Source organism: Cynocephalus volans, chromosome 1 (assembly GCF_027409185.1).
Source record: "Cynocephalus volans isolate mCynVol1 chromosome 1, mCynVol1.pri, whole genome shotgun sequence".
In the NCBI taxonomy this organism is placed as follows: Eukaryota; Metazoa; Chordata; class Mammalia; order Dermoptera; family Cynocephalidae; genus Cynocephalus; species Cynocephalus volans.
The window spans coordinates 26,344,794-26,414,769 of record NC_084460.1 but is presented as its reverse complement, the minus strand read 5'-3'; the positions used below and the strand labels follow the sequence as shown (position 1 = coordinate 26,414,769).

The 69,976-nt window shown below is 49.6% G+C and overlaps 2 protein-coding genes and 1 pseudogene across 7 annotated transcripts; 2 read left to right on the top strand and 1 right to left on the bottom strand.

The window, feature by feature from the left end:
- Window positions 1-13,716: 13,716 nt before the first annotated feature.
- LOC134364849 (U2 spliceosomal RNA) lies at window positions 13,717-13,882 on the top strand (annotated as a pseudogene).
- A 5,387-nt stretch (window positions 13,883-19,269) lies between these two features.
- SNPH (syntaphilin) lies at window positions 19,270-34,195 on the top strand. Of its 3 annotated transcripts, none has more exons than XM_063097253.1 (6): window positions 19,270-19,346; window positions 20,458-20,485; window positions 21,812-21,908; window positions 22,588-22,695; window positions 26,484-26,633; window positions 29,898-34,195. In XM_063097253.1, exons 3-6 carry the CDS (start codon window positions 21,859-21,861, stop codon window positions 31,072-31,074), a joined length of 1,485 nt encoding a protein of 494 aa, XP_062953323.1. In that variant the 5' UTR covers window positions 19,270-19,346; window positions 20,458-20,485; window positions 21,812-21,858; the 3' UTR covers window positions 31,075-34,195. The 3 variants fall into 3 exon arrangements, with proteins under 3 accessions (XP_062953323.1, XP_062953313.1, XP_062953319.1); XM_063097243.1 differs by having other exon boundaries at window positions 21,258-21,908; XM_063097249.1 differs by lacking the exon at window positions 19,270-19,346 and having other exon boundaries at window positions 20,417-20,485; window positions 21,258-21,908.
- A 698-nt stretch (window positions 34,196-34,893) lies between these two features.
- Window positions 34,894-51,224, bottom strand: SDCBP2 (syndecan binding protein 2). 4 transcript variants are annotated; one of them, XM_063106722.1, is made up of 9 exons: window positions 51,104-51,224; window positions 45,251-45,322; window positions 44,471-44,540; window positions 42,558-42,661; window positions 38,749-38,877; window positions 38,035-38,210; window positions 37,783-37,954; window positions 35,611-35,702; window positions 34,894-35,331 (listed from the first exon to the last, which is right to left on the bottom strand). In XM_063106722.1, the coding sequence occupies exons 2-9, from the start codon at window positions 45,302-45,304 to the stop codon at window positions 35,277-35,279; spliced, it is 852 nt and encodes a 283-aa protein (XP_062962792.1). In that variant the 5' UTR covers window positions 45,305-45,322; window positions 51,104-51,224; the 3' UTR covers window positions 34,894-35,276. The 4 variants fall into 4 exon arrangements, with proteins under 4 accessions (XP_062962792.1, XP_062962816.1, XP_062962808.1 ...); XM_063106746.1 differs by having other exon boundaries at window positions 42,558-42,658; XM_063106738.1 differs by lacking the exon at window positions 51,104-51,224 and adding an exon at window positions 50,177-50,400.
- Between the last annotated feature and the right edge of the window lie 18,752 nt (window positions 51,225-69,976).

The window sequence follows — 69,976 nt, the reverse complement described above, 5'->3', positions numbered from 1 at the left end:
CTTGGGGAGGAGGGTATTGGCTAGGAGCATGAAGATGTCATGATGTGTGAGGCTGTAGGCCTGCAGGATCCATTGGAATTCTTTAATGTAGGTGGTAGGGTCAGTAGAGAAAGAGCCTAGTCTTTTTTCTAATTCTGTAAGGTCAGCTAGGGAAAAGGGAACATGGACCCTAACTACTCCTTCAGCCCCAGCTACCTCACATAGTGGGGTGATCGTTAAAGGGGCAGGGGGGGTCCTCGGGAATGGGTGAAAGGGGGCTTAGTGGGTCAGGAGTAGGTGAGGGTAAAGATGGAGGAGGGGATGGCACAGGAGGTGCAGAAGGTGACGTGGATGACGGGGGAGGAGGAGCAGACGCGGGAGGCACTGGGGGAGGAGGAGATCGGTAGGGTGGGGGTTCATCAGCAGGATCGAAGGTGCAAGGATCGAGGGGTGACTGTGAAGATGGTTTACAGGCTAAAAGGACTTGAGAGGGAGCACAGGAGGAGCAGAGGGTGGGGTTCTGAGCCAAGAGGCAAAAAGCCTCGATGTAGGGGATCTCCTTCCATTTTTTTAGGCGCTGGCAGTAGTTAAAGAGGTCTCGTAGCCAGAGGTTGGTGAGGTTTTTCAGAAGGCATTGAAGTGGAGAGTCCCCTAGGGAGGAGGAGGAAGCGCCCATTCTGGTCTCTTAATGGGAATTTAGACAGAAATCGGACAGAGATTAGTGATAAGACAGATCCTTCGCCGGTTGGGAAAGGCAGGATCCTAGAGGGCGTCCCCAGTAGGTCACGTCAGTCCCGGCAGGTTCAGGTATGAACCAGGAGGAGAGAAGGGAGGTGTGGGTCGTCACTCAGACCTTCACTTCTCTAGGGCAAAAGCCCGGTGCCTGAAGAAAACCTAGTGCCAGGATTTTCTGGTCGGTCCCGGACCCGGGAAGTGGAGAGAGACGGAAATCGGACAGAAATTAGAAGAGAGTGGTGGACAAGAGGGTGAAAGAGAGAAGGAGAGAACAGAATGGGGCTTTTAACCTCCAAAAATGAAAGTAAAAGTTTACCGGGGCTTTGGAACCTGTTATAGTTTGGGAATTTATGGTGGTCGTGAAGACCGTGGCGGGGTGGGTATGGGTGTTAGGGGCTACCGGACGATCTAGACTCCCTGTGGTAGCCTGAAAAGGGCCGGTGCCCTTTAGGAAAGGGGGCTTACCTAATGATGAGCCGGTGGTGAGTGGAAGGAGCCAGCGCCGAAAACAATGGACGAGGGTGGACCGTCAATGGTGAGCGGTGGAAGGGAGGCCTGGCAGGACGGAGTTCCCGAGGGGCGACTTGAAAAGTGCTGCCACTGCGATCCGAAAAGTGTCGCTGCTCGAGAGAAGCTCCGTCCCGGCTCCGTCCCGGGTTTCGGCACCAAATGAAAGGACGAGTCAACACCAGTTGACGATCCACCGGAGAGAGCCCGTTTATTAGGCAGCACACACACACATATATAGGGCTTTAAGGGGAAAGCTGATTGGCTTAAAATACAATCCCTACTTAGCATACCGCATGGGGCTTGGGGGGGAGCTGATTGGCGTGCAATTCGCGCCAGCGGGAAGGAGAATACGGAAGAGAAGGGCAACCAGCACCATGATGGGGTGTGGCCGAGAAGGACTTATGTGATTGGGGTGTGATCCCTTGGGGCATTTGGGTCCCTACATATAAAGCCCCTAGCATAGGGATTAGCACACAGAAGGTGTTTAATAAATGTCAGTACCCTGCCGTTCATAGTTAGAAAGAAAGAACTTTATAACTTCGCAGTTTTCCAAAGATCCAGTGCATCTTCAGTTGCTAGTGAGCTCCCTGCTCACTGTTGAAACTGGGTCTGGGCGACTGCAAAACAGGAACGGTACTCAGGGAAATGCAACTTCAGCCACATGGATGTTGGGCTTTGAAACCTTCAGATTCTTTCCTGCCCCGAATTTCTATGATTCTGTGAAGACTTGACTCAGATCTCATCAGTCAATTATTAGAACTCAGTTGGGGTTCAGCTTGGATGTCTGTTTAGCACAGATAAAAGACAGAATTCTGCTGGAGTTGTGAGCTAATTGAAAGCTTTCTCCCAAGAGGTGGCAAGGCTAGAAACATAGTCAGGTCCAAGAAGATGGAACCTGTGAAGGGAACCTGGCTGGGGGTTTGGCACATGTGGCTACATGTTTTAATTGAATTTGAGGAAGGCTACCCCACAGCTGCTTGAATGAATTACCTGGGGCAAGGACTGTGTTTGATTGACCTCTGAATCCCCAGTGCCCTGCACAAGCCAGGCACACAGGAAATACTCTGGAAAAAGGCTGACTAAATGACAAGCAGCCTTGGTGTTCCTATCAGTTGGAATCCTGGGTTGAGAGACTCCTGGGGCCGCCCTAGAGGCTTGTGGCCATTTCGTACCCTGTGTGTGTCTGTGTTGTGTGCTGGCTTCCCAAGCATCCCTGCTGCTTCCTGCTCTTTCTCCTTTTCTTTTTCTCCATCATTTCCCTCCTCCTACTTCTAGCTCTATTGAGGTATAGTTGATATACCAAGCTGCACATATTTAAAGTATACAGTTTATTAAGTTTCACCATAGGTATATCCCATGAAACCGTCACCCCAATTAAGACAGTGAACATCCCCATCACCCCCAAAAGCTTCCTCTCACCCCTTTGTAATTCCTCCCTCTCAAGCCTCCTCTCCCCTCATCCCCAGGCAGCAACTGATCAGCTTTTCATCACTAAAGATTACTGTGCATTTTCTAGAAGTTTATATAAATGGCATCACATGGTCTGCACTTTTTTAAAAAAAAATCTGGCTTCTTTCAGTCAGCATAATTATTTTGAGATTCATGTTGTGTATATTAATAGTTTATTCCTTTTTATTGCTGAGTAATATTCCATTGTATGGATAAGGGTAAACTGTGATTTGTTTATCGGTTCATTTATTGAGGGACATTTGTTTTTTTCCAGGTTTTTGCTATTACAAATAAAGTTCCTATGAACATTTGTGTCTAAATCCCTCAGTGGACCTATACTGCCTGTTTTCTTGGGTAAATACCTAGGAGTAGAGTGGTGGTATCATTTGGTAAAGATACATTAAACTTTTTAAGAAAGTGTTTCCCAAGCGTTCGTACAATTTTACATTCCCACCAGCAGTGCATGAGAGTTCCAATTCCTCCACATCCCCACCAGCACTTGGTGTCGTCAGTCTTTTTAATTTTAGCCATTCTAATAGGTGTGTAGTGCTATCTCCTTATGGCTTTAATTTGCATTTTCCTAATGACTAGTGATGTTGAGCACCTTTTTGTGTCTATTTGCCAGCCATATATATCCTCTTTGGTAAAGTGACTGTTCAAATATTTTGCCCATTTAAAAAAAATTTGTGTTGTTGGAATTCTTATTGAGTAGTGTAAGTTCTTTATACATTCCAGATGTAAGTTCTTTGCCAAATATATATTTTGCAAATATTTTCTCCCAGTCTGTGGCTTGCCCTAGAGGGCCTTGTGAGAGTTTTATATTCAGAGTGCATGTGTGGGTGAGAAAGAGTTTAAGAAAGAAAGACTGATAGGCTGGCTTCCCAAGAGACCCCTGCTTCTCAATTCAGTTCTTCCCTTCTACCACCTAGAGTCATGGAAGGACACCTGGAAGTACTAGAGGTCACACGTCTCAACAGCCTTATTTTGCACACAGGGAACCTGAGTCCCAGAGATGCTGTGGAGGTTTAGTGTGAGAGCCCACACAGAACTCTGATCTCCAGAGGGAGAGTTCACGATACCTTTTATTCCTGTGACCCTGGGAGTGTCAGGTAATTTTTTAACCTCCCTCGCCTCATCTGTAGGATGGGCACAGCAGTGCCTTCCTGTGGGTGAGAAGCTAGCGCAGAGCTCTCCAGCTGACCATCCCAAGTCCAAGGATGAGGAGTGTGTGTTAGCACCAGTGCAATCAAAAAGCCTTTTGGAGGCGGAGGATGAGGGGCCTTGGTTGGTTAAGGAAGGTTTGTTCAGCTCCACACTGGGCCAGGTTGGGGGATGCACCAGCTAGAGCAGTGCTCAAAGCCTTTTCTGCTTTGCTCAGAGCCATGTGGAGCACACGTAAAGGCACCATTACCTCTTCTGCAAGAGCACTTTTGCAGCTCGCCAGCAGCATACATGTATGTGTGTGTGTGTGTGTGTGCATAGGCTCAGAAACCCCCCAAAAGTGGAAGACTATGGTCCACAGCTGGAGATATGTGTAAACAGCCTGTGTCCTATTGGTGCAAGGTGTGCTCTGAAAGGAGCATGTGCAATGGGGCCGCAGGGAGGGAGCAGTGAACTCTGCTTTCTGTGAAGCCGCACATAGGCCTCCATGCCTGAAGTGAACTTGGAACATAAGTGGGCTGAAGAGGCTTGGAAGGCCTTTCCAGGCAGAGAGCACTGCATGGGCAAAAGCCTGGTGAACCCTCGAGCTAAGCTCAGTGAAGGTGGTTGGGAAGGAGGTGTGAAGGGAGATGGGGCTGACGAGGCAGAGGTCAGGTTGTCACAACAGCTCTGTGAGATGGGAAGCGTTATGTCCATTTTACAGATGGGGAGGCTGAGGTACCAAGGGGTCAAGAGAGGAGAACCCTTAGGCCTGTGAGTCAGTGGCAGAGCTGAGTCTCCCGGCTTCCCATAACTGTGCTGTCTGTCCTGCGCCAGGCTTTGTCCCAAGAGGGACAGAGGGTAGAGCTCTCTCGGGGCTTGTACTAGTGCATTTCTGTTGCTTATAACAAAATACACGGAACTGGGTAATTTATAAAGAAAATGAAATTTATTGCTTACACTTTCTGAGACTGGGAAGTCCAAAGTCCAAGGAACACATCTGGTGGTGATGCTAGTGACCCAGAGTATCACACTGCGAAAATGATGGAGCAGAGGGAGACAGACTCTCCTCTTCTTTTAAAGCCCTCAAAACCACGCCCCTGATCACCATTTTTAACCCGTTCACTATGTTGTGGTCCTACAAGGCACCACCTTTCAATTACCATAATAGGACTTCCCACCCTCTTTACACTGCCACAGTGAAAACCAAGTTTGGGGTGGACATTCAGCCCAAGGAAGGGCCCCTCTTTCTGGTACCTGGATTGACTGGATGAGGTTCTCAGGACTCCCAGGTTGTCTGCTTGGCCGCTTGACTTCCTTCAGCAGGTGCTTGCTAAGCCTTCTGAATCCAGCCCTGTTCCTGGCACCTGGGAAGACTCTGAGCTCCTGAAGCCATGAGGCCTGCTTCTCTTTAGCCCTTGCAGGCAAATAGACGCCAGCCAGGTTCTCAAGCCCAGGTCGCTGCTGCTCACAACTCACAGGCCGGAACTGCCGCTGCAACTCTGGATACAGAGTTGGGTGTGTGTTTGTATGCTTTGAGCTGGTTGTATTGCCACCTCCGAGCAAAAATAGGGTTCTGTTATTAAAGGAGAAGGGGGGACTGAGTATCATCACCCCCAAGCCTCCCAGAGGCCTGGACACCAGCACAATCCTCCCTGCTCCCTCCGTCCCCACAGTCCCTCTCTTCTGGACCCTGAAGAGTCTGCCTCCTAAATTTCTCTCAAAGCCGTCTTTGCTTCTCTCACCTCTTCTCTTCTACTCCCATTTTAGCCTCCGGAGCCCTCATTAAAGCCTCATTGTCTCTCACATGCTCTCCTGGTACCTCTCCTCGTCTCTTCCTAGTCCATTCTCAGCAGAGCTGGTACGGGGTCATCTTCTACAATGTAAGCCTGACCTTGAGCCCTAAACCTGCCTTGACTTGAACACTAACGCTGCTGAGAACTTTTTTCTATCGATTCAAAGGGCACCCCCACCCCCTCCTCCGGCTCTCTGGCCCGGGCCTTCCTTTCTACCTTCTCTACACCCTTGCACTGTGTGGTCTAGCAGTACCTGCCCCTCCAGCTCTCTCACTCCTCTATGACTCTGTAAACATTAATCCCTGCCCTCTGTGCTGAACCTGGAATGCTCCTCCACAGCCAGCTCCTGGGTGCCAGAAGAACGACCATGCATCCATCCTTCAGAACCCCGCTCAAGGGTACCTCCTCCTGACTGCTGTGGACAGTTCATTCCCTCCTCTGCCCAACCCTGCTCCCCAATACACACACGTGCTTTGATTACTGGGACTATCGGCAGAGGAGGACATGACACTTGGTAAATATTGTCTGAAACAGCCACGCCAGAGCTGCCACACAGACAGGCAGTGCTGTCATTACGAGGAGGAGAAGCTGTGGGGGCTTGCTTTCAATCTTGGAGCTAGGCCATTTTTGAGCTAGACCTCAGTTGTCACATGCGCCCCCCCCCATCTCCTTGCCACATGGGGACAAAGGTACTTGCCACAGGCTGAGAAGACACAGAAAGATCATCTTGCGTGATTCTGCTTTAACTCTTCGCCTTTTAAGGTTTTGGCTAAGTGCCAGGGGTTTGGTCAAGTAGGAACCCCAGCTGATGTGTGAACGTTATGGCTACCCAGCCCTCCAGGAAAGCAGTGTGGAGGCACATTCACACTTCTTGACCCTATAGATCCACTACTGGGGACCCAGCCTGAGGAAATAATTCTAAAGTCAGAAAAATAATGATGCACAAAGTTATCTATTATTGCATTATTTTTGATAATGAGAAAGGTTAAATGTTCAACAGAGGGGAGAAGTTAACCATGATGGACCCATGAAACGGAATATGCAGCACAAAAATACTTTTATAAAGAATATGCTATATCACAGGCAATTCTTAAGCCATGTTAAATTTTTAAAAGATACAGAGTTGTGTTTATACCATGGTTGTAACTATGAAAAAATAACAACGTGCTGTTTTCCTCCCAAATCTGTATTTATGAAAAATCTGAGAAGGCATAGCTATCAAAATAATTGGTGGTTTATCTTTGTGTAGCAAAACTGGAGAGTTTTTGTAAAGGGTGTGTGCTACTTTTATAACTATATTTAGAACTTAAAATATTACCCAGTTGGAGCTAAGAAAGCCATTTTAGTTCTGTGACTTTCTTGGGATAAGTTACTTAGTTGTCTCCAGGCCTTGGTTTATAAAATAAGAGAAAGAAACTACTGCTCACCAAGCAGTGTGTGCCAGGATATTTGCATGCATCATGTAGTTAAATCTTCACAATCGAAACCCCGTTTTACAGATGAAGCTAAAGCTCACGGTCAGTCCTCTACTAAGAACTAAGTTTCCAGCTTAATTCTGCTCTAGGACAAAGCCCGTACTCTCTGTACCATATCAGGCACCCCTATGATTATGAAGCTCTCCGCCTGCTCAGGGGAAAGGGTAAGTGGGAGGGACACTTGAGAGCACTGTATCAACAGAGCTGGTGTAGGGTGGAGCCCTTCCCTCAAGTTTATTTTACAGGGAGATCAGTGTTTGCCAGCAGGTGAGGAGAAGAGAGCTTTCTGCTAATGGCAGCCAGAGCTGGTGTTTTCTGCTTTACCACTCCAGCTGCTGAATCCTTTTCCTGAAAAAGATTTCCCCCTCAGCCCAAGTCCCCGACTCTTCTCACCTACAGTTCAGAACCAACCAAGAGAACATTGCAGGGCTGTGTCCCCAGCCTCCTTGTGTATCGCAGCAGAACCCTGGATTCAGAGCTGCAAGCTGAGGGTTTCCAGTCCCAGCTTCACCACTAATTTACCTGTGGCCTTGGGCAAGTGCCACCCAGCCCCAACCCTAATCTCAGATCCTCTACCTATAAAATGGGATTGGACTGTACTAGAGATTCCAAATTCCAATGCCAGGCAGCTATCAAACAAAACAGACCAGGTATAAGAATAAGAGCTCTGGTAAGATCTCTGGCAAAAAGGAGCCACTTCTCAGCCTCAGGCAATCATTGCCATGTAGAAATGCAGGCACAGAGCTGCAAGATCTTTTGTTTCAGACAAGTCACAAATCTGGGCTTTTTAAAAAAAATATGAACTCTTTCAATTTATAAATATTGCCTCAAATTAAAATATATATACATGCAGGTCTACAGGCATGATGTGACCTGTGGGCTGCCAGTTTGTGACCACTATAGTCACCTGCCTCTGAGCACATTTTGAATCTGACCTGGTCTACAAACACTGCTGGAGTTAGTGCTGGGTAGAATAAGGCCTAGGCCTGCGAGAGCAGGAAGGTCAGTCTGCTGAGGAGGAAGGGAAGGTGGCCCTAAGTTTGACCCTCCTGGGCACCCATGCTTGCCTGTGCCAAATACATAGCCTTCAAGGTCTCTGTCCTGCTACCTGCTGGAACTCCTGTCCCAGCTGTGATATACATACACCATGTACCAAAGGCTGTGGTATGCTCAGCAGCACAGTCTCTCATCATGACAATGATTAGCCTTATGTACATGTCAGGAAACTGGCCCTGAGTGCACACAACTAACTCCCAGCTGAGCTGGGATTTGAATCCAGGAGTGTCTGACTCTACCATCTGAACTCCTTCATACAGTCATTACACCCCTTGCAGACTGTAACCTACAAGAGTAACCTACAGTCTATTTGCACATCAAGTTAGGTTACAGTTCACTATGTCTGAAGAAACCTTTAGGCCAAACTTAATTTAACGATACATATTGTGAATTCATTCACATTGAACTTACAGCCAACAGCATTGTAACTCATGCCTGAAGGAAGCTTATCTAAAACATATTTTCTCTGTAAGATACATCACAGCCTTCTTGTGCATAGGAACACTAGATAGCACTTTTGCACTATGCTAGGGGCCCATTTTAAACAGTGAAATCACCAACAAAAAAGCACAAAAATGTGAAAAACATGGCAGTAGATAGACCTCAAAAAGGATAGTTGTTTACAAGAGCTGAAACAAGAAGGTCACCTCATTTGACCTCAGCTGGGAACATGCATGTCAGGCAACTCAATTTTTTTGGCACTCTGTGAGCGTCCACAAAGGACTTTGAAAGAACCGTGAATATTGATTTTGGAATTACAAATAAATTTTAGCAAGTAGGTGAATTCACAACTATGGAATCTAAGAATAATGAGTATCAACTGTAATCGTGTACCTTTCACCTTTCTCTGAGGGCTGCTGTCAGGATTTGGGGGTTGTTGGCACAATCACTTGGCTTTTCTGGGTGTGGAGCTGGAATTTGTAGGTACAGCTGGAATCAGTTCTGAGTTCCACTCTCAGCAATACCACCTACATGTCGCATGCCCTCATGCCAAGTTCATTGGCCTCTGGACCCTGAGCTTTCTCAGTGGTAAAATGGAGGGAAACCTCCCTAACCTACGGGAGGGTATAAAGGTGAATCGAGAGAGTGAATGTGAAGCACCCAGGATGGTGCCTGGCACAGGTAGGTGCTGATTAAATGGCAGCTTTAAAACTGTGCTGCTTTCATTCTCTCCCTTAAGATCTAGTTGTTGAGAGTTTTGCACTCCAGTCTCTGATAGATACTGAAGATTCAGAGTTGAGTTAAAACCCTTCCAGCTCATAACCTAGTAGGAGAGAAAAATCCACTAAATACAATACTGTGTGTAGAAAGGTCTATAATAATGTAAACAAAGCACCACATAGATTTTTTTTTTTTTGCCCCTTTTTTGACTTGCTAAGAAGCCCACACTTACTTGGGTACTAACATCAACCCAAGTGATTGCGGACCCACTTACTCATTCAGAAAATATTTACTGAGGTCCTACATTGTACTAGGCACTAATCCAGGTATTGGGGACTAAATTAAAAAGGGGGGGCACATATCCTTACCTTCTTGGAGCTTATATTCTAAAGACAATAAACAAAATAGGTAAATATATAAATAAGTTAGATGTTGCTATGGACTGTGGAGAAAAATAAAGCATGGGAAGAAAAAGTACTAGGGGAAGGCAGCTATATTTTAAATAACGTGGTCAGAGAAGGTTCACTGAGAAGGTGACATTGGAGCAAAGACCTGAAGGGGAGAGAGAATGCACCCTCAGAGACCTGGGAGAAGAGCATTCTGGAATGCATGTACAAAGGCCCTGAAGTGAGAATGTGCATGAAGGCAGGTGGCTAGAGCAGAGTGAATGAGGTTGAGCAGTAGGTGAGGTCAAAGAGATAAGGGGGATGGGGGAAGGATGTACAGGGCTTTCCATCAGCCAAAGTAAGGGCTTTGGAATCTATTCTAAGATCAGAGTCATGGGACGGGTTTTGAGCAGAGCGACGTGATCTGATTCATGTTCTAAAGGGGTCCCTGTATAGAGATCGCAGTGGGTAATAAGACCGTTGCGTCATCCAGAAGAGAGTTGGTGATGGTAGCTTGGACCGGGGGGGGGTGGGGGGGTGCTGAGAGGTGTCAGATTCTGGATGTACAGTACAGGGAAAGAAAGCCGACAGGCTGGATGGATGTGAGAGTATCAGCCTAACAGCTGGAATGATGATATTGCTATTGACTGAAATGAAAAGAGCTGAAGGAAAAGAGATTTTTGAGAGAAAGATCAGAAATTCATATTTTAGACATGTTAATTTTGAGATGCTCAGTTAGACCAAAATGGCCATGTCCTGATTCTGTTGTTTGGTAGACAGTTACTGGTTCATGATTTTTTTTTTTTTTTTGCCAGTAGACCAAAGAAGGTATAAAATGATTTTGTAGTCAGGAACCTCTGAGATACAAAATTTATAATATTTCAGATTAAGATTTTTGGGGCTGGGATAAAAAATAACATATGTGAATAACATTAAGGATCAGAATGTATTTAGGTGAATAAATAATTGCTACTGTTGCCGGAGTGCTTTCCCTATGCCAGGTCCTTGCTAGGCATTAGCATGCATTATTGCTAAACTTGTACACAACTATAATTAGCCCCATTTTACAGATAAGGAGACTGAGGCTTAGAGAAGTAAAGTGGCATTACCACTGTCATAAAGATAGTGGGCTGTGGAGTTTGGAATTCAAACCCAGGCATATTTGATTCCAAAGCCATGGTTTCTGTTAGATTAGTTGGCCTCTCCGCAAAGGGGAAAAACTCATTATGAGACACAGGGCTTTTAATATAGGACTTGGATGTTTGCAGAATATCCCTTGTAAAGCTCTTTTTGGCTCTTTTTGGCTAAATTAAGAGGCAGGGCAGTTTCTCCAGAGAGGGAAGTCTTCTTAGGAGAGGGTTTTTATTAAACACCCACCCTCTTCCAGCAAATCTAAGCCACTGTGGGCCTTGTCAAATGCCCTGGATCTTATTGAAGGTGAAAAAATTCAACATGACATGGGAAATGCCACAGGAAATCATCTGGATGGGAACCAGCTGCTGAGAATGGCAGAGCAGCTGGCAGCTGGAGAAAGAGAGAGGAGCTGGGAGGAGAGATGAAGGATGCTGATGTGAGATGGGTCCTGCTCCTGGGCTGAAATAGGCATGGTTGGCTGAGCTGGGCTATGTATCTCTGTGCTGAGCCCCCAGGAGCCACAAAAAGATAGATGAGACTTGGCTTCCAACAGGAGTGGCATGCCTGGAGTGGTTGATGGGATTAGAATGAGCTGGCCCACCTTTTAGCCTTATGTCCCCTGCTCACATTGTGGACTTTGGCAAGTCCTCAGTTTTCTGCTTAGAAAATGTGGCAGTTGGACTAGATTGTCATGAAACCAGGAAGGGGGGGAAGAGGGAGAGGGAGTAGCAGTGAGGGGGAGAGAGAGAGACAGACACAGACAGACAGACAGACAGACAGACAGAATGTGTGAGCACACAAGAGAGTGTGAGTTTATGTGGTTCCCTGTTTTGGATTCCCAGGAAGATGGAAGCTCTCTGATCTCAAATTTCATTTGTTTCAATAACTTAAAATTTCCTTCTTAATTGCTCCATTGACCCCTTGGTCATGTTGTTTAATTTACATGTATTTGTACAGTTTTGAAAGTTCCTCCTTTTGTTGTTAATTTCTAGTTTTATTCCTTTGTGTTTAGAGAAGATACTTGATATGATTTCAACTTTTAAAAATTTGTTAAGCCTTGTTTTGTGGTGTAACATATGGCCAATCCTAGAGAGTGTTCCATGTGTTGATCAAAAGAATGTGTATTCAGTAGCTGTTAAATGAAATATTCTGTAAATGTCTGTAAGGTCTTTTTGGTCTACAGTGCAGTTTTAATCCAATGTTTCTTTGCTGATTTTCTGTGTAGATGATCTGCCCAGTTCTGAGAGTGGGGTGTTGAAGTCCCCAACTATTTTATTAGAGTCTGTCTCTCCTTTTATATCTAATAATATTTGCTTGATATCTGAATGCTGTAATGTTGGATGCATATACATTTACAATTGTTGTATCCTCTTGCAGAACTGATCACTTTATCATTATACAATGACCTTGTCTCTTTTACAGTTTTTTATTTAAAGTCCATTTTATATGATATAAGCATAGCTATTCCTGCTTGCTCTTGGTTTCTGTTTGCATGCAATATTTTTTTCATCCCTTCACTTTCAGTCTATGTATGTCTTTACAGTTGAAGTGAATTTCCTGTAGGTAGCATATAGGTGAATCTTGTTTTTTAAAATTCATTCAGGAAGTCTATATCTTTTAATTAAGGAATTTAGCCCATTTATATTCAAAGTTATTATTCATAAGTGAGAACTTTCTCCTGTCTTTTTTGTTGATTTTGTTTGTTTGTTTTATATTCTTTGTTCCTTTCTTCCTCTCTTATTGCTTATCATTGCAGTTTGGTGGTTTTCTGCAGTGATAAGGTTTGGTTCCTTTCTTTCCCATTTGTGTATCTGCTTACCAGTGAGTTTTATACTTTTGTGTGTTTTCATGTTGGTAGTTATTATCCTTTTCCTTCCAGATATAGGAGTCCCTTGAGAATTTCTTGTAAGTCTGGTCTAGTGGTGATGAATTCCCTAAGTGTTTGCTTATCTGGGAAAGACTTAATTTCACTTTCATTCCTGAAGGATAGCTTTGCCATGTATAGTATTCTTGGCTAGTTTTTTTCTTTTAGCATTTTGAATATACCATCCCGTACGGTTTCTGCTAAGAAATCTGCTGTTAGTCTAATGAGGAGTCCCTTATATGTGACCCTGATCTCAGAATGAGTTGGGGGCTATCTCCATGGGAAGGATGTGGTCTCAGGCAGATCAGATGACATGTCTACCTCTCTTTTGCCCTTTGGTTATTGTGTTCCATCGGTCCTTCATCTTACTTGAGCAAAGCACAGTACACAAAGGGTGACTTGGTTGAGCTCTGAGGCACTGTCTTTCCTTTACCTTAGGATCTTCATTGCAGGGTCTCCATGGGCAGTCTTCTTACCCTGCAGCAAATCCCATGCAAAAAAAAAAAAAAATGTTTGTTTGTTTGTTTAACACTCATTTTAGAGAGATCTTTATTTCTTCTGAAGAATTAGTCTGCTTCCTGCCCTCCCCTAGCCAAAAGAACAACTAGACTGAGTATAATTTTCCTTTTTGTGTCAGTGGCCAGAAAGCTCAGAATCAAATCTGAACCTTGTTATTGCTACCACGTTTTTTGTACTTGTGGTCAGGCTGTACTATTTTCTTCTTCCCTGGGTCTCAGTTTCAATGCATATTTTCATACATGTCATTTGTGAGCTGCCTTAAAATGGTCAGGACTTCTTCTCCTGGCTTTTCTTCCACGACTTCTTTATTTGAAAAGCTACCCGTTGTTCTTATTTTATTGAAATTTTGCCTGAATTTAAATAGGGGAGGGCTGTAGTGCAGAAGCCTTATCACTAGGGTCAGGCATCCAGCCCCAAGCCCAGGCTCTGTCCCCCACTTGCTGGGTATTCTCAGGCAAATCACATGCTCTTTCTGAGTTTCAGTTTCTCTATATATATAACGATGGACTGCCATTGCTTCTTGGCCTTTTAGCTAAGATGAAGTGTATTATATGTTCTTATCAGTTTAAAATGATGGGCTGTAACAAGGTCTACCCAAGATCCTTTCCATTCTAGGATTCTAAGTCTGTATTAGCTTCTGTTGGTACTTGGGGTAAATGCTGGAGGGAGGAACACTTACTCTAAGAACCAAGGCAGAGATCTGAAAAAAGGGAGAAACCATAGGAATGTAAGTTCCACCACCTTCCCCTTCCTGTGATGCTTTAGAGCTGGAAACTCAGGATGAAGGGATGGAGAGAGGAGCCAGGCTGAGGCTTGACAGCTCTATCAGTCAGGAAGCCCAGGGAAGCATATGCTGTGGCCAAGGTTGCTGAAGGGCCTCCATCTGCTAGGAGCCACTTGCCAAGCAGCCACCAAGCTGGGGCTGGCACCATGGCCCCTCTGTTCCCCACACCTCCCCATGGCTATCTGCAGAGTGGCAGCTCTGGAGCAACAGGGATGGTGGAGGGGTGAAAAACAGTATTCCCCCTTTGCTCCCTACCCATGTAGAATGCCTGCCAGACATTGCCCTGGAGAGCCATCCCAGGGCAGTTGACCTGGCAGAGGGTGCCAGTAATTTCAGAGTTGTCCCTGGGCCTGTTCTGACTTCCCCTGAGGTGATAAAGCAAGAATTATCTCTGAGGAAGGGAAAAAGAGAGATCCTGCTTCGACAGATAATGGTACTAATAGCAAGAAATGTTCAGTCCTCTAATTTTTTGACAACTACCCACGTCCCTCCATTCATTACCTTGGCTGGGTCCTGAAGAGACAGGAAGGGCCAGGAAGGTGGTTCCCACTGAATGCATGAGGTAGCGGAGTCTTAAAGAGGTCAAAGGCCAAGGTCACCAAGAAGTACCATGTGATGTATGTGATGTAGCTTGGAGGAGCTGAAGGTCTCTCAGTGGTGGGCTGGTGCACCACCTGGGCTGCTGGGCAAGATGCAGCAGTTGTTGGAAGAGGCAAAAGCAGTCGTCCTCATGGTGAGGGCCCACAAGGCTCATTCTTGGAGGAACAGGGAAAGACTTACACTGGTTAGGGAGAAGGCACATGAAGAATTTCTTTTTAAACAACCTTCTGTACTATGCTTACCTCTCCTTTCTGGGTTGTTCTGCTTTCATGGAAGCAGGATCAGCCTAGGATGCAGGGATATACCTGCTCATCTACACCACTGTGTTTTAGAGTCTCTCAGTGCTATGATTTGAATATGGTTTGTCCCTACCAAAACTCATATTGAAACTTAATCCCCAATGTGTCAGTATTGGGAAGTGGGGCCTTTAAGAGGTGATTGGGTCAAGAGGGTTCTACCCTCGTAAATGGATTAATCCATTTGCGGATTAGTGGATTAATGGGTTATCATGGGAGTGGGAGTGATGGCTTTATAAGAAGAGGAAGAGAGACCTGAGCAAGCACACTCAGCCCCCTTACCACATGATGCCCTGAGCTGCCTCAGGACTGTACAGAGAGTCCCCACCAGCAAGAAGGCCCTCACCTGATGCGGCTCCTTGACCTTGGACTTCCTAGCTTCCAGATCTGTAACAAATTTCTTTTTTAAGAAAAATACCAGTTTCAGGTGTTCTGTCAATAAAAAATGGACTAAGACACTTAGGAAAGTAGATGTTTCTTTTATGCAGCATAATTGTATGTGTCCCAGGTCTTGTATTATGAGACCTTCATGATGCAGTAGAAATGCAGGTGCCATGACCTGGAAGTCCAGCAAGCAACCTTGGGTGACTCTCATGACCTCTGTGGTGTCAGGTTTCCCTGTGTCAGATGGAATAGTCTCCACCTGGCCTCCCTCTATGGGGTACTTGAGATGAGGATCGGATGATGTTGCAGATATGGAAGAACTTCAGTCTCATGTCTCCTCCAGGCTGGCCCAGAGGCAGGAGCACCAGGGAAGCCCTGGGCCCAGCTGCCTGAAGTTAGGTAGAGGGAGGTGTGCTGGTTCTAGTTCCCGTTCTGCCCCAACTTGCTGGGCTGTTCCCTCCCCCTTTCTGGACCATGCCTGTCCTTTTACAACTATTATTTAAAATATATATTATATGGATTTTTTAACATTTGTTTTATATTGAGATAAAATTCACATATAAAATTCACTCTTTTAAAATATACAGCTCGGGAGTTTTTAGTATATTCACAAAATTGTCGTAACCCTCACCTCCATCTAATTCTAAAGCATTTTCATCATCCCAGAAAAGAAACCATATACCCATCAGCAGTCATTCCCTATCCTCCCCTCAGCAATAACTAATCTGCCTTCTGTCTCTATGGATTTACCTATGCTTGACATTTCATATAAATGGAATCATACAATATGTGGTCTTTTGTGTCCAGCTTCTTTCATTTATCATAACGTTTTCAAGGTCCATCCATGTTTTAGCATGTGTCACTACTCCATTCCTCTTTATGGCCAAGTAATATTCCATTGCATAGATATGTCACATTTTGTTTGTCCATTCCTCTGTTGACGGACATTTGTGTTGTTTCCAGCTCGTGGCTATTGGGAATAGTGCTGCTGTGAACATTCCTATCCAAGTTTTTGTTTGAACACCTGTTTTTCATTCTTTGGGGTATATACCTAGAATTGCAATTGCTGGTTCATATGATAATTCTGTTTAACTTTTTGAGGAACGACCACACTGTTTTCCACAGGAGCTTTGCCATTTCACATCCACACCAGCTATGTGTGAGAGTTCCAGTTACTCCACATCCTTGACAACACTTGTTATTGTCCATCTTTTTTATTATAGCCGTCCTAGTGCATGTGAAATAGTATCTCATTGTGAAATATATATTACATAAGGTTTTAACTTGAAAACCCCTTTTAAAAAAATAGTCTTACTTCAGATCTTCCATATGTACAGCAGATACAAGAGGAGCCTCTTCAGGTGAAATGGGGAAGGGGGCCTGAGCCCACCCTGCTCAGCAGTAGCAGAGGCAAGTCCTCTTGAGTGGTTTGAAGACCTCGGCTTGATGCTGGAATCCAAGTCTAATCACTGGAGACTTTCTGTAGAGCAGCAGCCTCAGTCCTCAATCCCATCCTGGTTGCCTTGGGAACCCCAGCAGTATTTGGCCAAGTTGTGGGTCTGCCCTGCTGCTGTGTTGGGATTGTCACAGTGAGAAGAAGGAATCCAGTGGCTCTTCATCTGTGGTTCCAGCTCTGAGGGTGGCTTGTGTGGGAAACAGGATGTGAACTGGAGAAATGCCACCACTGCCTCCCTTCCCAAGTCTATGACAGAAGCTCTTGAATTTTGCTGACAGTGTGGAGGAGCAGAGGGCGTAGTGGCGGATGAGGCCGAGAAGTCAGTGGAGGGTGTACCGAACTCCTCAGCCACGATAGCCCTGGTGGCACTAATCCTCTGAGATCTAGAGCGTGGCTGCTGGAACACTCCCACACGGGTCTTCCATTCCCACGTCTCTCTGCATTAGCATTCAAGGAGCACCAGGCACTCTGCTGTGTGATGGGCGGAATGTTCTGCATTCTAGTGTTGTCTTGGCAGAGAGAGGGCAGCTCCCAAGTTCTGTTCTGTTGGTTGCAATACCCTGTTTTCCACAGCTGTCAGTGGCTTGAGTCATCAGACAAATTGTTCTGTTCCCTTGGATTTTAGGATAGCTTTCTTTTTTTATTGATGGCTAGTTTTTTGAAAATGGATAATCTATATATATGTACAGGGACTTTTTCTTTAGCTATTATATTAGATTAACCTGAGCACCTGGTTTCTGCCCCATGACTTGCTGATTGAATAAAATGCTATAGTGTTTCTGAAGAGCACAGCTTCCTAATTTTACAGAGATGGAAACTGAGACTCAGGAGTCCCAGTAATCGAAGAGGGAGAAGGCATCAATTGGAAGCCCATTATTTCATAGACAGCCCTGGAATAAGAGAATGTTAGATCCAGACATACCTTAGAGACCATGTAATCTAACTCCTTGGTCTATCGAATGTGCCTGTTTAAACCTTTGTGTCACTACAATTGCGTGCTGATTGTGTTTGTTTTTATGAAATTCCCCAGGGGGTGGTATTCCCTGAGTTTCAGCCCAAGGCATGGCATGCTAAGTGGTCAAGACAGTAAGTGATGGGAAAAGTCCCTGGAGGAAAGTCACAGTGCCGTTCACAGAGAGTGTGATATGTGCATGAGGATGGGGCAGGGAATGCTGGGCAAACAGCCCTGCAGAGGCGTGGAGGTGGGAGTGACTAGCAGGGCTCTCCCAAGGGGTCAGCAGAGAGGAGTTGGAGAGGGTGCAGATGGAAAGGCTTGAACACCAGGATCAAGATTTTTGCCCGAATTTTTACTTAATCAGGGGCCTCCTGATTTTGAGCAGGATCCAGGCTCTCTTCTTCAGTTCTCCTGCCACTGCCCTGACTCAGGCCCTTCTAATTTCTCCCCTGGGAGTTTCTAGTAACCTCCTAACTGGCCCTCCCTGTAGTTTTATCCCTTTCCAGTTGTACTCTGCATAGTGTCTGCCCAGGGGCTTTCTTAAATGCAAATCCGATTGTTCCTCTCCTTCTTAAAAAATTCTTCCTTGGCTCCCTGTTGCCCTCAGGATAAGATCCTGCTTAAGTGGCTCTGTGTGGCCTGGTGCCACCTCCTTCTGCAGCCTCTACCCTCACCAGGCCCCCCAGATTCCTGCGGAGCCTTGCTGTTGGGTTACTCACCACCTTTGCCCAGGCTTCTTCCCTCCCACTTGCTTTCTCTGCCTGGTGAACTCCTGTGAAGCCTTCGGGACCCAGTGCAAATTTCTTGTTTGGAGAAGGTTTCCCTGACCCTCCCAAGGCCACTATTATTCCTTGAATGTGTTTCTGTTTTGAAGCCCACATTATGTTGCAATTATCTCCTTCCAAAATATGGACCATTCCCATTTTTGTGTGTTTATTGTGTGATGTACCCAAGCTCCATACATGCATTTCTTTTTGTTATTCTCACAGTAACCATATGAGGTGCATTCTATTAGAGCCCCACTTACAGAAGAGGATGCTAAAGCTTGGTGAAGTGGTGTGACTTGCCCAAGGCATGCAGCTGGAGGGTGACAGAGCTGGGATTTGAGCCCAGAACTGTTTGACTGTTTTTGCATCTTTCAGTCTCCTGTTCCCTGGACCCTGCTGTATCCTCTGGTCCCCCATTGTAGGCCTCAGGAAACGTTGGGCATGCGAGGGACAGGTCAAAGGGGTGGATGAAGCAGGGTTTGTATGGTGTGGGCAAGATGAGGAAATGAAGTGAGGAGGGCCTGGGTTTACTCGGGATTTGAAGTGATGAGAGGCTATTAGTGCAGTTCCCTGTGGTTTAGGGTTTCCTTTCCACCTTCCGTTCCAGTGGCAGCCTCTGGCCACCTGGGGACAGGACTGCAGGACTCCAGACTGAGCAGGCGGCATGGCAATAAACACCACGGCAACCTGCCTCCTCTCTGGGGCCCAGAGGGAGGGAGAACCTGAGACAGCCCAGAGCATACACCGAGGCTTCTGAGTAGGATCCTGGAGGGTGGCTTCTACCCTCCCATGAGAAATCCTACCTGTAAGGTCCTGTCCCAGCAGGGGAAATGCCACTTCCACTCCATCCCGGATGAATGGTTGGCTCAGGTCCCTCAGGAGACTGCAAGCTGCACCCAGGTACAAATGCCACCCCCTTCCTACCCCCAGGCCAGGGAGGAAGGAAGAAAGAACTTAAGAGGAGGGAGGTGTGGGGTTGCCAAGCAGGGTAGTAGCAGGGACGGCTGGGACAAAGCCCTCATTGTACCAAGGCCACACAAAGCTCCAAGGCAAACTAGATATCTTGCCTGCCTCCCAGGACCTAGGCCTAGAACTCTACCTGGACTTTCCTGGCTTCTTAGCAACACTTATCTAAGATGGCTTGAAAGAGAGAGGCCTGTCCTTAGATATGAGGCCTGCCTCTGCTGAGAAGTCCTCTTGAAGGCACAACGTCCTCTTTACATCCTCCCAAAAGCCAGAGGGGAGGGGATGATGATGGGAGAATGGCCAGTGAAGTCAGGCTGACTTGGGCTATGACCTTGGGCCCAAATGTGATAACAAAGCCTGCCTTGAAGAGGCACATAAAAGCACTCAGCCTGGTCACCTGGCCACAGAAGGATCACAGTGACAAGTGATCCTTGAAGCTCTTGCCCACCCACAAGAAAAGACAATCATCTCCTGCCCCCTCCACCCCCAGTGGCTCCTGGTCAAGGTGAACCATTTGTGGCCATCCTGACAAGTATGGAGGAGCACTGTTCTCCCCGTGGTTCCTGCTCGGTTCCAGACAGCCCTGCCTGGATATCGGGGCACAGTGGGTGGGAAGCGTTGCCAAGCTGGGGCAAGCAGCTCAAGTGACAGGATGGTGTCAGCGGGTCCTGCAGCCCAGCACCCGACACCTCTGGGCAGACAATGCTGACTGTGTCCAGGCCCTCCAGGGGAACGGGCCGTGTTCTGTGTCACAGCCAGGAAACAGGCCACCTGAACAGCACCTTTGTTCACTCAGGAGGCAGCCCCACCACTGGCGACGATGACCAGGCTCCTGGGAGGCCCTGATGTGGGAAGGGGGTGGTCTCTGGGCCGAGGACTACAAGGTTTGAGATCCAGCCCCTCAGCATCTGAGGTTTCCCTGGTTCAGATGTTGGCCCTGCCACACATCTGGGGTGTGACTTGGGCAAGCCCCTGTCCTCCTTTCCTCTCAGTGGCTTAGGTTCCTCATCTGTAAAAGGGGACTAATCACAGCACTTCCTCTTAGGGTTGTTGGGAGGAGTCAATGGCGTGATGTACGTAACGTGCTTGGCACGGGGTCTGATGTGGAGTGGGGCTCAGCGAACGCTTCTCTCCCAGCATGGGGGCAGGTCCAGGGCACATGTCCTCAGCTGAGTGTCCTGTGACCCAGGCTACTGCTTTGAGTATGGAAAGAGGGGGCTGGGGTCTCTGGAGCTGGCACAGGACCAGCATGTTGGCTGCAAAGAGCCTAGGCCCTTCTACCTCACTCTGGGAGCTCTAGGCTGATGCCCAGTGTAGTCTTCCTCCCCACAACAGCCAATCTGCAGCCCAGCATGGGGCTTCTCCCTCCTTAAATTCCCATAGGGCTGCCCTTGGAGCTCAAGCCTCCACCCAGGAAAGAGGCCTAAGGACTCCTGGGCAGGAGCCAGAGGGCCTGAGTCTACCTACCCCTTTACAAGAGGGCCAGTGATGGGTCTCGCCAAGCATGCGTGCTTCCTACTGGGTCCACCCACCCCTGGGGGAGGGCTTTTGCTCCCCTCTACCCCAGTGCCCATCTACTCTGAGCTTGTGCCCTAAGTTCCCGGCATATGCCAAAATCAGCATGCGCATTTGCACGATGGGTGTGGGCATGCCTGTGTGCAGCATGGGTGCAAGAGGGTCTGGCTGCTTGTCCTGCATCGTGGGCAGGGTGCTTGAGCATGTGCACTGAGGCATGGGTGGCATGTCTTGGAATGACAGGGACATGGTACCTTTTCATGTTCGTGTGTATTCACATGTCTTTCTACACGTGTGCTGGTACGTTGGTCTGTCTTATCTCCCCTGTAGACGGGAAGCCCCGAACCACACGCCAACTGGGAAGGTGATGGTCAGCGAGACCAGACCAGCCTAATTCGGGGTTTCTGGTCCTGCTCCAAGAGTCCTCCAGCTGCAGCCTCCACCAAGGAGGGAGGACTGAACAGCGAGGGGGTGGCAGTCTGGGCATCAGAGACCTGGGGAAGAAGCAGGCCTGGCTTATAGCATAGACAACTCAGTGCTGCACCAGCAATCAGGAGGCCCTGCTCCTGATGGCCCTGTGACCTCGGGCAAGGCCTTTGCTCTCTCTGGGACATATTCATTCATCTTGAGAACACAGGGTTAAACTGCTGATTTCTAGCCACTCCTGAAGCTCTGACAATTGTGACTTTAAGTCAGGTGGCAGGAGCCTGTGCCCCAGCTCTGTTAAATTCATTGGTGGAGGCCTGTCAGGCCCTCGCTCTGTCCTGGGGTGTCCTGCCGAAGGGTGAGAGGAGAAGCCATGCTGGGCAGTGGCCCCAGCGAGAGGATGACGTGGCCCGGCCCGGCCCTCCCGGCGGCCCCCCCAACCCGCCCTCTCTCCTCAGCCCCGGGGACACCGCCCATCCCACCCCTCACCCGGACCCGCAGCCTCATGGCCATGTCCCTGCCGGGGAGTAGACGGGCCTCTGCTGGATCCCGCAGGTGAGTCTGCCCCTTGCCCAGAACCTTGGCCTCGGAGGGCAGGAAGATGGCAGGCCTCTGTCTCTCTCTAACACTGACTTGTAGTGTATCTCTGAAAAAATTATTTCCCCAGTTTTCCCACCTTTAAAATGGGATGCTAACACTTGCCTCCTCCTGAAACTATTTAAGGGCTCGAATGACACAGTTGATATAAAAGTTCTCTGAAGGCTTAAGCCACTGGATTCCTACCAGCACTGGCTTTGTCAATACTGTTTGCTTTTCACAGTAACTGGAGGGACGTCATCCAGTCGTCCACTCAGGCTCACCTTGACCTTCCTGAATTTTCACCCCCGTGGGCCTCTCCTCCTGTCCCCATTCCTCCCCTGGGCTTGGGGGACCCTGAAAGTTGAGGACCCTTGGTAAGGCAGATGGGGCCCCCACCCTTGGCCCACACCCCTGCTCAGCCTCTGTTTTGTCCCTGGGGAGCCAGGAGGACCAGCCTCCTTCCGATTTTCCATCTTGATTTGTACTGTCTGTTCTGTCACCCCTGTCTGTGCATCCCCTTCTCCCCGCTGCTTCTTTCCCCATGGTAACCCTGAAGTGGGGGTGCTTTGGGCCGCAGCGGCCTGGCAGTGTTCGCCCAGTGTCCGCAGCTGCCCACCAGCCAGAACGAGCACCTGCCTCTTCTCCCTGCCTCCAGGCGCACCTCTCCACCCGTGAGCATGCGGGATGCCTACGGCACCTCTTCCCTTAGCAGCAGCAGCAACTCGGGCTCCTGCAAGGGCAGCGACAGCAGCCCCACGCCAAGGTAATCTGCCTCTCCCTTCCTGGTGGCAGGCTGTGAATCGGGGTGCCCTGGGCATGGTGGGGGAGCAGCATGGTGTTCTGACCATCCCTGACTCCAGCACACTCACGCTGGCTGTGTGACCTTGAGTAGGTCACTTCTCCCCTCTGAGCCTCAGTTCCTGTCTGTAAGATGGAAATGATAACAACCAGCTGCACATAACCAAATACGGGGCTAGCACAAACTAGGGGTGATGCTTTCAGAACAAGGAGCCAGAGGCTGGCAGCTCCCTGGAGCATCAGGGACCTCATCTCCTTCTCTATTCCTGCTCTGCCATCCTTGGTGTACAGCTTCTGTCCTCCATCAGGGGACAGCTCCTACATCTCCAGGTATCAGGTCAGCCGTCCAGGAAGAAAGAAGTAGAAAGAACCAAAGCCCTCCTTCACAGGTCGTTTTTCCTGAGAAGGGACACTTCCCCAGAAAATTCTGCCTACCCCTCGCTGGCCAGAACTGAGTCACGTGACTAACTTTAGCTGCAGGACCAGTTAGTGCAGAGAGAGTTAGTGTTTTCCCCAGTATAGTGTCACCCCAAGTGAAACTGGAGTTGTGTTGGGAAGAAAGGCCAGAAGGGTAGTGGGAGGGCACTGGCAGTGTCTGGCGGTGTCCTCTTGTTCTTCTCAGGGGACACTTTGAGAGTAGCAGAGCAGAGCTGGTTTGGAAAATGAAATGTGTTACAGACACAGCATGTGCTAAGTCGTGGTCTCAGGTAAGGTGACCATGACTCCAGAGCAGGATCAGGTCAGCAGAAGCAGGTTGGAGAGGCAGGGAAGCGAGAGCTGTGGGTCCCTGAAGACGAGGAAGTAAGAGCTGTCACAGTGTGCCTCGTCCTGTTTCCCCAGCATCGGGGAGTTTGCGTGACTAGCACGGGCTTTGGATTTGGTCACTTCCTGTCTCTGAATCTGCATTTCCCTATCTATAAAATGGAGCTAATAACCCAGAGGCTTCAGAGAGTTGATATCTGCACATCCTAGATGCTGACAGTTGGTCACTGCCGTTGTGAGGACTTTGGTCTAACTTGAGGGTGGTGGGCCAAGAAATGTCTGGCCTGTAGCTTCCGTGGCCGGAGGACCTCCTGGGAAGGCTTGTCTTAGCCCTTCCAGCAGAGAGGATGTCATTTATGTGAAGTGATGTCTGGAGCCACTGAAGCAGCAGTTTTCACTGTTTTCCACCTTATCACACCTGATGGGTGATGTGTATGTGCAGGACCCCACATCCTGGCTAGAACACCACCCAGGGCCTGGAGGACATGAGTGATGTGTTAACACACATTTTGAAAAGTTTATGGGCTGGCCAGTTAGCTCACTTGGTTAGATCCTGGTGTTATAACACCAAGGTCATGGGTTCAGATCCCTGTACTGGCCAGCCACCAAAAAAAAAAAAAAAGAAAGAAAGAAAAAGAAAAGTTTATAATTGGCAACTTTAATACTGCTTCATGAGTAACAGATTTTTTTACTACTTCCCATAACTGCAGCCCACTGGGGCAATCCCAGCCCCAAGGCAGAGTGCTGCTTCTGTGGACGGGTCTTCTTGCCCACCATGAGGGTTGCGGTCCCTGGATGAGCGGTGGGGCCTCGATAGGGCCTTGCTGCAATAGCCAGGCTTCACAAGGCTTGAATAGCTGAGACACATGCGTTATAGCATGTTTTTCTTCTCGGTTTTACATATAAATATGTATATAAAACAAAGACAGAGCTAGTGACTAAAAATGTATGAGCGTTAAATGTTATATTGGGAGAAAATACTCATGAAAGCAAATGGAAGAAGTCTAAATGGCTACTTCCTGTCCAATCATCAATTTTTGCTAGTGAGACTTGGTCCCGCACTGCTACAGCACCCCCTCCCGCCTGGCACAGGGGAGCCGTCGTCTTGCTCAGCATGCGTCTGTGCCCCCCAGCCAAAGGGGGCTAGTGAGCAGGGCTTTCTTCTCTTTCGGAAAGAGATTTCTTAGACCAGCGGGGAGACTCCCAGCCCCCAGCCCACCCCACTCCTCTGCCCCTTGCCAACACAAAACAGGACTGGTGTGACATGGTTTGAGTTAAACTTAGGGACCATGAGGTAAGTAGCTGGAAGAGAACCATTTTTCCTTCTCACCTGTCACCACTTTCTCTTCAACAATTTGCAATTTGAAATGCTTCTTCCACAGTAAACATTAGACAGTTTCCACAAAGCTATTAAAACGGATTCCAATGTGGCTGCTTCAGCAAATGGACTTCACCAGGGCCTGTCTTTTCCAGTCCTGTAGAGTATCATTGCCCCTCTCTGGACCTGGAAGTACCCCTTCCCTAAAGGAGCAGAGTTAGATGGCAGCAAGAAAGACCTGAGTCTCTGGTTGTGTCAGAACAGGCCCAGGTTTTTAAGCCAAGATCCAAGGAGGTTTCTTTATGAACAGAATGACCAGCAGCCAGGAAGCTGTGAGTGGAGGCACTGGGCTGTAGTCTGTTGCGGCATTTAGGTGCCCTCCTTCCTTGTGAAAACCTTGGCCCTCCTTTCCCCTGCTGGCGCCTGACTGCCTTCTGAATGGGAATTCCTCCTCCTTTTGCACTGTTGGGGCCAGGGTGTGCTATACACGTACCATGTTGGTGCACCCCGTGCTGGGAGCAGCACACATCCAGCCCGCTGCCACCTCAGGGAACGGCTGTTGGCAGTCCATGCCCAGAGCCAGCAGGTGTTCACGTGTGTGCTCACATGTGCCCCCAGAGCATGGGTGTGTGAATGTGTGCACAGGCTGGTGTCCTAGTTCGTGTGAGTGCCTGTGAGGGCAGCAACATGGTGGGGATGTGCAGGCATGGGTGTGTATACACGTATGTGGGCGTGCAGGTGCAGGTGGACTGGGAATCGACAGTCTCAGATGTGCACTCCTAGTGTGTGCACAGGTAGTGTGCACCCATGTGTACATGAGGGCGGATGAGGAGTGAGCGTGTCAGCATGTATGGAACAGCCGTGCCTGCACACGTGTCTCTCTCCCTGTCCCCAGACCATGAGGGCTCTCAGCTCAGCAGAGAGTTCCTCCCTCCACCCTGGGAGAGGTTTCCTCCTCTGCAGGGGCTGAGTCCTTGACCACCATGCAGACCCAGGGTCTGCCCTCCCATCCCAGCCTCCAGCCTTCAAACTCATTCTCTGGGTTGGGAGGCTGGAAGGCTGGGTTCTGGGTACACCACTGGGACTGTCTGTGGAGCTTTGGGCAAGAGCTAACCTCTCTTTTTTTTTTTTTTTAAAGATGACCGGTAAGGGGATCTTAACCCTTGACTTGGTATTGTCAGCACCACGCTCACCCAGAGAGCTAACCGGTCATCCCTATAGGGGATCCGAACCTGTGGCCTTGGTGTTATCCTCACCACACTCTCCCGAGTGAGCCACAGGCTGGCCCAAGAGCTAACCTCTCTGAAGCCAGCAACCCCCTCTGAAAGCTGAAGGCAATCCCTGCTCCCAGGGCTGCTATAAGGATTGTCAGAGGTGGCACTGGGCAAGCACTCGTCATGGTGCCGCCACAGGCTCTGTGATGTCTCCCAGCCCCTAACTACAGGAGCACTGAACCCCTCAACCTGACACTATGGTCTTCACTCAGAAGAGCTTTACTTAAAACCCACCTTCCAGCAGGCTGGGTGTTCTCGTGCCCACACAGGCCCTGTGTGGGAGGCCTGGCTTGGAGCCATCCATGGTCGTGGGACAAAGGCCCTTGCTTCCTGGAGGCGCAGCACCTGTGCCTTGCCTGTCCTCTTCCTCCCTCCCCAGTGATGGGTGTCCCCTTGCAGGCGCTCCATGAAGTACACGCTGTGCAGTGACAACCATGGCATCAAGCCCCCCACCCCGGAGCAGTACCTGACTCCACTGCAGCAGAAGGAGGTGTGCATCCGGCACCTGAAGGCCCGCCTGAAGGACACGCAAGACCGGCTTCAGGACCGGTGAGTGAGTGGCCAGGGGCAGCCCTGGGGACACCCTGCCAACTCCACACTCAGAGGAACCAGGGCCCTGGGGCATCGCTGGGAGGAAGGAGTGGCCAGGGGCTTCTCAGCATCCACCCACGTTCTCTCTCCTGGCAAAGCCTCATTTGAGTGCATTAGCAAGTCCCCTCCCCCAGCCACTCTCCTTGACTGCTCCAGGAGGCTGATTGGGGCCAGGCGGGCAGCAGTTCCCTGTCAGGGCCTGTCCTGTGAGGCCTCCCACCTGTGCCTCAGCCTGGCAACCCCTTTGGCCACTTCTTATCTTCTGGCTCCTGTCTCCCTGGGGAGTTGGAGCGCAGTTCTGGCTTACCTGCCTCTGTGGAGAAGAAACAACCCTTTATCCCTCCTTTACTGGCCACTGGGTGAGTCACCCCAGGGCTCTTGACCCACCAATTCAGGACCCATAAGCCTTCCTCCTCATCTGCTTCTTGCTTATAGATGATGTAAGATCATGAGGAACCGTTTGCTGAGCTCCTACCCAGCCCAAGGGTCTCCCAGGAGCCCCGCCCACCTGTCTGAGCTTATTCTCAGGACCACAAGGACGCCCAGTCCTGACCCTCCCAGGCTCTACTTTTCCAGCCTGGCAGCTTCATCTTTATGATTGACCCTTCAGGGCTGCCCTCTGACCTCCCATCATCTTATCCATCCTTCTGTGGACTCTGCACACACGCAGTTGTGAGCAGGACAAGGCACTGTGTGGGGCACTGGAGCTCGGGGTAGGCATTGTGACCACATTATTTTTTTTTTCTTTTTCGTAAAGTATAGCAGCTTTATTGACATGTAATTCACATACCATAAAATTCACATATCTAAAGTATGCAACTGAATGGTTGTTAGGACAGTCACAGAGCTATGCAACCGTTACCACTATTTAATTTCATAAACATTTTCATTGCTCCAGAAAGAAACCGCATTCCCATTAGCAATCACTCCCTGCTTCTCTCCAACCACATCAGTCCCTGGAAACATTGATCTTTCTGTCTCTATGGATTTGTCTATTCTGGACATTTCATATATATGGAGTCATGCAACATGCATGACCACATGTTTCTTGACCAAAGCTCTGCCACATAGCCAATCCACTTTGGGTTTGTCGCGGTTTTGAACTGTGGGAGGTTACAGGTGGTGCTCTATGAGCCTCGTTGCCTGCAGAGCTAGGATTTCTGTTTTTATTTCCCATCATCTTTCCAGTGATGCCAAGGATCTGCATGGTCTTTTGCACTAATATCCTCAGGGAGCAGATGGCGCATCTCCCAGCTTCCTTTCTAGGGCCAGCCCCACAGCTGAGGCAGACCGTCTGCCCTGTGTGATTTGGGCAGGATGCCCTGTTGTGGGCATGCCCACACCTCAACTCCCTGGTCAGTCTGCCTGTTACTCTTGCAGGAACCTGTGGCAGTTCTTTACTTGCCATATTGTAACACTCCTGCCATTCTCTGTGTGTTTTGTTTCATGCCCATAATTCCTGCATAGCCTGCCTTCTGTGCCTCAAAGACGCCATATGTTTTTACACCTCTGTACATTTGTATGCTGCGTCCCCACTACCTGAGATGCCCTTCCCCCGTCTTGCTCCCTTGGCAAACTCAACCTTCAAGACCCAGTTCAAATGTAATGCCCTGCAAGCAACTGAGGCATAAACAGCTCTGGGAAGCCATTAGTCCGTGGAGTCCAGCTGGCTCCGAGGAGGGAGGGGCAGGGACCAGTTGAGCCAACCATAACCAGTTCGTTCTTCCAAAGTCACTCTTCCTCCCAGGGGGAGGTGTGATGAGGAGCAGGGAGGAAGGTCAGGAGGGTTACCCTAGAGTGAGCCCCTCACCCTGAGGCAGGAGGAGTGAAGAACCCTCCCCCCGGCCCCAGTACCTGTTGGTTCATCTGCTCTTGCCACTCTAAGCAGCTCCCACTGCTGCCACCCCCACTGCCTTTGTTGAGCTGTGTGCTGTTGGGTTCTCAGTCCCCTTCCAGATGATGCCATTGCTGACCATTGTGATCACTGCAATCCCTCCGTCCCAGTCCCTTCAATATATTGTGGGATGAGATTCCTGGGCCCACCTCCTGAATGGAATTTCCAATCTGACTTTGACAAGTACATGTACTTGATCTGGGATGGTCACTCAGCTGGGCTTGTAAACCCCGAAGTGACAGCCATGCCATCTGTAGATTTCATTTAGGTGAGGATAGGGTTTTGGCTGAGCAGCTGCACATGGGCTGCACCACGAGGAAGCGTGCTGGGGGGAGGAACGCGCAGGGCAGGGTTTAAGTCCCACAGACGATTTTCCTCTTTTCTCACTACTCTTAATCGGTTGCTGTTCAGTCTTGCTCTAGACTTGAAGGGATAGTTTTCTATGTCACCTCGCTCCCCGCACCCCCTAGATTTATCTATGACTTGGGGACTGAAAAAGCCTGGATGTTTCGGGACAAGAGTCTTCCAACTGTCTTTCCCAGTGCTTGGTCCTCCTCTCAGGAGTAACTTTGTGCCTTTTTCTTCAGTCTTTTCCATCTTTCCTCTTTACAGTAGATTCAAAGAAGAAACTTCTCGCGTGGATAAAAGAGAGCCACCCCGTTGTCATCACTCTCCACCAGCGCCTCTCCCACCTCTCTCCCTCTGCTTGAGGGGAGATGTAAAGTTGTCAGCTCTCCCCCAACCCCAACGCTGAAGGTGGTCATCTCCCTCTGAAAGACAAAGCAGTCCTCTGCCCTCTTCCTGGGGTCTCTGGCCAAATATCCATTTGAAAAAATCCATTTAAAATTATTACAACCTGTGCTAGCAGGAGGCCATGTCCCTTTCTATAAGGCAGAGCTTTTCTGTCTAGTTTTTGTTGTTTTATGTGAGGATCTTATCGGGTTTTTGTAGCAGTAGTTAGAACTCAGAAATTAAGAACCCTTGTTGTCTAGTCTCTTCTCCAGCTGATGACTCGAACGTTGAACGTTGTCAGCAGTTGGGCCTCTGGCGGTGTGGATGCAGGTGGTGTCTCCTACTGACATTTCCTCTCCTGTCTTCACCCCTCGGCCCCTCTCCTCTCCCACACTCACTCCTCCCTGTGGAATAAAAAGGAAGAGGAACTAGGCCTTGAGTCTTTCCTCTTGTTTTTGGCTCTGAGCCACAGCAGCACTGGGCCCTCCATCCTTGGTGACACTGTCCCCTCCTTGCCTCTCCTTGGTGGCAGTGACAGGCCAGGCAGCAGGTAGTAAGTGTGTGTGTGTGTGTGTGTGTGTCTCTTCTGCCTGCAGGGACACAGAGATCGATGACCTGAAGACTCAGCTGTCACGCATGCAAGAGGACTGGATCGAGGAGGAGTGCCACCGTGTAGAGGCCCAGCTGGCCTTGAAGGAGGCCCGCAAGGAGATCAAGCAGCTCAAGCAAGTCATTGACACTGTCAAGAACAACCTGATTGACAAGGACAAGGGGCTGCAGAAGTACTTTGTGGACATCAACATCCAGAACAAGAAGCTGGAGACGCTGCTGCACAGCATGGAGGTGGCCCAGAATGGGATGGCCAAGGAGGACGGCACCGGCGAGTCGGCCGGCGGGTCCCCTGCCCGCTCCCTCACCCGTAGCTCCACCTACACCAAGCTGAGTGACCCAGCTGTCTGCGGCGACCGCCAGCCCGGTGACGACCCCAGCGCCTCCGCTGAGGATGGGGCTGACAGTGGCTTTGCGGCAGCGGACGACACACTGAGCCGGACGGATGCACTGGAGGCCAGCAGCCTGCTGTCATCAGGGGTGGACTGCGGCCCCGAGGAGGCCTCGCTACACAGCTCCTTCAGCCTGGGCCCCCGCTTCCCCGCCAGCAACACCTACGAGAAGCTGCTGTGTGGCATGGAGGCCGGCGTGCAGGCCAGCTGCATGCAGGAGCGTGCTATCCAAACAGACTTCGTGCAGTACCAGCCTGACCTGGACACCATCCTGGAGAAAGTGACCCAAGCCCAGGTCTGTGGGACAGTCCCCGAGTCAGGGGACAGGCACCAAGAGCTGGACCCCCACCCCCCGGGACCCAGAGACCCCAGTTCAGCAGTGGTGGTGACAGTGGGTGAAGAGCTCGAGGCCCTGGAGCCCATCACCCACGGGCCCACCCCACACCGGCCTGGTGCCAATCCCAACCCTGGCCCGTCGGTGAGCGTGGTGTGCCCCGTGGAAGAGGAGGAGGAGGCAGCTGCAGCCGAGAAGGAGCCCAAGAGTTACTGGAGCCGCCACTACATCGTGGATCTGCTGGCCGTGGTGGTGCCGGCCGTGCCCACGGTGGCCTGGCTCTGCCGCTCCCAGCGGCGCCAAGGCCAGCCCATTTACAACATCAGCTCCCTGCTGCGGGGCTGCTGCACCGTGGCCTTGCACTCCATCCGCAGGATCAGCTGCCGCTCGCTGAGCCAGCCGAGCCCGAGCTCTGCAGGCGGCAGCTCCCAGCTCTAAGGAGGTCCGTCCCGGGCAGTGGCTCCGGCGGCCTGACCACTGATTGTAGGGATGCCATTCTCCCCCTCGCATCTCCTCATGGAGCATCATCTTATTTATTTAGTTGTGGGTTTGGAATCATTTTTTTCAGGATTTAACAGCATCAGGGACTGGGAGTGGGGGTTGGGAAAAGGCATTCCCAAACTTCAACAGAGAAGGGAAGGGAGACCAAAGGCAGGGAGGCACAGTGATTGGACAAACTGCAGAGGGAGAAGGTGGGAGGGTCCCCCAATCTGGCCCCTCTGTCCACCTGGCCCTGTAGACAGTGTAACTGCTCAGGAAGTCTCTGGCTGTATTCATCTGGGGAAGCTGGGCTTGAGTTGCTTATTGGAGCCTCCCCACCTCGCACTATCCTGTCCAGTGCCATGCCCACTCCAGCCTTCTCTCCCAAGCCACTGCTTGCCCTCAGCCCAGGCCTCTGGGCCAGTATTATCACCACAGATGGAGGCAGCTGTGGCCCAAAGTGCAGATAGCTGACCCGAGGACTCAGAGCTGGGGTCGGAGCTCCAGGCTCCCTGACCCCTCCCCACTTCATGATGCAGAAACACAGTTGAGGCCACAGGCTGGGGGAAAGACAGTGCTGGGGCACATGGTGGCAGAGGGCACTGTGGCTTCTGCATCTGTCTGTTCATCCCAGGCCTTCCCCCTAATCCAGTTCCCTCTTGGCACTTCTGGGTCTGTCAGATTATTCTCCCTGGGAGACAGCCAAGCCCAACAACTCAGTGCTGGGGTGGGAACCTTGCTGAGCCCAGCTCCCAGCTGTAGAATCCGCCAGCATGAGAAGAGGAGGCAGGACAGGGAGCTCGGGGGCTCCTGCAGCCTTCTGAGCTGAGGCCATGTCATCTGCCATCTGGGAGGCAGGCGGGGCTGGACTCAGAAGTCCTCAGCTTGTATGAAAAGCCAGAGGCCGTGACTGCCCCTGGAGCTTGCCCGAGTTTCTCTGGATGCTTCGGGCTCAACTCAGCTTTGCACTGTATTCACTTTGGGGCTTGGCTCTTGCCCATCCCAGGATCTCCCATGAGGTGGCTGCTTGCTTTCTGGGATGAGGGTTTCTAAATCTCAGATCTTTCTGCCTCTGGAGGAGGGTAGGGAATTCTGGCAGGATGAGTCACAAGATGGGGTTTAAAGCCATGAAGTTTGTCCAGGCCAAAGCAGGTGCTCTGGGATGCGATTCCAGGAAGGGGCGGGGCAGGGCGGGCAGGAGCCCTGCAGCCTGCCTATTCCCAGCTCAAGCCCAGTTGGCCTAGGCAGGTTCGCTGTCCCCATCCTCCATTCTTCCCCTGGGACCCATCTGAGGCCCTGAGCAAAGCTGCTGGTATTTCATTTCCATTATTATGTACAAAGTAAACTCGCTCTTCTTCCCCCGCAGGGGGTACACCCATCTGGTTGTCCCTTCACTGTTCAGAGGGTGGACCGCACGTTTGGGAAGTTGTGGGACCCTGTGTCTCACCCCTCTGGCCAGGGGGCCACTCTGGTTCTCTGCCAGGGTTGCTCGCCCTTACCTCTACTGCCCCCACAGCCACTGCCTGACTCGTGGGCTCTGCCCTCTGCTCTGTGTCCTCCGCTCATGGCGGGCACCTGCATGTATTAGGAGTGGATGGCCAGCCCAGCCATCGGGGCGAGAGCCCCCTCTGCCATGCGCTTTGTACCTCCAAAGCTCCCTGACATTGGTCAGGGCCTCAGACCAGCCATCCTTTGTGGAGCATCCCCTGCCCCAGCTGAACCAAATCTGAATGCCTGGGGCCTGCCTGGGGCTGCCCCACAGGACACTGGGGTCGTGCCATGGAGGGGGCAGTGGACAAAACCAATCCAAAGCCAAGCCGGGACTGGCTGTGGACCAAGCCTCCTGTGCCGAGTCCTCACAGAGCCACATAGTTTCTCCTTAGAAACAGTCAAAGCTTTGCTGAGAAAATAAATGTATGAACTATATTTGACAACACAAAATCTATATATTTTTCACCACTGGAATTTAGTCAAGCTGCGTAGCCCCTCTGCTCCTGTCCGTGTCTTGCTGTCTGTGGCTTTCCTGTTGCGTCTCGTGTTGTGGTAGACATGGGCAGGGCTGGGGCCGTAGCCCACTCTGTCCCTGCTGCTGGAGAAGCCACTTGTGGAGGGGTGGGCTGCCACATTCTACTCCTGCTCTGGCCTGGGACTTGCCTGTGTGGGTCACAAGGGGCCGGAGCCCAAAGCATTGAGTGTCCTCTCTTTGGAGAGTACTGGTGAGGCCTTTGACAGGCCTTTCTTCTTGTCAGTGGAGGAAGCAGCTCACTGCCCAGCCCTGGGACAGACCCTGGGACCACGCTGGCCAGGTGGCTCTGGCCCAGCTTGTGCGTGCGTATGTGCGTGTGTGTGTGCTCAGTATCCCACATCTATGCAAAGGGTACAGCCACCTGTGCAGCTCCGGGCAGCGAAGGGGCAGCAGCCTGCTGGCTCAGGCTCCAAGCCCTGACTGGGCAGGGCACAGAATGTGAGGCTGGGAGGCAGGACTGGTGGCTGGAGGCCAGGCCCTCTCACTGAGAGTGTTCATCCGCCAAAGTGCCCCTTTTCCCTCCTGCTGAATACCTCCTCCTGTTGGGCTGTGAGCTTTCCCTCCTGCCCTCGGCTTCTGCAGCAGAAATCTCTGGGGCCTCCCCTCTCCTCAGCCTCTGGCCAGAGCTGATTAGGTCCTGAGGAACAATGTCCCCGGAGCCACCTCCTGGAGCTGCTAGTGTCTTGGAGCCCAGTGGCCAGATGCGGCTTCTCCTTAGTTCTACGGCTTGTGCCAGAGCAGCCCTGCTGCCCTTCCAGTACAGACTTAGGCAGGAATTGGGAGGCGGGGCCTGGAAATGGGCACAGAGAGCTGGCTTTGAGAGAGGTTTATTACAGATATCTCCCAAGGGGATAACTTAGCTTTCCACTGAAACACCCTTCCCAATTGCCACTAGCAAAGGGGTATCTGACAGCATTTTGGGGAGGGGTGGGGCAAATTACAAGGTTCTGGGGCAAAGGCCTACAGAGGGACCTCTGCCCAGTGAACTCACAACCCTCTCTGACCTAGGGGACAATGCAAATGGGTCACAGTGCACTCACATACTAGGCCATCCCCTAAACAGAATTTAGGGGATGTGGGAAGCGGGGAGGTGGGAAGGGGTCTTGACTCTTGTCTCCTTTGTCCTTTTGTTCAGACAGAGTTGTACCTGCAGCTGACAGCTCTGAATTAAAGCATGAAAACACAGAGAGACCCTCGGCCTGTTGTGTTTATCCTGTGTCATGTTTCTAAGGGGGGAGGTGATGGGGGGCTCCCACTCTCCTCCAGCACAGGGGTCATAGCGTTCACTCAGGGAAAAGCCAAGCAGACAGTAATCTGCTCCAACCTGGAGGGAAGCAGAGAGCTGAGTGCTGGTTCAGTCCTGCCAGGCCCTGCTGCATGGGGCTGGGGCGCCACAGCCCCTGGGGGTCAGGCACAGGGTCCAGAACCACTTTCTTCTGCCCCCAGCTGTCACACCTCACTGGGCTAAGTACACCACATTTTATCCTCCCCAACACCCCCGGAGGAGGGTTCTCAGGCCCATTTTGCAGATGCAGAAGCAGCTGCAGTCACTCAGTGGGGTGCCCCAAAGCCAGTGTCCCCTCTACTAGTCCTGCTGCCCCACAGTCCCACACTGTCCCCCCAGTTCTAGCCATCCCTGAGCCAGACTGGCAGGCATCAGGGAACCAAAGATTCTGGAATTTTCAATTACCTTTGAGCAAGGGATTTTGTTTAAAATTAAATCTTTATTCAAAAGACAGTAAAGGGTTATAAGTATATAGAGCCTGTGACAAAGAGCAAGTAAAGGCAAAGAAAAAATTCTCACAAAGAATGTAGTTTTGTCCTCTCAAAACATGTAACTTTTCCTGAGAGAGGGAAGATCTTGAAAGAGACCAGCTGCAACTTTAAGAAGTGTGTAGCCAGACTGCCTACGTGCCCAGTATTTAAACCAGTGCCTCCGCCCTGGCTGAGTCTGAGGCTCCAAGGAGACTTTTGTGTATCAATGGCACAGCCACACGATCCGAAGTCCACCCACCTGGAACACGCCCTTCAAGACAGCCCCAACCCCAGGCAGCCGCAGCCTGTCATCCGAGGGCAAGGGCAGCTGTCGTTTCCTTCAGGAGGGCGGGAGGACCCGAGCTGCCCTTCTGTGGCTTCAGGCGTCTGGGATGGAGTGGTCCATGGTGTGCTGAAGCAGGGTCGGGGACAACCTGGATATAGTAACAACAACAGTGGCCCAGACTGGCAGCTCCTTCTCTCCGCCCCCACCCCCAGCCCGCCCGTGCAGGCCGTGTGCACCCTCCCTTGCAGTTCTAAGACTTTCAAATCACCAGAGGCCACCGTCCACCTTGCGGGGAGGGAAGAGGGCTTTTGGAGAAAGTGGGGTCTGTGCCCTATGTCAACGCTGAAGAAGCTGGAGTGGCTGAGCCCAGGTGTGCCCTAGGAGGTGGGGAGATGGGGGGGAAGATGGAGGAGGGGTGCAGCCTTACTTTTTGACCATGTGCTCATAGATCACAGTGGGGATGATGGTCAGGGTGACAACGTTTCCAGCCTTGGCCAGAATCTCCGTGATCTCTTTATCCTGCAGAGGAGGAGAGTGAGCAGTTACCCTGGGGGGCAGGGGCCAGGGCAGCTCTGCAGGCCTCTGTGTGGAGGGGTCAGCATGGCCGCTGCTGGAGGACACCTCTGACACCTGATTGCAGGGGCCCTGGGACCCTGAGCCTGTGAGATGAGAGTCCCAGGCAGACACCCAGGTAAGGCCTTGCTTGCGTCAGAACACAGACCTCCTCCAGAGGATTTCCCTGGTCAAATGAACATGGCTCTCCCACCCTCTCCTTGAAGGCCAGCTGTGCAGGCCTGACACATCCCAAGCTTCACAGACGTGATTCTCCTTCCCCTTGTAACAGCTCCTGGAGCTCACTGAGCCCATATTTTCCACCTCCTCTCCCTGTCCCCAGAGACACTTGGGTCATGGCCCCAAAGCACAAAGACAATAACCATCCAATGGGAGACTTTAAGCATACCACCCCCACCCCCCTAGCTCCTGCTGGCCGGCCAGCCTGAGCCAGGGCCACAGGGGTCCTCTTCCTCTTACATCTTGTTGACTGGTGAAAAGAGAAAGGCCTGCAGAAGACATTTAGATCATGGAGAGAATGAGAAACTAAGTCTCCAAGCAAAGTGTGCCAGATGATCCAAACACTAAAGCTAAGGCCATAAAAATGCCTCTGGCCCTTATTCAGAGCCTAGCGACCTTTGTACATATATGTAATCTGGTTATGTGTTTTCTTAGGTATTCCAGAATAAATGGGAGAAGATGTGCTAGATAGGACTAGTCATGGCCACAGGGTAGAAAAAAATAAACCGTGAAAAGATAAGTGATCTCCAGAAGCACAGGTGTCTGGAGCTGCTCAGTAAAGGGGACAACCCAGTCCCTAAGAGCCTCACAATCCCATGGTTTAGTAGAGTTACTGATAAGCTCATGACGATGGCTTGAGCCATCAGTGAGGATGAGAGAATCACATCTTAGAGTGACTGCTTTCCAGAATAGTTAATATCAAGAAACTATAATGCTTTGAAAGGAGTGTATTCACTAATATCAGAAAACTCCAGCTACTCAGAACTGGTATTACTGTACCCAACTTATTAAGTACAGTGGGTTTCTTTTGGATTGTCATGCCTGATCCCAGAGGAAGGGGAGAGGATGTGGCAAGAGGGATCTTAGATATTAGGAAGAGGTTCCTGATCACAAGGGTCATGAGCCACCAGAACCAGCCTCCAAGGAAGGTGGGGCAGAAATCAAGCACAAGGAAGCAGACATGTGACAGAAATGGCTTGGTGATGGCCTTTGTGGAGAGCAGAGAACTGGCCTAAAGACTGTGCCATCCATGGTGTGAGATGCCACCAACCAGGCCACTTCTGCTAGGGAAGCCCCGTCACGTATGCTCTAAAGCTCTGGCTGCAAGAGGAGAAAGGACTCCCACTCTAAATCACAATTGGTCCAGGGTTTGAGCCCTGTACCAGCCATAAGCCAAATCAATGAATAATAAATAAAACAAATCACAACTGGGACTGAGAACCACTCTCAGTCCAAGTGCCACCAAGTCAGGATAAAAGCACTTCCACTTGTTTGGGGACCAGAACTCATGTGACTCATCATTGTTCATCCCCAAGGACACCCACTCCTCATTCCATGTCCACACCACTGACCCTAGATTACCTGCTCCTTCTCATTTTTTAAAAATAAAACTCACCACACACACACATCCTTGAAAAACGAACATAGGTCAGAAATGGATTTCTGAACAGCAATTTTCTAAGATATTTCTATTCCTGACCGTGATCCAGTATGCAAACAGAAGTGCCTCACAGAGCAATGAGGCGTAGTGCGGCCAATAGCCACCTGGGTGCCTGTGTCCTTACACATGTTGTCACCCCCTCTTTCTGTCATGCCTCTGACCACCATGTGTTAGTAACATCAGCTAATATTTATCAAGTACGTGCTACATGCCTGGCACTGTGCTCAGAGCTTAGCTATGTTGTCTTTTTGAATCCTCTCAGCAACCACAGGATGAGGAAGCTGAGGCTTGGGTGGGGCAGCAGCCTGCCACAGACATGAGCCTTAGCACCCAGCAGTCTCCCCAGCCCTGCAATTCCTGGCCTACCTTCAGCCCGATGACATTCTGACCGTTCACCTCGCACACGTAGTGGTTGGTGAGGAGCCCATTGCGGGCCGCAGAACTCCCTTTGACCACAGAGGTGACCTTCCCCTTCTTGATGATGAAGCCAACATGGCCAGCGCTGTCCTTGTGCATGGTGACAGTCCGCTGGAATGGCCTGGTGGGGAGGGACAGTGAGCTAAGTTTGGGGATGTGGCTAGGGTCAGACAGAGAGGTTTCTGAAGCCTGGCTGCTTACCTGTCCCGAACCACCATGACTATCTTCTCGGCCGATGCCTTCTTCACTGCCCGATGGGCTTTGTCTGTACTCCACCCAGCACAGTCACGCCCGTCAATTTGCAGGATCTGGTCCCCAAAGCGCAACCCCACGAGTGACGCGGGGGTGTTGGCCTGGACCAACTGCACAAAGAGCCCCTGGGGGAGGCAGGGCCCAGAGTCACATTGCTAGTCCACCCAGAGCCCAGGCCCCTCCACCAAAACGCTGCTTTCCTCCTGAACTCCAGGAGCCTACAGGGTACCAGGACTACAGCCCTGCAGGGCAGGTGCAATGGCATTCCCGTCCTCCTGGAGAGAAACCCTCCAGCCACACAGTTAGGAAGGAGGCGAGTCAGGATTTCCACCCTGGCGGGAGGCTGCACCCCAACCACTCTGCTGTACTGCCTTTCACAGAGCCATCGGCTTCCCCGGCACCCACTGTCCACAGACAGTCACATGGAAGCCAGATCCCTGTTGGGGAAAGAGGGGAACGGGGAAGCTCTGAACGACGCGAGCCCGAGGACGGGGGGTCCCGCGGGAAGGGGGATTGAGAGAAAGAGCGTGGCCTTGGCAGTTAGGATGCCCGCTCTCCGCCTCGCTTACTGCGGACGGGGTCCCCTGAGCCCGCGGAGGAAGCCCCCGCGCGCTGCCCGAGGCCGGCCCAGGGCCCCTCCGTCCCCGCCCGCCCCCGCCCTACCTTGTCGATGGCCCGCAGCCGCAGCCCGGTCTTGCCGCGCTCGTCCTTGCACAGGTGGATCTCGCGCACCCCGGGCTTGATCTCCGCACGCCGCACGCCCAGGCTGTTCCCAGACACCGGTGCCGCCACCTGTCCGGGGCAGGGGCCCGAGACCGCCGTCTGCCCAGTGCCTCAGGGGTCACCGGGTGGGGACAGGGATGGGGAAAGGAGGATGGAGCGGGCGGTCCCTGGGCCCCCCCCCCCCTCCCCATCACACACTTCCCCGGGCCGGAGAGGGGACGTGGTTCTATGAAGCCATTAGGGGGCGTCAAAGTCCACCCCTAAAAAGCCAGAGAAACGGGGCGAGAAGAGGGGGCGTGGATACAGGGAGGGGTGCTCATTTTCCAAGGAAAATTGATAATCAGGAAAAGATCTCTTCAAAGTCCACTTAAAATAGAAAAAGAATCTCAGAAAAAAATAGTAAGCAATGGGAATAAAAAGGCTTGATATTATGTCCTCAAAAAAATTAAGCTAAAAGTATAAAAATTAATGAATGCTTCTCCCTAAGATGCAGAAAAAGGCAAGGACGTCCACTCCCACCACTACTACTAGACATAGTACTGGAAGACTGAGCCAGAGCAATAAGGCAAGAAAAGGAAAAATAAAGCATACAGATCATAAAAGGAGAAATAGAATCGTCCCTATTTACAGATGATAGTCTACTAGAAAATACCAAGGAACCTAGAAATAAACTCCTAGATCTAATAAATGAGTCAGCAAGGTCATAGGACACAAAATCAATATGCAAAAATCAATTGTACTTCTACATATTAACAATGAACACGTGTAAACTGAAATTAAAAATACAATACCACTTACAATCACTCAAAAAAAAAAGGAAATACTTAGGTGTAAATGCTAACAAAACATGTACAGAAATTGTACGCTGGAAATGACAAAAGATATCAAAGAAAATCTAATAAATGTAAGATCTTTTGTATTCATGAATCCAAAGAACTAGTAAAGCTGTTAATTGTTCCCAAATTGATATACAGATCTAACACAATTTCTATCAAAATTTCTACAAGGTGTTTTGTAGATACAGGCATGCTTATCTAAACTTTCTGTAAGAAGAAAAAGGAATTAGAATAGATAAGACAATTCTGACAAGAAGAAAGTGAGAGGAATCACTGCCAAATTTCAAGACTTAGTATATAGTTACAGGAATCAAGACAGTGTGGCATTGGCAAAGGAATAGACACAAGGATCAATGCAAGGGCTTGCTGGTTAGCTCAGTTAGTTAGAGCGTGGTGCTGACAACACTAAGATGAAGGGTTTGGATCCCCATTGGCCAAAAAAAAAAAAAAAAAAAAAAAAAATCAAGGGAACAGAATAGAAAATCCACAAATAGCCTCACACAAGTAGGTGTGTGTTTTTTGACAGAGCTGCAAGAGCAAATTCAATGAAGGAAGGACTGTCATTTCCACAAAAGTGCTGGAGCAACTGGACAACTATAGGCAAAAATATGACCTTTGACCTAAACCTCACAACCTATACAAAAATTAACTTGAATTCGATCATAAATTTAAATGTAAAACATAAAACTGTAACAATTTCAGAAGAAAACAAAGGAGAAAATCTTCAGGACCTAGGGCTTGTTAGAAATTTGTTAGGACAGGTATGATCCACAAAACAAAAAAATCGATAAGATGGATCTCACCAAAATTAAACTTTTGCTCTGCGAAAGATCCTGTTCAGAGGATGAAAAGATAAGCTACAGCCTGGGAGAAAATATTTACAAAAACTCTAGAATATATAAAGAACTCTCAGAACTTGACTTAGAGAAACAACAAGGTAGAGTATTTAGAAAAAAAGAAAAAAGAAAGAACAATCCAGTTAAAAGATGCACAAAAGATATAAAGAAACATTTTACCAAAAAGAATATACAGATGGTAAATAAGCGCATGAAAAGATGTTCGACATCACTAGCTGTTAGGGAAATGCAAATTAAGACCACAATGAGTCATCACTACACACCGATCATAATGGCTAAAATTAAAGATAATGATAACACTAAATACTAGTGAGGATGTGAAGAAACTGAAGTTCTCATGCACTGCTGGCAGGGAACTAAAATGGTACAGCCATTTTATTGAAGTAAAATAGTTTAGCGGTTTCTTTTAAAAACTTAAAACTGCATTTACCCTATGACCTAGCAATTGCATTCTGGTCATTTATCCCAGGGAAATAAAAACTTAAGTCCAGACAAAAACCTGTACACAAACAGCTTTGTCCGTAATAGCCAAAAACTGGAGACAACTAAAATGTCCCTCAACAGATTAAATACACCCTGGCACATCCACATCGTGGAATATATTCAGCAGAAAAAAGGAACGAATTATTGCTACAGCAACGTGGATGAATGTCAAGGGCATTATGCTGAATGAAAAAAGCCAATCTCAAAGGTCACATACTGTGTGATTCCACTTTTAAAATATTCTGAAATGACAAAATTATAGAGACGGAACACTGCCTAGTGGTTGCCAGGGGTTAAGGAGGGTGTGGAAGAGGAAGTGGTCATGATTATAAATAGATAGCTTGAGGGAGATCTTTGTGGTGATGGAATCGTTCTGTATCTTGATTGCGGTGGTGGTTACATGAATCTACACACAATCTATTTTATGTGATATGTGATATCACAATCTATTTTAAGTGATAAAATGACACAGAACGATGTAAAATGTATAGCCATACATTGTACCAGTGTAGAACTCCTGGTTTTGATACTATATTATGGTTATATAAAATGTAACCATTGAGGAAACTGGGTGAAGGGTATAGGGACTTCTCTGTTCTATCTTTGCAACTTACCGTGAACCTATTATTATTTAAAAAGAAAAAATTAAAAACAATGAAAAATTCTTAAATTATAAAAATGCATTTATCATCTTATATTTTTATCCAGATTTAGGTCAAATGCATTTATGTCCTAATTATTGGAACAAGTAATGATTAAAGCGGAGTTATACACAACATGACCTTCTTTGTTTCATGTCTGCATTTCACAGCATGACCAGCAAGTAGGAGAAACACCCCAAGGTGTCACCAGTTTTTCTCAGGGTCCCACATGTCCTCCTTCTTGTCGATTTTCTCCTGTCAGATCTTCATTTGCCAGTGACTTTGTATGTGACTGTGGCAGTTCTCCATCATCACCTCCACCAACTTCATGAAATCCTCTGGCCTCAGCAGGATTCACAGTTGTATTCTGCCATTGATGTCATTGGCTCAGGGAAAGGCTGGCAGACAAAGACTCTGACAGATAGGACACAGGGATGCTAGAGCTAACTGGATGGGGTTTGAGTGGGGACTGATTCTGCAAGTGAATATATTTTCAGTAGTGAATATTTCTGTATTATGGTTTCTTTTGCTCCCAAAGCCATGGAAGTAGGAATCAAGCATTATTGTTGAATTTGGGGACTGGATCTGGGTGACAAGCTCCTGCCCTCTTGGCTCTGCCTATCCTTGCTTTCCTGAGTCCCAGGAAGCCCAGTGTCAGACACTCCCAGGCTCTGGCTGGGTTTCAGGCCAGCAACCTGAAGCCACAGGTCAAAGAGCACACCCTGGCATGAAACTGTGAAACCATGAAACCTCAAAGAGCTTTTTGTGAAGACTCAGAATGAAAAGTGCCGTCAAGAAATAGAACCGTTGAAGGCTGGGGAAAGAGGAGATTCAAACACAGAGAAAAGGGAGGTCCGTTTAAATGGCAAGACCAAGAAGGAAAGAGGGCTGGGACAGGCTGTGCCCATGCTGGGCAGGAGACAAATACCTACACTGTCACCCTCTGGAATCTGAGGCAGGCTCTGCTGGACTTCTTGGCTGGAGAGGGAAAGTCCCATATAACTTTCCAATTCTGCCAGGTTTGGGTACAAAACTGCTGGGGAAGGGAAGGAAGGAGGAAGAAAGGCGTTAGTCAAGCGCACGTGCATCGCCATACCTGCCTGGATCCTGTGTGGCTGCTCAATTTTATTAAGAAATGGTGCCTGGGAATGCTGTTTATTCCTGAGAATGCAGGGTAGCCCTGAGAGCACTGTGAATCTCCAGGAGCACTCGCAGGGGACATGGGTCGACTCCTCAGAAGGTCTGAGGTGCTGGGCGTTTGCCTTGTGCAGGAACAGCAGGGTACAGCAGGGGGAGAAGAGTCCCTCAGGTACCGCTTTGATATTCAACTCAGCTGGCTTTACTTGGCACGAGCCAGACACCTGCCACAAAGCATAGTGCTGGTGCTAGGGCCCTGAGGGATCCACAGGCTTTGGCGGGTGTGTGGCCCAAGGGCGTTATCTGGGAAGACCACCGCCCACCAGCACAGTGCGGAGGGGAGGAGCGGGACCTGAGTGCAAGCCTGCTACCCCAGGACCTGAATCAAGACTGCCTCGAGCAATTCTGGGGCCACCACCAACATCCTGGTCTCCCCATGGTGCTTCTACGGTGGCCCCAAATCAGGAAGCTACTGCCCTCACTAAGCTGGTTTCCCCAGCATTCCCCTCAAAGGGTTTCAGTGAGGGCGACGTGTACATACAGCCATTGCACAGTGGCAGGCAAGAGGCAAGTGCTCAGAAACGGCCAGAAGAGCTGAGGCTGTGTCCTCAGGGACAGTGCTGCCCGCAAACCCAGGCAAGCGGGCCCTGCTGCAGCCCTGCACATGGGAGCACCCCCCAGACACCTCTAAGTCCCTCCTGGTGCCTGGGACCCTCTAGGACCAGCAGTGCTGTCTGGGGGTGTGATCGTCTGAATACTTGTGTCCCCCATCCCCAAATTTATGTGCTGAAGCTCCAACCAACCCTCAGGGTGGCAGTATTTGGACATAGGGCCTCTGAGGAATAACTAAGGTTAAATTAGATCATAAGTGTGGGTCCCTAATACGCTAGAATTAGTGTCTTTATAATAGGAGACACCAGAGGGTCTCTCAGTCTCTCTCTCTCACTCGCTCCCACTCCCAAGCACACACGTGCACTGGAGGAAAGGCCAAGTGAGGGTACAAGGAGAAGGTGGCCTTCCATAAGCCAGGAAGTGAGCCCCACCAGAAACCAAATTGGCCAGCACCTTGATCTTGGACTCCCAGCCTCCAGAACTGTGAGAAAATGGATGTCTGTTGCTTAAGCCACCCAGCACATGGTATTTTGTTATGGCAGCCTGAGGTTCTGGCTCCTTCTCTCTGACCCTCCACTGCTGTCTTCTTCTCTTTCCACCCCATCCCAGGGTCAGCCCCACATCCAGAAGGGAGGCCTGGCAAGTAAGTGGCTCCATCCCTCTGACCAGTGTGGTATTTCACTCCTGGGATCACGAGAGACTAGGTCACCAGAATGGTGCTGATGTGCTGATGTGGGATGCCTCAAATCGTTTATATAGACAGAGGCCCCACAAGTGATATCATGCTCTCGAGGCAGAATTGCTGGAGGCATTAGAGCAGCCAGGGCTTCCCTGGTTCTCTGTGCTGGGTTTGGAAGGATGAAAAGGAGTTAACCAGGCATCAGGAGGGAGGGGCGCATCCTGGGCAGAGGCTCTGGGAGACAAGGTGATGTGGCCCAGGCTACCCAGGCAGTGAGAGGCGGTGGCAACTGGGAGCCTGGGTACTGCCCTGCCCTCTGTAGTGTTGGCACTGCCATGCTGCCCTGATGATTTCTGCACAAAAGGGCTGGGCATCCAGTCACTCTCAGCCAGGGGTACCCCACCCTGACTCACTCACCTGAAGGCTGGGGTATGGCTGCTCCCTGGATGGGCAGGGAGGGCATCCTGGGTGAGGCTCTGGCCTGGGCCTGGAGAGGGGCAAGGAGTGCCAGTTAGCTGTGTCTGAGACCCCCAGAACTCTCAGAGCTTGGGGCTCCCAGAGGCCAGGGGTCCAGGCATTAGTTACATAGGTGGGCCTGGACTAGGGGGTGTCCACAAACCCTCAAGGCTCAAGGTCATATGTAAATGTGGCCTCTGCAGATGTGCATCTTTCTGGGAGGAGGTTCTCCTGGGGCCCATGACCTCCCAAATGTCACTATCTGTTTATTGCAGCCAGAACACCAAGACCCACCTCTCAACCAAGTTCTCAGATGAAAAGTTCCAAATTCTCAAAACCCACTGGGACCACAGGGTGGTGGGAAGAAGAAAAGAAGGGGCTACTGGGGGCTGAGCAGGCCAAACTCCGTGCCCACTGGGTTTGCTCTGAAAGCCTGCCCTAGAGCATGGGCCTATCCACACAGGGACAAAGGAAGCACTGGGACAAGGCAGAGCTCGAGAGGGCCATGCCCGCTGCTGCTCAGTCTTTCCCATTCCTGCTGTAATTCCACTGGCCTTGGCCTCTGGACACCTTCTCTGCCCAGCAGGCCCTGCAGTGGGGACCTGCATGCCCTGGGCCTATTGAGAACGCCCAAGGGTCCCCAACACCCATCACCTGCAAGGGCAAGACTCCCTTAGTTTCCCTGCGATGATCTTCAAGGCCTCCATCAGGGAGCCAGGCTAACAGGGCCTGGTGGCTTACCTGAATAACTTGGTCCACCTTCAGGTCCTCCAGAGATGGGTACAGGGCAGACATGGTTGCTCCTCAGATCACCTTGCAGAGCACGGAGGGGGAGGAGGGATGAGGACGCAGCTCGTACCCTCTTGAGAGGGAGCATGGACGTCGCCTCTGACTGTGTGCGCCACACAGCACTCTCAGATATGAGCAAGATGTCAGGAGGCATTACATCCACCTTAGAGATGGGGGAGCTGAGATTTGAACCAATCTGTTTCCCAAGCTCCTGGTCTCCATGCACAAAATTCCACCCTACCATGTTTGACTGACTCTGGGCTTTAGAACACAGGCTCAGGGGACCACCCAGGACATGCAAGCCAGGAATTGAGGATTAGGGGCCACATTGTTCCCTGCCATGTTCCAGAAGTCAGATAGGCTAACAATGTCTGATCATTCAAGACCTAAACTCAATCAAGCAAGTGTGCATTGAGTACCCACTGCATGCCAGGCCTGCATTAGGGGTCTGCACAGCAGTGTCCCACAGCAAGTGGGTTGAGATTTAATATTAAAACACAGAGAGGGCAGGGCACTTTAGAATTCCTTTCCCCACCCCAACACCTCTGTTCACCTCTGAATATTTGAACTCCACTGTATACCACCCATTTTGGGCCTCAACCCTTTCAACTCTTGATCTTGGCCACAATGAACACAGATCAATGGAAATTCATAAACACACGCACAGACAAACGATAGCAGAATTTAAACACTCAACAGAGCATTGCTCAAGAGGAAGGAGGGAGAGTTGGGGTGAGGAGTGCCATGAATGTTTACTAAACACCTTCTAATTGTGCCAGGGGAGAATAGAGCAGGGCCCCTGAGCAGGTGTCCACAGAAATTCAAAGGAATTATTACCTCTTGAGAAATGCTTTCTATCCTTCCTAGATGAAATGCAGGGAAAGAGAAGTTTGTCTTTCTAGATTCTTCCCTTTACCCACTAACCACTGGGTCTATCACACCTCCCAGCCTATGCTGAGGCAGTCCATTCCATCTGGATCCCCTGCCCCATCTCCTTGTCACCCTCAGTTTCTGTGGGACAGGCCTCCCCTGGCTCCCAGGCAATGAAGTCACTGCCCATCCCAGCCAGGACTTTGCCCTCTGGGCCAGCCTCCTACCTTGGACTCATCAATTGTCCTCAGTCTGTCTTCCCAGGTGGACTGCAGTTCCTTGGGGTCAAGTTGTGTCCTTTTCACCCCACTGGGCCCACGTGACAGGTGCACACAATAAAGAATAGCTAGTCTTGGCACAGGGAACTGAGTGGGCTGTGCAGAGGTGATGTGACTCCAGCCCCCCTGGGATCAGATCTGCTGGGCACCTCCCTGGGAGACCCACTGACACCGAGAACATCCTCCTCCATCCCTGCTCCTTCCCCTCCTTCTGCACCTGCTGCCTGACCTCTGCATCAGCCTTGACCCCGCCCCCACCGTCCCTTTTAATGTCACCAAATCCCATCTCTCCCACATCTCAAGTTGTGCAGACCTCCATCACCTTCTGCCCCTCCCCAGGTGTCACAATATCCTCCAAACAACTGGCTGCCACCCCTCTTGATGCTGTCCAGATGACAGCCACCAGGCCCTTTCGACATGAGGCTGGGGTGTCATGCCCCTGCTGAAAGCCCCCAGTGGCTCCCCAATGTCCTCAGAATCTAGCCTACATTCCCTAAAGTGGCTCACAGGCCTTCACAATTCCACGAGAGATTGGAACTGGTGGCCCACGGGCTAGATGTAAACAGATTTTATTTGACCTTGTAGAATACATTAAATGTCCAAATCAGTGACCTTAATGCAAAACTCAAGGAACTGCACTTAATAATCTAATTTCCCACTGCTCCTGAAAAATAGGAAGCTTCAGAAACCCTGGTCTGCAGCAGAGTAGCTACAGCTGAGTGGCAGCAGACTCCAGCGTGCCCCAGGTCCCACCACTCCAGATTGTCTCTTATACCCAGACCACTTTACTCACTGGCGCTGAGTCCCAACAGACATTTGTTTGCAACCCCTGCCTAACTCTACAGCTTCATTTCTTGCCACGAGTCCTTCTCCCAACCCCCACTTTCAGCTCCATCCACAATGAGCTTTCAGATCTTTTCTTTTCTTTTTTTTAAAGATGAGCGGTAAGGGAATCTTAACCCTTGACTTGGTGTTGTCAGCACCACGCTCTCTCAAGTGAGCTAACCAGCCATCCCTATATAGGGATCTGAACCCATGGCCTTGGTGTTATCAGCCCCACACTCTCCCAAGTGAGCCACAGGCCGGCCCCTACTTTCAGATCTTTGAATGAATCTAATTCTCTCATGTTCCTCTGCATGTGTTATTCTATCTGGAATACCCCTCCACCCCCCACTCCTTCCCTGGCTAACTCCTAGTAATTTTCAAGTGTCAGACCAAAGGACCCTTCTTGCAGGAAGCCTGCCTTGATTTGTGCTCCCCCCAGGCCCCACTCCATGTCCTTAAACCTGCTGATTACTCTCTACTCCTGTAGCTGCCTCTTTGTCTGTCTCTACCTCATTAGATTGGGAGTTCCAGGAGGGCAGGAACTGGACCTTCTCATTTGCTGTGGAACATCTAATCCCCAGCATGGAGACTAACTCAGTAATACTGCCAGAAGCAATGCATTCTGCCTGGGCTTCCACTTTTCTCCCCGTAAAGTAATGCTCTGGTATCCTAAGGACACCCACCTTCCTAGGATGAAAACAAGGACCAGAGGTCCCAAATGTGTTTTGTTTGCCTCTTGCAGTCTCGTTTTATTTTTTAAATTCGAATTATTGCCAACATCTAAAAATCTTGAAAAATAAAATTCTTCATTTCTAACTTGTATTGAAAAAAAATCAAAGTATTTGGCAAGGGAAGAGCAGGAATCATGCGTGGCAACACTCAGCCAGGGCTGCACATGCTTTCCTGTTTCCCAAAGTGCCCATCCAGCCCTTTGCAGATTCATATCGCCTGCCTGGCTCCTGGAGGTAGCCAGTTCCAGACCCTTGCCCTACACTGGCTTCTGGGACAGAAATGACCATCCCAAGAGAACAAGAATTTCCTAGGGGAAGACGGAGTCCGAATCTGATCAGCTGGCCTTTACCTGTGGCCTTCCCCACTAAGCACACACCCTAGGAGAGTTTTCATCTTGGGACAGTCCTCAGCAGTCACTATCTGCCAAAAACATACCCTGCCACCAGGATCTTGCCTGAACAGCAGATGTGAAAATAAGAGGCTACCCCTGCCCTGCGTCTTCTAACCTTTAAGCAGCAGAGCAGTTATATTTTGGGGAGCTGTCCTCTGGAAAACAGAAAATCAGAGATCCATTTCCTGGAAATTGCTCCCAGGCCAGGACCACACAATCGTTTCTGTGTCTGGGACTCCTTCACCACTCACACTTTCTCTGAGTCCCAACTTTGTGCTGGACTCTGGGGGAGTCAGGAAGCAGGTACAGCCCCGCCTTGTAGCAGTTCATCTTGTGGGGAATGGCTCCCCACCAGCAAATACGATCTGTGTCTCATTCAATCATCCAGCTATCCATTCAAAACACCTGAGTGTCTACTGTGTGCCTGGCACCTTGGACCTATTTTGGTCCTACTGGTCCCTCTGCTTGGCACACCATCCTCCTTGGTGTGATGCTCCTTCAAGGCTCAGTTCAGATGCTACTTGTCTGGTCGACTTTTCCAGGCTGTGTGATCCCTGCCAGCTGGCTGGGTCATCTTGCGTATTCCAGCCCTGACCTGTACTGTCCCTACTGTCAAGCTATTTATCGTATTATATGACTATTATCTAAGTATTTTCTCACACTGAGTCCTACTTCTCAAGGGCAGGGACTGTGTCCTGTTCAATATACCATCCCTCCCCAGCAAGACAGTGCCTATCACATGTACACTGGCAAAAATTATTTGATTGAATAAATCAGTGGTTTTCCAAGAAACAGACTGGAAATTTGTGTGGACATTTTGGGGTGTCCCGAGACTGGGGGTCTCTACTAGCATTTAGGTGGCACAGGGCAGGGACCAGACTCATTGTATAGGAGACTCAGACTCCTTGAGCAGGGACCCAGCCTCCTTGAACAAGACAGTTCACCACAATAAATTGTCCTCTGTCCTGCACAACTTTCAAATGTCCTGCCAAACCTTCATTTAGGAAAAAAATATGTTTGTCATCTGTCTTACATACAAACATAATTTAACTTTTCCCCGGTTTTAATATAAACTAAATTTTCTAGAAAACTATAGACCAGGTTACTTGAGGGAAGTTATACTTTGTTTAGTTCACTATTTTGGAAAATCACTATAGACCATGTTTCCCACAGGTGAGGCACCAGAACAGCATGTCCATGTCTGTCTGCATTAGTAGCAGGATATAAATATATTTAGCCTTTGACTCAAGATGCCAGATATAAACTGTTGGTAAAATTCGGTTGAATATTGTCATCTATTAAATCCAAACTTACTCATGTAACTTAGGTAGAAGCATCATCTGGTGTAATCCAGTCTGAGCTTTTACAACGGGATATACATATTCTATTATTATGAATTATTCACATTTCCCTCACTTCTGTATAATAAAAACAGGTTGATTTTTTTTTTTTTTTTTTTTTGCCCGGGAGAACAGTCTCCTAGGGACAAACCCGCCCCTTCCCTCGGCCTCAACTTCCCGCTTTGGGAAATGGGAGCAGCCAGGCACAAATTTCATGCTCTGGGGCACCCGAGAGAGGCCCAACGGCCCCTAGGGCCTGTCCTCCACACCGCGCCTCAGTTTCCCCAGTTATCAATGATCTCCAAACGACCTCTACTCCGACCCTCCTGCCTCTCCAAACCCAGCCAGCACCGAGGTCTCCCAATTGCTATGGGCTACGGCGCCTGCGCAAAGACTCCACAAGGCTGCGCCTCGGCGTCTGGGGCGCATGCGTCTCGATCACCTCGGCCCGCTCGCGGTTAAGGGTGTCTCCCAGGATGCCCCGCGGCTGCGAAGCAGAAAATGGCGGCCTCCTAGCTGCGTGGGTTGCTGGCCCGGTGGGTTACCAAAGTGCACCCGGCCCCGTGCTTTCTCCAGGCGTCGGTGGCTGGCACTGGCATCCACAAAAAGAGATCAGGTAAAGCAGTAGAGTAACGGATAGGAAAGCTCGGTCGGGCTACGCGTCCCTTTTTTACCGGATTGGATGCTGCGCAGGTCAAATCAAGCTTTAAAGGGGACGAGTGTCCCCTCGCCTCACCGGCTGTGGCCTCTGAGCGCCATTTGTGGTCGCTGAAGGAGGGGGTGCGGTTGAGCCACCCCCTCCTGTCTTACAAGATTCTGTACTGAAGCAGCCGTGGGATAGGAGAACAAAGTCCACATTCCTGCGCTCCCCGCTGCTTGTTGCTCGTGCTGAAAAGGAAGCCCCCTCATTCCTTATGGTTTTGGAAGCGCCTTGAAGTCCCTGTGTATTTCCTACCCGGTGTGTCGTCATCCTTCCTTCCTTCCACCCTCTCTCACCCAGTTTTCTTGCCTGGCTCCGACTCCTGAGCTAGTGCTGAGCTGAAAGTGCCCGGCCCCACTCCACGTAGATTCACCCCGGGTCCCATCCACCAGTGACAGTGATTGGGCCGCTGCTGCCCAGGGAAGGAACTTGAGCTTGGCCAGGCCCATCAGTTCCCACAGCGAAATGGGACCCACTGCCTGTTATAAAGGACTCTGGCAGTTGGGTCTGTCGGGTGCAGGTAAAAGGTCAGGACAACTAGGAAGTCCTAGAGAAAAAGGAAGACCCTGACGAGACTGTGGTGGAGGTTCAAGCTATGGGAGTGGAGTGTGTTATTCCAGGGATCAGGAGGCCCAGGCTTGTGAGTCTAGCTGCCTTCTGGATGCTTACCTCCTGCAGGTTATCCGTACCGGTCTCAGTTTTCCCTGGTTGTGCTGCCCCTCCACAAACCTCCCGCAAAATCCACCCCATGGGCTAAGCTGGAAATCTGAGAACTGTCCTTGGATCCTGCCTTTCCTTTCTCTTGAAGCCATATCCAGCTCATGCCTTCAGGATAAACCTCAAACTTCAACCTGACACTCAAATTTCCATGACCTGAGTCCTGGTAATGCCTCCGGTCTCACCTCCTCACTCTTCCACACTCACTATGCATTTTATTCATTCCAAACTGCTTGCTGGTCCTAACACTCAGCCTGCTAGTTCATGCCCCCATGCTTTGGCAGGTGCTGTTCCCTTTGTCTAGAGTGCCACTCACGCCTTCTCCCTCCTTCTTGCTCATCTGGTGGACTCTTCCTCCTTCAATTCTAAATCATCTCCAAAATCCTCATGCCCACACATACCCACGGAGATTGGCAAGCCTCCCTTCTCTAGATCACAGCCTCTCATATTCATTCATTCCACAAACATTTAAGCACCTACTATGAGCAAGGCCTTCTGCATTTCCTGGGTTGGATTTCCACTGTGCTATATTTGTTTGCCTGTCTCCCTCACTGCTCAGGGAATGTCACTCATCTGTAAATACCTAGTGCTGAGCACAGTCTGGCACACAGCGGGTGTCCAGTTACTATTTCATAAAGGAGTGGAAAAGCAAACACAAGAGGAAGAGAAAAACCTAAATATACAGTCTTCCTTTCCATTCTCACCTCTGTTTACAATCAATAAATGGAAAATCCTTTGAAGAAAAACCCTCGGCCTAGAAGATGAGAGATAACATTGGCCTTATGAAGTAAATCTAAAGGCTGGTAGGCTCCTTCCATTTGACAGCGGAAGAGTTTGCTCAGTTTTATGCTCATGGTTCCCTGCAAGTAATTGGCTCCTCTGAAAGGAAAAGTACCCATCTAACCCTTCTCCCAGAGGAATTTTCCTCTCCCACAGCACTTTCCAAATTTCCATCCCTGAGCTTCTGTACTTTTTGATATTATAAGCAATAACAACACCCACAACAAACCAGCAATCAGGTCCTCAGAGATCAGAGGGCTGAAAAAGGGTCTTCAGCCCCCATCTTTGAACTTAGAATGAGAACATTTCTTTGGAACACTTTGTTCCAAAGAACTAAAACTGTGAGACTCCCACCTGTTCCTGTGGACAACTCATCCATCCTTCAGAAGACGGTGTGCGGGAGGGAAGCGTGGGTTAGAGTGTCAGAGGAATAGCTCTTGGAAGGCCAAATTAGCCCAGGGATATAGTGAGTTGGAAAGAAAAGAGTCTGTTGCTAGGCCACCAGCATGTCCCTCCCTCCCTCCCGCCAACTCCCTCCCCCGCCCCCCAACCAAGGCTGTACTGCCGGGCTAGAGAAAAGCTCTGGACTTCAGGAAATGCAGGTACTGCTGAACCCAGGCTCAGGAGAGGCAGGGCAGGAGCAAGTACTTTGCGGGGAGGCAGAATTGGGGAGCTGGGCCAGTTCTTATTCTCTAAAAACTGGTTGCTTCATCTGGAGACTGTAAATAGCCCAACAGTTGGGAGAACTGAATGAGATAATGGACATATGCCCTGCACCCAGCAGGGTCTCAGAGAATGGGGCTTAAAATGAGCCTGCTATGTGCTGGCAGGCACTGTACAGGCTGCTTTACAATACAGTGGCTTAAGCTAATAACAATTACAACACCATCACTTGTGACCCAGCATTTCCTCTTGGAGGAATTTGTTACAGTGACGTCCCAGGGCCTCAGGTTCCTGAGTGATGACTCAATTCCTCAGCAGGATTTCTGATGTATTAGCAGAAAGTAGTTGATAGAAACAGCTTCAGGGCAGAGGGACGGTTCCTTGTGGAAGAAGGCTCTTTGTCTTCTGCCTCTAATTTCAGCTTTCCTGGCCTTTCATGGGCCCACCTCAAGGAGCAAAGCATGGGTCCTACTTCCTTGAGCGCAGTCATGGGCACTCCTCAGAAGGAACAAGGGGCCTTCATGATGTCTGGGTGAATAAAGTCATTCAGCCCTCAAACCTGGCCCAGGGTGGGGGTCAGAAGAGGAAACCCCAGTTCATACTTCACTCCCAGAGCGAAGCACATTGGAAGGAGACTGCCTGGGGAATCCCAGAAGGGTCGAGGCAGGGAGGGCAGGAGACAGGGTGAGAGCAGGTCTTGCTCATCCCAGTCCCAGCCAGGGCCCCAGCTCTTACCTGCAGGTCTTGTGCTGCTGCGTGTCCTTCTCCCTAGAAGGTGGTGGCCCTAGTCCCAGCTGGGTTCCTGCTCTGGGAAGGGTAGTGCCCGCCTCCTGCTCAGCTGACTCACCTTGGACTGGGATGGGCCCAGGTAAGTCCCTATGATTGTGTAAACAAGGCAGGTCCCCAGGCCCAGAAGAGACCTTTGGCCTCAGTTTAGATTTGGAAGTGAGGTTAGGACACACAGAGCTGCTGCTGAGATGGGTATGTACCAAGACTTGGCATTTTCTTGAAGAAATCTGTCTTAGGATTCGACACCAGTCCTGCTGATTGTGGGGAAGGCAGTTACCTGGAGGGCAGTTTGATGGGGATCCAAGGTCTTAAAAAATGGCCATTCCTTGTGACCCAGCATTTCTCCTAGGAATTTGTTACAGTTGAGATCCCAGGGCCTATCACTGTTGATTCTAATAGGGAAAATCTAGAAATCTTAAATGCCCATCACATTGGTCTGGTTAAATAAACCATTATCTGTGGAAGATCACTGAGTTGTTCAAGTCATTTAAGGAGGAAGCTAGGAGGAAGTGTTCCTGAGATGCTAGTGAGATGTTGGAAAATCAGTATTGTGATTCTGGTCTTATATTCTGTTTTCTTTTTTGAAAAGTGGTTGTGCATTGAAAACAGTCTACGAGGACATGTTCGAAAATGTGCTGAGTGTCTCCAGAGGGTGGGATTGAGGGTAAGGTTTTCACTTTGTACTTTTGTGTGTGTTTCAAGGTGGTGGTGCTTTTTATTTTTAAGTTGGCCTTTGCTCTGAACACTTATTTTTGTAAGGGGGAAGCAAATTAAGTTTAATTGTTTTAAAAAGGAATTTAGATTGATTGTTTTCTGGGAGGGGAACTAAGGAGCTATGTGTTGAGATGGGAGGGGAATTTCTTTTTATAGCACATATTTTGATGCCTTTTAAATTTTGAAAAATTTCAATGTATTACTTGTCTCAGAAAATAATCATATAAAATTAAAGTTAAACACAAAAAGGAGGAGGGACTTAGTTTAGATCCTCGTGGGTTTGGTTGGGTGAGGTGCTGTCACACTTGGTGCCTGGGGAGGGACTGTGTTGAGCAGTCCTTTGAGGAATGACGCAGGGCACCTACTCAGGGTGGGACAAGTATCGGGGCTGCTCACCAGGCCAGGCAGGCCCACATCACAGTCCCCATGATGAACTTGGGCAGAGCTTCACTAGCCTTGGGCGTCAGATCCTCAGTTCAGTCCCCAGAGGGGACACTGCCTGCCTTTGAAGAGTTTACAGTGGAGAGTCCCTGGCAGGAAACAAAACAGGAACAGTAACAAAGACAGTTGCCACTGATTGAGCACTTACCGCCCAAGGAGCATAGATCCTGCCCAGGCACTTTAAAGGCCTCTTCTCAGTGACTCCAAAGACTTTTCATATCTTCCTTCCTTGCAGAGTAGGTATGATTAGCACCATTCCTGCAGGTGGGGCAACTGAGATATAGAGAGACAAATTTCCTCTCTCCAATTACACAGCTAGAAAGTGGCTCCAAGGCCATGTTTGCTGTGCTGTGAGACATGCTGTGTCAGAAAACTGAGGTGTGCAACACCCCTGAAGAATGAGCCATATGGACCTGAAGCTGAGGTCTCCAAGGCCAAATCAAAGTAGAAAATAGAGACCCTAATTGAACTAAGTGACACACCTCCGCACCCCCACACACACCTCATTTCACTCAGCCATGGTCTAAAAGGCCCTTTAGAGAAGGTGGAGAAGGAAGCAGGCCCTTCTGGGTAAGGGACTTGCCTGTGGTCACACAGCACGTCAGCATAGAACCCAGGTTCCTAACTCCCACCTACGTACAGGGGCTCTCTTTCCATTCCCTGGTTTTATAGCTGCCGCCCATCTCTGACTTCTCTTATGCTAGCCAACAAGAAATGTCTTTATTAGTCCTGCCCTTGCTCAAACTCTTCAGAGGCTCCCTACTGCTTCAAAGTCAGGACTAACCTCACCAGGCCTGATATTTGAGGCCTCCATGGTTCACTCCCTTTATTACCTCTCTGTACCCCATGATGGATCTTGGACATGACTGGCGTCATCCTGGATGCAACCGGCATCATATTGAGTACAAAATGGCCACCAGTCTTTACCCTATCTCTTGGATTTCTTAGACAAAGAAACTCTTCTACTCCTGCCTAGAGTACTTCCCATCTTGATTACGTCATCCCTACCCACCACACTAGCACCAATCGTCGGCCTTATCCTACACACCAGCACCCCTCCCCCTCTCTGCCTGCGTTTTTAGCACCCACCGACCCATATAAGCCCACGCACTCCCTTTAGCCACTGCTGCATGCCATTTTGAGCACAGCCCAGCAGATTTTCTTCCTTTAATAAAGCTTGATTGGTACCCAGCGTTTCAACTCACTTTCTTTCATTTTGGTGCTGAAACCCGGGAAGGGTTTTGGCTGGACCATCAGACGATCCCCTCCTTGGCTTGATAGCCTCCCGGCTGCCCTTCCCAGACCTGCCAAAACTGGGTACACTCAGGACTCTCTCTCCTTTTGCCATTTCAGACGAATGCATCCAACATTGGCCTCCAATCAGGGTGAGTCAATGAGTCAGTCCTGCCTCATCTTAGGTTCCCCCAACTTGCTCTCTCTCTTGTTCTCGAAGCCCAGATGCCTGGTTGAGGGAACTTTTCTCATGCCCCCCAGCTGTTGGACGACGCTCCCTTAGCTGGTCAGTGGCTTCTCACTTGAAAAAAAGATGCACTCCAGGGAGGATGCTCCTTGGTGGCATTCTTCTACCAGGACTGCCCATTCCCTTTCCCACCCTCTAAATGGGATCCTCACAATCCAAACCGAAACATCTCGTTTTCTACTGTACTCTGCGCTCTATGCCTCCGGGCTGTCTCCTGGCCAATTTCTCAGCCTCCAGGGAGACATTAAAACTCGAACGCCTCATTACAATGGAACCCTGTGGCCACAAGATGGCACTTGATTTAGATACTCGCCAAAACGGCAAAAAAAAAAAAAAAAAAAAAAAAAAAAAAAACTGGAGAGATTCCTTTATGTTCAAGCCTTCTCCTGTCTCTGGATGTGTTCTTCTCTCTGTCAAAACTGTCCTATGTCTCAAATTCTTCTAGCTCATGCCCAACCTCCCATTCTGGACTCAGATTAATCTTTTAATCTGTCACACTACTCTGCTCACAATAGGGGTCACTTCAACTACCTCCTTACACTCCAAATCCTTCACCAGCCCCTCCATGTTTACCTTTCTTCCCTCTACCTGGTCTCAAGACGCTCATCCTCAGCCGCTCAACCCCTCTCCTTCTCCCCCTTCATCAGGTAACAACCCTGCCTTAGCTCTGGCTTTTTATAACCCTTCCGTGAAGTGGCTGGGACAGAAGGAAGTCCGAGTCCATGTACAGGGAACAGGTCTGGATAGCGGCCCAATAGGCAGACAAGGTACATGCTCAAAATAATAGGAGGCCTGTGGGAGCCGTTGCTGTTCCTTACACAGACCCAAATTGGGACCACCAGGCCGGCCACGGGGATTGGGATCTCCAGGATAATATGATCACACACCTACTTCACAGCCTCTAAGAGACTACTCACAAGTCAGTCAATTATGACAGGCTTAGAGAAATCACACAGAGATCCACTGAAAATCCCAATGAGTTCCCAACCCCACCTCTCTGAGGCTTTACATGAATACACACATATAGACCCAAACTCTCCTGCTGGCATGGCCCTTTTACACTCTCATTTCATTACCCAGTCAGCCCCTGATATTCAAAAAAACTGTAAAAGAGATCAGGCCACATACCAGCTCCTGGCTCTTGCCATTCGTGGCTCACACACTCCAAAGCTGGCTGCCTCTAGGGGCAAGCCACCCGAGAACTGCTTCAAATGCAGTCAACTGGGCCACTCGGCATGGGCCTGTTGTAACCTGTCCTCACTGCAAACAGCCAGGTCACTGGGGGGACTGACTGTGCCACTTGCCAGAGAGGGAGTGGCCCAGTCCCCAACCCACAGCCTTTGGCTTCACAGCCATCTCTACTGGAGCTCCTAGGCTTTGCCCAGGAGGAGGACTGACAATGCCCAGAACCTGAGGCCCCCACAGAGATCACCACATGTGAGCCCAGGGTTACTCGCCTCAAGGCAGGTAAGCCGATCTCGTCATTGATATAGGGGCCACTTACTTTACCCTTCCTAAATATGCAGGACTAACAACCCTGTCTTCTATTGCAATAGTAGGGGTCATAGGATCGGAATACCGCCCACAGGTCACTCAACCCCTTTCCTGCACCCTACAACACACCCAATTCACACGTAAATTTTTAATAAGGCCTCAATGCCCAACCCCCTTACTGGGGGACTTTTTTTTTTCAAATTCAAAGCTACTCTTACCCTAAACACTTTAACTCCAGCTACAATATTCCTGTTACAGGCCACACCCAGACCTGGCCCCTGGGGCTTACACCTTCCCCTCCCCCTCTGACGATGTTACTCCCTAGTATGGGACACTTCCTCTCCCTCCATTGCTATGCACCATTCCCCTATCCTTGTTAAATTGTGGAACCACTCTTTGTTCCCTAATGTCCCATAATATCCCAGCACTAATGAACACCTAATAAGCTTAAAACCTGTCATACACAAACTCTTTTCTTCTCGTCTCTTACAGCCTATTCACTCGGCTTTCAATATATCCATCCTTCCAGTTATAAAGCCTAATGGCTCATACTGTTTAGTACAGGACTAATCCTGACATGCGCCACTCCCAACAACTTGCTTGGACAGTTTCGCCCCAGGGATTTTGGGATAGCCCCCACTTTTCAGCCAGGCCTTAGCTCAAAACTTATCTGAACTTCCCCCAACCTCTAGCACTTTAATACAATATGTGGATGACCTCCTCCTATGAGAATTCACAAGCCCACACTGTTGCTCTCCTTACTTTCCTCCTGGCCTCTAGGGGAGGTCAAGTGTCCCCCAGTAAGGCACAAATTTCTTCTCCTTCAGTCACCTATTTGGGAGTCCACCTCACCCCCAACACCAGAGAAATAATGGTGGATCACAAGAGTTTAATTTCTCAACTCCCTACTTCTACCACGAAGGGTAAAATCCTTTCTTTCTTGGGGCTTGAAAGGTATCTTGGTCTATGGATCCCTAACTTTGGCTGCTAGCAAAGCCACTTTATGGGGCAGCCAGAGGGGATCCTGGCATTCCTTTAGATCTCACAAAGCCCATTCATTCTCCCCTCCAGCGATTAAAAGCTGCTCTCCTCACAGCCCCAGCTCTACCTCTCTCAAATGTATCTCATCCTTTTATCCTATACATCACCAAAACTCAAGGATTGGCAGTTGGGGTTTTGGGACAAGAGGCAGGACATATTTTCTCCCCTGTTACATACCTCTCTAAACAACTAGACACCACAGCTCAAGAATGGGCCCTTGTTTATGGGCCTTGGTGGCAGCCACCCCTTTTTAGCACAAGAAAGCTCTAAACTAACTTTTGGACAACAGACAGTCAAGACCTTCTCAGGCATAAGGCTGAGTCAATTCCCTCCCCTCTCCGCCTACAATTTATTCACCTTACTTCCATTGAAAATTCCCAGTTCTCCTTTAAATCTTGCCCTTCCCTTAAATCCAACCACTCTTATCCTGAAACACTCATGACACTTAGAATACAATTGCATGGAGGCTTTAGACTCCTTTCTCAATCCCTTTCCACACATCCCCTTGCATCCCATTATGCGGTTCATAGATGGGAGCGCCACCTCCACGCCCCACCCCCCCGGGCAGGTTATGCTATAATAAATCTAACACAAACTATTGAGGCTGCACAACTCCCAAAAGAGGTTGGGGTTATACACTGCAGAGCACATCAAATCTCCAATGACCCCATAGCCCAGGGAAACAAACTGGCAGATCTAACTGCAAAACAGGCTGTTCATTCACCAGGCACCCACCCTTCCTCTCCTGCTCATGTCCTTCTCATGGTCCCTATGCCCTTATCCCAATACACACTCCCCAAAATACAATACCTCCAACAGTTGGGAGCACAGAGGAAGGACAATAGGTATACTCTCTCCAGTTGCTATGTCTTCCCTACCACACAAGCTGAGCAAATCCTTTTCGATTTCCATAATTCAGTTCATATAGGCTATGAACCCCTACCATTCCTTCTTCAGCCCTTATATTACTCTCCCCACATGGCCACGTTACTAAAACAGATCACTCAAAACTTTCCTTTGTGTACTCGTTGCTCCAATCAAGGTGGCCTCCAAGTTTGGTCCTTTCCCACCCACCAGACCAGAGGATACACTCCTGGCCAGGATGGGAAAATTGACATGCCTCCCCACAAAAGGACCACTATCTTCTAACGATACCTTTTCAGGTTAGGTTGAGGCTTTTCCCTGCACTTCAGAGGATGCTACAGCAGTAACGCATGCTCTCTTCTCAGAAATCATCCCTCATTTTGGCCGATAAACCAGTCACTCACTCGCCTATGGGCTGCCCCCGCAAGCCCACAGGCCTCAGCCCTCTGGAACTTATGTATGGCAGACCCTTCACTCTCACATCTCTCTCTTCAAGCTCATCACCTTTAGGCCAGTATCTCCCTACTCTTTCACTCATCAGGGATCTTCTTGGGGAACAGGCCAACCTTCTATAACCTCATCCTTTCCCCACCACCCTTTCAGACTTTAAACTGAGCCCGGGACAGAAAGTGTATATTAAAACCCAAATCCCAAAGCCTCTCTCACCATGTTGGGAAGGGCCTTGTACAATACTTCTCACCACCCTCACGGCAGTAAAAGTACTAGGAAAGGCCCTTTGGTGTCATCCTTGGTAGAACTAGCACCTGAGACTTTACCCCAAAATCTGTTAACACCAAGCCAGAGGGGTCCCTCTGCTCAACCCCCAACCCAACATCTCCTTACACTTCGTCTATTTTAGGACCTACAAAATTGAAAACTTCCAGGACCTCCACTCTTTCCTCAATTCCAGAAGAAAAATAATCTTTCCTCCTGACAATCATCCTCTTGCTTTTACAGGCCTACCTCACATCACTCGTACAAGAGCCACTCCAAGACTGATCCCAACCTGCTATTGCCTGCTTCACGTCGTTTATTCAGAATCTCATCCAAGACGTATCCCAGCCTGCCTCCTTTGATGTGGACAACATCCTTGAGTGGGTGACTGAGCTAGCCTGGCAAGATGTCCTTTGTGATTACACCACTTACGAATTCACCCTCTACTCCTTTTTCATACTGTTTGTTCTCTTAGCCCCTCCACTCTTACATTCTTCCTCTTCCTGTTTCCGTGGCTCTCACCATTAACACATGCTTCTGCTCCACCATGCACACCGTGCATTACCCAAATCAGGACCTTCGGGTTGGGATGGACAGTCAGTTCACAGGCACTAGCTAGACTTGGGTATGGGAATGTCCAAAATAGGTTTACATCTATTACACATCTGCCAGCTTCCTGTTATGATAGCTCCAAAGCCACACCATGTTCTCATGAAAAAAGGGACTACTCGATGGCTCTTTCCAAGGGGGATACTGCTGGAGCCCAGTGCCCTACAAGAGGCCAATATGTATGCTTCACCAGGACCACACACCTAGGTTATAGTGATGGGGGAGGACTCTAGGACCAAACACATCGAAAACAAATCCAACAAATCATTAAAAACCTTACTCCCACTCAGCCAAACTGACATCCTCTCCAGCTCCCTTAACCCTGACACCCATTTCAAATAGACCCCAAAGTTTTATAGCTCCTCAGTGCCACCCACCCTTTACTTAATTATACATCCCTCTCATTAGCAGGGGGATGTTGGCTCTGCTTACGATTAACCCTTCTCCAGTATCAGGGTACACCCATATCTAATTTCAACCTGTCTAACTGGCCTACAGACAACCATACCTCAGTCCTCGTGGGTGTGGTGGCCACCCACATCACCTTAACTCAGCCGGCAGGGTATTGTCTAACAAATTACTGGCAATGTAGAAGTGGACAATCTTATGGTAAAAGTTTGTGACCGGACCATTCCAAGGGACAACACGAACATCACCTGTAGCCTCAGAAGGGGTCTACTTTGTTTGTGGGCCATTTTCATATCAATGTCTTCCAAAGGACTGGATAGGAACTTGTGCCTTAGCAATTTTAACACCCCAAATTAACACTGTTCCTGGCAACCAAATTTTAGAATCCCTCTGGTGGCTCATACCTGGGTGAAACGAGCTATTCAGGTCATTCCCCTGCTCCTCGGGCTCGGTATTGTCATGGCCAACGTCCGACGGGTAAAAGAAATTTGCCCACGAGAACCGGGTGATAGGAAAAGGAAAAGAGTTTATTTCTGGCAGCCAGGGCTACGCAGGCCAATCAAAGTGCGCAGCCCCGAGTTGAAACCTCTCGCAGCTTTTATTTTTAGGTAGGTGGGAATTTTTCGCACCTGACACAATCTAGCCAATGCAAGCAAGCCAGCGGTACATTAGCTAATTTTGTGGTTAGCCCTGTAGCCCCTCCCAACCCTGGATTCCCCATAGGGACTTTCCAGGCTAAAATGGCAGAGCCACCTAAAATGGCATTGGCCATGCTACTCTGTTTATTCCCCCATTTATTTTAGCAAGCGACTTGTACAGAAGCAGAATGCATATGTTAAGGTCAGTAGGGGTTGGGGCATCCCTTAACAGTATAGCAGCAGGAATAGGAACAGGAGTGGGAGGCATAGCTACCTCAACAGCTTACTCATAAAATAACCCAAGAGCTGGCTGATGGAATTGAACGGGTAGCCCAAACTATGATAGCCCTCCAAGACCAATTAGCTTCCCTAGCAGAAGTTGTCTTACAAAACAGGCAAGGATTAGACCTGTTAACAGCAGAGAAGGGAGGTCTCTGTCTATTCTTAGGAGAAGAATGTTGCTTTTATACTAATAAGTCTTGCATCGTTAGAAATATGGCCCAAGAACTCTGTGACCAAATGTCAAGAAGGAGACAGGCTGCCACCAACTCTTGGGAAGGGTGGAGCGAGCTATGGAAATGGACTCCTTGGCTGATGCCCCTACTGGGACCCCTTAACATAGTGGGACTTCACCTGTTTGGCCCCTATCTTTTCTGGTGTTTTTCCAGTTTTTTGCAGGACCGTATACATGCTGTCGCAAACCAAAGGGTAACCAAACTGTTCATGGAACATAAATATCAACCTCTCCCTTTGGAAGATCTAGCCCTACAACAACACGACGACATTTTTCTGTGGCCAGATGTTTCCTGTTCGCCCACTTTCAGCGGGAAGTGGCTTCAGAAGAACGAGACCCTTGCCCATTTCCCCTTTTCCTTAAAAGGCAGGAATGATGGATCTTGGATGTGGTCAGCACCATCTTGGACGTGGCCATGTCACCTGGGACACGACTGGCGTCATCCCAGATGCAACCGGCACCATATTGAGTACAAAATGGCAGCCAGTCTTTACCCTACCTCATGGTTTTCTTAGACAAAGCAACTCCCTACCTCATGGTTTTCTTAGACAAAGAAACTCTTCTACTCCCGCCTAGAGGTACCTCCCATCTTGATTACATCAGCCCTACCCACCACGCCAGCACCAATCAGCAGCCTTATCCTACACACCAGCAGCCCTCCCCCTTTCCGCCTGTGTTTTTCGTGCCCATGTACTCCCTTTAGTGCTGCTGCACACCATTTTGAGTGCAGCCTGGCAGATTTCTTCTTTTAATAAAGCTTGATCAGTACCCAGCGTTTCAGCTCACTTTCTTTCACCCCAATGTCTCTACCTCAGCCAGGCCAGAATCCTCACATTCCCACCCCCAGCTGACACTTGTCCTGGACTCCATACCTCTGCCTATGCTGCTGCTGCTCCTGGAAAATCTCCCCTGTCCCCACTCTGCCAAGCCAAATCCACTGAGCTCCTCTTTCAGGAAGCCTCCCAATCATCCCCATCCAAGGCCTCTCCCACCCTTGACTCAGGATCAGACTGTCCTGTTCAATTCTTTGATAATAGGCATCTTGTATTGTTCATGTGTACCTTAGGCTACCAGTTAGACTCTAAGTTCCTTGAGGGTAGGGCCTAGTTATTAGATCTACAAAGGCTATTCTTTTCAGATATACTGAATAACAATCAGAACCTGTGCTCTGACCAGGATATATTTCTGCTTTGTGTATGAGCAATTTTAAAAAGTCTAAAACCTGGATGGCCAGTATGCAACATAATAAACTCAGAAAATCCCCAACAGTACCTGTAGCAGACCTGAGTAATCGGCCTCCCAGAGGCCACTCAGCAGTCTCTTCATCATAATGCTGCAGGCAGCTACTGTCACCTGGAGTTGGCCTGAGAGGTGAAATCCCTGTATCGTCTGGAATGGGTACTCCATGATTGCAGCAGCTTGTCTGTGGGGTTCTTATCTCTAGAGCCTAGCACTGTGCCTTGCACACAGTGGGCTCTCAGTAAATATTTATTGAATGAGTTAATGCCCCTCCTAGTAAAGTCAATCACAGTTATAAACATAAATGGCTCACCCTTATTTAAAAGATGGGTTGGGCTGGGGCATCAGGTCTGAGTCCCAGGTCTATGATGTTGTACAAATTACTAAACCAATCTGAGCTGCTGTTACCACAACTACCTGTTTTACAGGCTTGTCCTGAGGATTAAATGAATTAGTCATGTAAAGTGCCTAGGACATGGCTGGCATTCAGTAAATGTTAGTTCCTACTTCCTCGTGGCTGCGAGTTGCAGAAGCTCAGTCATCATGCTCAAATGAAAACGGAGGCACTCTCTTCCACCAGAAGAAGGGAGAATGGCTGCTGGGCAGAGAAGCAGCAGCTGCTTACTCCAACCCTCTGCACAGTGCAGAAACCGGGCTTATGTCACCACAGCTGCATCCATGCTGCTGAATGATAATAACAGGAAGAGCACCATTTAATGAGCTGCTTCTGCATGCTGAGTGCTCTGCTGGGCACTGCACATAAGCTGATCTCATCTGTTGTTCACACAGCCTGAGAGTGGTAAGGCCAGGCCTTGGCTGTGAGCAGGAGCTGCCTGGGTGCTAGGAGTCTCCCACCTCTGCACAGCTGAGTCAGAGTCCCTGTAGGAAGCCCACCGAGAAAACCTAGGTAGACTTCAACTTAGGTGGCAAGAATTTAATCACATGGCCACACAAAACTGCATGGGAGGCTGGGAAATGAAGTCTGGTATCTGGGCACATTGCCAGATAATAATTGGGGTTCTGTTACTAAGGAAAAGGGAGAGCATGGGTATTGGGTAGGCAATAAGCAGTCTCAGTCACCCTTATCAAGGTGTGCTAAGGTTCCCCAGGCCAAACCATGATCCTGCTCGATTCTGTGGCTGCCAGACTCTCCCAAGCAGTAGCCTGAGGACATCTGCATAAAAGAGGCTTAGAAGGGCGCTGAATGGGGAATCTGGTTTTGATCCATGTTCTGCTCCTCTTCAAGCCTCATCTTCCCGTCTGTCAAACTAGAATCGTGATTGACAGTAGTAATTCTAGCCTTGTCTAAGAGGATTCTGTCACAAGGTTCTGTGCTAGCCTCTACCAGAACATGCTGTCAAGTCCCTGCCCTCTCTGGGCTTCAGTCTCTACATTTGTCTAGGGACGAGTTTGGATGGATTATTTCTGAGATTTCCCCCATCAAGAATCCCATGTGGGGCCATCTCAGTGTCACTCCCAGTCCCTGCTGGGCCCCAGACACCACAGATGTCTAATTTGTACATTTGGTCTCCAGAGACAAAACATCCTCCATGCCATTTCTCAGCTCCATCTTGGTTTTGCTTTTTGGCAATTCGTGCCAGTCAAGGTAGTCTAGGACATGCTGCAGCAACAACCCCGAAATCTTAGCAGCACCTAATATGAAGTTTATTTCTCAAGCACCTCACATATCCATTGAGGGCTGCCAGGGGTCTCTATATGTCTCCTCACTTCAGGATCCAGACTGATGGAGCAGCTGCCATCTCAAAGGCTGTCGGTAGCCATGGCAGAGGGAAAGAGGTCTCCATCTGGCAATTAAATGCTTCAGTCTCAAGTGACAAATGTCAGTTATCACAGCTCATTGACAAGGTGACCTCACCAAATCACAAGGGGCAGGGAAGTGCCCTCCCACGCATGCCTGGAAGGCAGAGTGGGAAATACATGGAGGATGACATTAATGACAACCTCAACCTTCTGTTCCCTGGTGTCTGCCAGGCAGTTGTGATCACATGCACAGGGGCAGGGGGAGCAGATGTTCCCTGGGGGGCTGCACTGAGCCCCTCTGGGATGAACCTGGGGAGTTAAGGGAGTGGAAAAGCAGGAAAGACATCTGACATTCCAGCCTGGGCTGTGGTGCCAGACAGTCCTACCTTCCAGTCTGCTATGGTATGAATGTGTCCCCTCAAAATTCCTATGTCAAAACCTAATCCCCAATGTGATAGTATTAAGAGGTAGAGGGTCTATGGGGAGGTGATTAAGTCATGAGGGCAGAGCCCTTGTGAATGGGATTAGTGCCCTTATAAAAGAGGCCCAAGGGAGTTTGTGTGCCCCTTCTGCCATGAGGAGTCACAGCGAGAAAGTGCCATCTTTGAAGCAGAGACCACCTTGTTCTTGGACTTCCCAGCCTCCAGAACTGTGAACAATAAATTTCTGTTTATGAGTTATCCAGTCTAAGGTATTTTGTTACAGCAGCCCTAATGGACTAAGAAACAATCCCAGCCAGGAGCCTCAGTTTCCACTTCTGTAAAATCTGGACAGTATTTCCTAACCTGCAGAATTTTAGTGAAGATTAACTGAAGTACCTGAGTAAGGTGAGGGAAATGTGCCATTACACTCCCAGCAACCTTCTTCAGAAGGTGGTACTTTTCAGTGGAAGACCCTTTGCCCTGCTGAGCCGTTTGCTGAATTTGGGTGGGCAAATTTAAGAGCAGTAGCTTGGCAAAGAGTGACATGGGAGAGGCAGTCAGGTTGGAGGATTATTGTAGAGACTTATTGTAAAGACTGTGTACTTTCAAAAGCACAATATATTCTTGAGATTTCTTTGAGGTGACTTTGTTTATTTGGGACAGTTTTGGGGGAGTAGATAGAGATGAGGGTACCCAAGCCCCCAATGCCTGTCCCCATTCAGACAGATTTGGGGTCCCTGTGGCAGTCTGCAGATGGGGGAGCAGAAGAAGGAAGGCAGCATGATGGACGGACACTGGACAGGTACCAGAACCTCCAGGGACAGTCCCCTGGGAGGGGGAAGGCAAGCAGGAGGGTACTTTAACAATAGGGCTAGGTTCTGAACTGCTGTCTTGCTGTGACATAAGCCCCAGCTTCTCCTTGTTCCTCCGATCTTCAGTAAACTCCCTCTGTTGGTAGGAGGCTCACTCCTGCACAGTGGGCACTCGACATGCTGCCCTGTGCTATCCATGTTGTGTCAAAGCCAATCTCTGGACACAAAGATCCTCTACTTCTCCAGGGTGGAGATGGGAGAAGCATATCAAGCCTCGCCCTGGTCCTGCCCGGTGCAGAGAGACAGCTAAGGCTGGGACTTACTCTGAACACCTCAGATAGCCCCAATTTGCTGACACAGTTCGTCTGAGCAGAGTAATGGGGGACAGGGCAGCAGAAAGATGAGAAATAAGCTTTCCCACTATCAGGAGCTATGGCATTAATCTGTGTGAATATACCACTTTGTGGATTAGACAAACGGCCCCAGAGGGGTCAAACACTTTCCCATGGTAACTCAGCCACCCAGTCAGGTGAGGAGCCACATCTGCCTTCCTACCACTGTAGGGCCCAGGGGAAAAGTTTCTCTTCACCCCTGGAAGTTTATTAAACATCACTGACAAACTTAGACTAATATGAAGAAAAGGCATAGTAAATTTTATTATTTAACATGCTGGGAGGGGGGCAATGCACAGGGGACTCACAGGAGGAAGGTGGCCCCTACACCACCATCAGAAGTGGAAAACTGGGGCACAGAGAGGGAGAGGGCCTTGCCCAAGGTCACACAGCAATTCAGTAGCAGAGCCAGACCCAGCAGCTCCGGATCCGGTTTCTTCCTGCTGCCAGCCTGGGAAAGTTGCCCAGCCCTTTCACCTACTTTCGGCCTTATTGGGGAGGGAGAGGCAGCATGATCCTCAGAAATCTACTCAGGCCCACACACTAGGGGCTGAACCGGTCCCTGCAGTGTGGCTGGAAGCAGCATTTTGAAAGCCAACTCTGAGTCAGTAACTGAGGACAGATATGCTCAAGGTTGTTAGGCATTGTGCACGCATGATCTCAACCCTCAGGCAGCCCTGGCAAGTGGGTTCCTTCGTTTCCTATTTTCTAGCGAGGAAATGGGCGAGTAGGACTCAGTCTCAGGACTCACAGTCTGGAGTTCGCAACACCGAGGCGGTGCATCCGGGAAGGAGGAGCCTCAACACCCTGATGGTGGAGTGGGGGAGGGAGCCAGACCACAGATGCTTTCCTGGCAGGGGCTGCAGCTGCTCCTGCCCCCTTCCCAGAGCAGAGCAGAACAGGAAAGCAGGAACAATGGGAAGCCAGCAGCAGCGGGATGCTTGGGTTTCTGAGTCAGGGGTGGGGCGGCTCCCTCCACTCGGGGAGCAAGGTCCCTGTGCAGGAGACTAACAATAAAATTAACAACTGACTAACATTTTGGGGCATTTACTGTATGCCAGGACCTGCGCTAAACGCTTTAGATGGATCATCTCACGAAATCCTCATCTTACCCTTATTATTAGCCCATTTTACAGATGAAGAAATTGAGCCACAGAGAGTTTAAGTAAAATGCTCAAGGTAAGTAAGAGATAAAAGCGATACTTGAACCCAGGCAGTCTGGCTCCAGATCCTATACTCTTAAGTACTATAAATGATGTGTGTGTGTGTGTGTGTGTGTGTCTGTGATATAAATGATATGTAAATATACATATATATTCATGCTATATATTCTTTCTCTTAATTTTCCCTTTTCATTTAATATATCATTGATAGCTTTCTATGTCATCAATATCACCCTTGTTCAAGGTGCTAACATGTTGGCAAGACCTTGTCCATGTGCCCCACCCCACCCGATCTGTCTTTCCCACTGCCTGAGAGGCCTGGACTCCCACCACTGGCAGTCTGTCTTTGAGATAAGGTATGGTTCCTCTCATTTAAAAGCCCCTCTGCCACCCAAATAGACACACCGTCTAGATAAAATGTGCTTATTATGCAAACATAATAAGCTTCAAGACAGGCCTCCCTGCCCTCATGCAATCAGATTGCTGCACCCAAGCCCTTCCACAGAGAAGCTCTCCAGAAGGCTTGGTTTGTGGGTTAATGCTGGAGTGGTTCTAGCTTTCAGCACAAGATGTGGAAACACTGCAGGTTTCTTAGGATCCAGTTGGGTGGCAATTTGGAGCCCAGGAAGACATGGGAAGACTCTGCCTGGTCTGGTGGTGGTGGCTCCAGCAGGGACAGGCAGCTGGAGGGGTAGAGGCTCTGGCCTGGGGCTGCGCTTACTGCATTTTATGAAAGATGAAGGCGTCAGATTGGTGCCAAAAATGACTGGGAAGGCCTGTGGGACTCAGGGGCACCTATTACCCAACTCCATTTCGTCTGAGACAGACTGGGAGACCCCTGTGCTTGGGGGCAGGGGTGGGTGGGGAGTAGGAGAGACTTGTTAATGATGCTGCAGTACAGCAGCTGGGAGAGGCTGAGGGGGCTGCTTCCCCAGGAGTGATGAACCAACTGTAGTTCCACCCTTGCAGTGCCCCCCTTTTGGCCCTCTCAAGGCAACTAACTGGAAGCACTGGATGGGGAACCAAGACACCTTAGTTCTGTGTTCTAGTTTCATCTCTGCCTGTGGGCTGCTGTTTGGCCCTGGGCAAATCATTCTCCCTCGGTGGCCTCTGGCTTCTCATCCCTACCACACCAGGGACCTCCATGGGCTCTTCCTACTGACAGGTGTTCTAACAAGGATGCTTCCTCTCCCTGAGGACACCTTCCTGAACCTGCAATTATTATTAGTAGTGGTATTTAATATTATATATTTACAAAACTATCATCCAAGGATGGCTGTTTGGGATCATCCAGCATCCATTTCCCCTTCTTACGGTGGCTGTCCCCGATTTTCCTCTGAGGAAGCCTCTCCTCCTCCACTGAGCCGAATGCAGTGGGTGGAGCTGACTCCACCTCTGACTCAAGGCGAAGACAGTGACCGGTAACCAGGCCTGCAAAAGCCCTGCACTCCATTTCCCAGACCTCCGAGGAATCGGGGGTCATGTGATGAATCCTAGCCAATGGCATCAGGCTTGATGGCCAGTCCCAACTGTTGAGAAATCTGGAAGCCTCAAAGTTCAGCAACTTTGGGGCGGAGTTGCTGTCAGCCATCCTGCCTCCATTGAGAATTGGGCCATCTCAGCAAAGAGCTGGGGATAGAGAGACAGAGAAGGGGGCCTGATGATGTCACTTAATCCCTTGAATCCAGCTGTGCATGAAGCCAACTACCACCCTCAGGCTTTTCAGGTACAAAAGCCAACCAATGCCTTTTCACTTAAGCCAGTTTGAAGTGGATTTTCTGTTGCTCACAGCCAGAAGAATCCTGACGGTTTTGTTGAATTTACTTGACTCTATGACACCCTCAATTGTAAGAAGATTTTTTTCAAGAAAATGTTAAATTCATTTAA

Excerpts from the sequence above, each read along its gene's own strand:
- SNPH (XM_063097243.1), top strand. The coding sequence starts at position 21,727 with ATGCTGGGCAGTGGCCCCAGCGAGAGGATGACGTGGCCCGGCCCGGCC. Across the intron at positions 21,909-22,587 it reads GCCTCTGCTGGATCCCGCAG|GCGCACCTCTCCACCCGTGA; the intron begins GTGAGTCTGCCC and ends CCCTGCCTCCAG. Across the intron at positions 22,696-26,483 it reads GACAGCAGCCCCACGCCAAG|GCGCTCCATGAAGTACACGC; the intron begins GTAATCTGCCTC and ends GTCCCCTTGCAG.
- SDCBP2 (XM_063106722.1), bottom strand. The coding sequence starts at position 45,304 with ATGTCTGCCCTGTACCCATCTCTGGAGGACCTGAAGGTGGACCAAGTT. Across the intron at positions 37,955-38,034 it reads GTCATGGTGGTTCGGGACAG|GCCATTCCAGCGGACTGTCA; the intron begins GTAAGCAGCCAG and ends CCTCCCCACCAG. Across the intron at positions 35,332-35,610 it reads TATGAGCACATGGTCAAAAA|GTTGTCCCCGACCCTGCTTC; the intron begins GTAAGGCTGCAC and ends TACTATATCCAG.